The 72,089-nt window shown below is 37.1% G+C and overlaps 1 protein-coding gene and 1 long non-coding RNA gene across 4 annotated transcripts; one reads left to right on the top strand and one right to left on the bottom strand.

Annotated features, from left to right (window-relative positions):
• Positions 1-40,102: 40,102 nt before the first annotated feature.
• Positions 40,103-44,149, top strand: LOC146922123 (uncharacterized). 3 transcript variants are annotated; one of them, XR_015012378.1, is made up of 7 exons: positions 40,109-40,479; positions 41,477-41,562; positions 42,165-42,240; positions 42,675-42,805; positions 43,021-43,129; positions 43,240-43,366; positions 43,821-44,149. It is a non-coding gene; the product is annotated as an uncharacterized LOC146922123 (long non-coding RNA). The 3 variants fall into 3 exon arrangements; XR_015012376.1 differs by lacking the exon at positions 43,021-43,129 and having other exon boundaries at positions 40,103-40,479; XR_015012377.1 differs by lacking the exon at positions 43,021-43,129 and having other exon boundaries at positions 40,103-40,479; positions 43,782-44,149.
• Positions 44,150-64,143: 19,994 nt separating this feature from the next.
• Positions 64,144-65,345, bottom strand: LOC146922122 (uncharacterized). Its single transcript, XM_085711467.1, has 2 exons — positions 65,257-65,345; positions 64,144-64,681 (listed from the first exon to the last, which is right to left on the bottom strand). Exons 1-2 carry the CDS (start codon positions 65,343-65,345, stop codon positions 64,144-64,146), a joined length of 627 nt encoding a protein of 208 aa, XP_085567593.1.
• Between the last annotated feature and the right edge of the window lie 6,744 nt (positions 65,346-72,089).

Below are 72,089 nucleotides of genomic sequence, written 5' to 3'. Positions count from 1 at the left end.
TGTTAATCTTTGCTTCTATTTCCCCTATTTATTCAATAATTTATACTACCCACATAATCATGAAGAAGCAAACAAATCCAGGGGTCAAATAAAAGAGTCTTCTATGGAGACACTTTCCATAACCGAGAGAATATATTATAATGAAAAAGATCTAAAGATTAAAATAAAAACAAAAAGAAGTAAAACAAAGCCAAATAAATTGTTTTTGATATGTCAGAATGTCTTCCAACTGAGCAAGACTGAACTTTGAATGCCTTGATTGGTTATGCTACCACAGATATGCATCTGCCACTCACTTCACATCTCACATGCACATTTTTCCCCATTGTTGAATCTCTTGACCACTTCATTTATGTGTGATCGTTACAACTCCAATGACAAAGCTCTGTTGCAGCATATTGATCAAATTCAAATAAGTAAAAACTAAGCATTTATAATTCCAGAGAACTTCAATTTCAAGAGTGGCCAACATTTATTGGTATGTGAAGGTGAGAAAAACACAAGAAGGGGGTTGAATTGTGGTTTCTTTTTCTTCTCCTAAAACTGAATTCAGTGTTCAGAACCTGATAGAGTTCAGCTTCTGAAGCAGTGATCAGAGTCTAAATGCAACGGATAAGTAGAGAGAGAGAGAGAGAGAGAGAGAGAGAGAGAGAGAGAAGAAAAACATAAAGCAATTATACAGGTTCCTTCCACAAACCGGAAGTAGTCCTGTCCCCTTTGCACTTCCAAGGAAAGTTCACTAAAATCACTATCTGATTACAACTGCTCACTGCTCAAAATAGCAAGAGACTTCAAACTACTCAAGCACAACTGCAAGAGATTTTCTATGCTCAAGAACAAAATCAAGAGACTTCCTATGCTCAAGCAAAACTGCAAGAGACTTCTATTCAAAGAGAATTACAAAGAAAATGTTTGAGGTTGAACACTTGATATACAATCAGTGGTGTTCACAATACAAATCAGATACAGACTCTTAAGACTCTAGAATTTTTAAGATATAAAAGTTGAAAAGAAATTCTAAGTGAACTTTGATGTCAAAATAATTTCAGTAGAGGTTTGACACTTGTAAAATTGCTGTAAGAGTCTTGCCATTCTTCAGGTCTTCACTCATTTATATAAAGGTGTGAAACAGACGTTGGAAATCTGCCAACACATCAAATAAGAGTCGTTGTAGAGGCTTGATCAAATCACCAATGATTTCTTGCTTGATTTGGGTTTTGTCATATGAAGGAACAATTTCAAATCCATTCCAAGTATAGAGGAATACCATCGTAGTCACAGCTGTTGTTCTTGTACTATTGCAGACACAAAACAGAGTAGTGGAGATAGTGGTTGTACAATTGTACGATTGTCCTTTTTCTTGCGCTCTTCAGTGGACAAGCATCCAATGCCTTCAAATTCCTCTGAATTAATGGTGATAGCTATGTTAGTAATGTGATAGCTTGAGATGTATGGAATGGGGAATAATAATCATGTGATGCTAGTATTCTAGGAGGGATGGTTATGTATATGTGTTATGCATGAAATCCTTGAATGCTTATGTTTGTTTATGTTGATTATGATTGATGTGAAGCTAACCCTCAGTGGTCTGTGGTGGACCGCCTAACTATTTGTATGAATGGGTAGACGACGCGTAGGTTTAGTTTTGTTGATTGCTTGGTAAGTGCTTGGATAGCAGGAGCTATCTCCGTTATCGGTCTTTGGAGTCTTAGAGTAGGCTCTGATATAGGATATCTGTCTTTATGATTATTCTAGATTGATTATGCTGGATTTATGTTATGGAGATTTTGCCCATATGTCGGGATTTGGAGATTTTATATATTGATGTATTTGGAGGTTATGACATGTATACTTGGAGATGAATGATTTATATTCTCTGCGTAGTTGTTTAAATTTTTATGCATGTTAAATTCCGGTGAACTTTTGGAGACGTGACGTCTATTTCTTGAATAAATACTTTATTCGCGTGTTTTATCGCTTTAATAGAAATAGGGAGTTACAAGTTGGTATCAGAGCCGTGGTCAGTCTTGTCCAGACTAGTATCCGTTGAATTTCCTGTTTGTATGCGAATGGTAATGAGTTACTTTCGATACTTATTTTGTTGTGCTGTTGTTCTTATATGTTGGATGGTTTTGTGTAGAAGTGAGATGGATGGGGGTAGAGATGATGCAGCGATTGCAGGAGCTTTGGATGCAATGGCCCAGGTTTTGGCTCAGTCCAATGAGTAGGCGGCGGCTTATCGTCGGAATGAGGGAGAAGCTGTGGAGCACAAGCTAGATCATTTTTTGTGAAACAATCCGCCAAGGTTCAAGGGAAGGTTTGACCTAGAGGGAGCTCAGACATGGGTGAAAAGGATGGAGAGAATCTTCCGTGCTATGGTGACTAGTGATGATTAGAAGGTCAGGTTGGCTACCCACATGCTTGTCGAAGAAGTTGAGTACTATTGGACGAATGCTAAGGGTAGACTTGAAACCGGTGGAGAGGTTGTGAATTGGGCTAGGTTCAAGAGTGAGTTTTTGAGGAAGAACTTTCCGGAGGACTTGAGGACCAGGAAGGAAGTATAATTCCTGAACTTGAAGTAGGAGAATCGGTCAGTGGCAGTACTGCAAAGTTTGAAGAGCTTTCGAGGTTTAATCCGTATATTAATGTCGGGGATGCGATGGTTTCGAAGTGTGTGAAGTTTGAAAGTTTGCTTAGGCCGGATATATATCAGTATATGTGTGTTTAGGAGATTAGAGATTTCGATACTTTGGTGCATAAGTGTCGCATGTTTGATGACGTCGGGAAGGTCAAGGTGAACCACTACAAGGCTGTGAACGAGAGGAGAGGAAAGGGGCTTGGATTTGGGAAACTGTACAACAAGGATAAAGGAAAGGAGAAGAGTTTTGATAGTGGTCCTAAGCCAAGTGGGAAAAATGTGAAGTGCTATAGGTGTGGAGGCATGGGACATTATGCAGATGATTGTGTGAATGCTGCGACTTGTTTTAAGTGTGGAAGGACCGAACATTGTGCTTTAGAGTGTAAGAATGAAGAAGTGGTGTGCTACAATTGTGGAGGAGCTGGACACATTGGTGCAAGGTGCACTAAGCCAAAGAAGGAGAAGTTGGGCAAAAATGTATTTGCTTCGAACACCAAGAGGAGGACTAGATCCAGACGACTTGACTAAAGGTAATTGCTTAGTTATTAATGCTCCGTTGATTGGTTCATTGTTATGGTGTGATGCCTTCTTTTATTGATTTGGTGTATGTTAAGTGTCTTGTTAATTTGGATAAGTGGGGTTTGAGTTAGATGTAGTGTGTTTGCTTTAGGGCGTGGGTGCGTGATTTTCGGAATGGATTGGATGCCACATGAGAGAGAAGTAGTTGTGTGCTAAGTTGTCGAAGCGTGAGTTTTGATTGCGGGAAGTGAGTTTCCTTGGTCATGTGATTTCTAAAGGTGGTATTGTCGTGGGTCCGTCGAAGGTTGATGCAGTGTTGCAGTGGGAATCACTGATGGGACAAACCGCAAGTGCACGGTTTACCGATGTAGTAATAAAAAGATATCGTTCCGACAGGGAGTTATGAATTCAATTAACTTTAAATAATTATTAGATGAGAGTTTGAGATTAAAATTTGGATTTTTAATTAAAAGAAAATAACAATAATAAAATAGAAGAGCCTTGGGATTATTGGTTTATCCTAATGACAAGTCCTTCACAAACAAACCCTAAACCTCTAACTTTATATTTGATCTACTTTCTAAAGACAAGTTTCTCTTTAGCCTATGACATCTCCTCTCGGTCTCAGTGAGTGTGTTCCTCTAACAAACACGCTTATTCTCATGGTTGATTGTTATTAGAATCCTTGAAGAACGAAACTTTATATGTCTCAAGGTTCACTAGACTATTCTCATGTTTCGCAACCCTTGTCTAATCTTACTTGTTCCAATATTAAAACTTCATCTTTCGATTCTTCGCCTAATATTTGTGATGATGACTTAACAATTACAAAATCCTCCGCGTTCGCTTCCTAGCTTAGTAATTGCTAATTCATTATAAAGACGATAAAACTAGATTAGAGAGTAGATTTATATAAAACTAGGGTTTATGGTTTGATTAGGATTATGTCATTAGACTTATCCAACAATCCCAAGATAAGAGAAGTCTACTCACTTATGTTCATTGTAGACATAGAAGAGAAGAAGAAGAAGAACATAAAAGTAAATAACAATAAAATAAAGCTGAACTTTTATTCCAAGAACAAAAGATGAATGTTAATGATAGCTAGCTACTCTATTTATAGTCATATTGTCGACTTATAACCTAAGCAACTATTCACTAGAATGTTCCACAAGAAACCACGGGCTTTTTGGTCAAAATAGGCAGCTAATTCTTGAAGCAAAAGCAGCAAAAGTGGCTCTGGAGGGTGGCACGGCCATGCCAATTGTTGGCACTGCCTGTGCCAAGCTTCTGACTTTGGGGGGTCATATTTTTGTCTTCCATCTTTGTATTTTTCTCCCGAATCTGCTCCTAGTCCTCTTTCTTTTGGTCCAAGACTCAATCTATCAAACATTCGTTCCTGAAATATAATAATATGCAATTGAAGTAAAATAGCTCAAAAAGGAAATAATGCTTAAATAAAATAAACTTAAATCTAAATAAAACGAAACTAAATATTATATAAAATAACCAATTATTGACTCATCAATCACCTAAGTCTGTTTTTGAGATTAGAAGCTTTCTTGGATGAGCAAGTTATTATCGCAGGTTTGTTGCGGGATTCTCTAAGTTGGCATTGCCAGTGACGCAGTTGACCCGAGAAGGACAAGCTTATGTTTGGGATGCTAAGTGTGAGAAGAGTTTCCAAGAGTTGAAGAAGAGGGTGACTTCAGTGTAACAGCCTGATTTCCCGCTAGATTTGTTTTATTATTTATTTATGTGTGTTTATATGCGCTCTTATGTGATTAATTGCCTCTGTGTGTATTTTTGGTCGGGAATTGTAGAATTCCGTGTTAGAAGGGTATTTTAGTCATTTCGGACTCAGGGGTATTTTGGTCATTCTGTGAGTAGGGGGTAATTTAGTAATTTGATGAGGATTATTTTTAGTTCTTAGTGAGAGCCGTTATTATTTTACTAAGTACTAGAGATTGTAGTGAAATTTTTATAACCGATAAGTGACCGTTATTATTATATTTTACCGTTAAGTGGATAGAAATATTTTGAATAGATTAGTAAATGGGTTTGGCCCATTAAGGCATTGTGAGTTGAGCCCAATTATGTAGAGCCTATATAAACTCTAGTCTTTAGAGAAAATAGGGTTCCATAATCATTTTACACATTTGTGAGAAGAGATAGAGAGAGAAAGAGCAAGAGAAGATAAGGGTTTGAAGATGAAAGCTAGATAGAGCTAGAGAAAGGTAGAGGATTCAAGGATTGGAGCTAAAGTGAAGTCTTAGCTTGAGTTTGTGAAGAATTAAGGTAAGGGGGTTCGAATTCAATCATAATTAATAGTTGTAGCTTATTCCCTAATCTTTTGCTTATGTGCTTAATTGAATAAGTGGTTGATTTGAATTTGGTTGTAGAAATCCGTGCTTAATTGTGATGATATGATTATGTACATGAATCGAATGATAATTGTGTTGTTGTTGTTGTTGAATTTGTATGTTCAAATGGGTATATATGAACATGATGAGTTTTTGTGTGAAATTGATGAAGAATCATGTTGTGGTTGTTAGATTGTGGATGATTTCATGATTAGATGATGATGATGTTGTTGTTAGATGTGTTGTTGATGAATTGATGCATTGGGTATCATGATTTGGTGAATGATGTTGAGATTTGTTGTTGTTGTTGAAAGTTGTGAAAGTTTTGGTGAATTGGTGAATTTTGTGGTATTGATGTTTCCATCTCAAATTTGATGCATGTTTTTAAGTGCTTTGAAATGTATTTGACCTGTAAACATCTTTTGGATTAGGTTTTGGGGTTTGGAATGATAAAAATTGGGATTTTAGGGTAAAAAGGGTTGGAACCCGTAACAATTTCTGGCAGAAACTGAGCCAGCACGCTTAAGCGTGCTGCAACGAGCTCCAAGCGAGCAGTTTCTGGACTAGGACGCTTAAGCGTACTCCAAGCGTTCTTTAAGCGTGTTATGTCCAGAAGCTACTGGAACTTGGACGCTTAGGACGCTTAAGCGAGCAACACCCAGTTCAACAACTTTTGATTTTTCGTTTCGTGCGCTTGGGGACCAATCCGAGCTTTCTAAAATGTTTCTTTTGACTTGTTTAATCTCTGTTTATACACTTAAACCTACTGGAACACCGTTTGAATCGAATTGGACTTGATTTTGTGAATTGAACTTAACTTTTGAAAAATGGTCCAAGAACGTTGATTTTTCTGAAACTCGTTTTTCTCTCGGAGTTGGAGTAGGGTTAAGGTCGTATACTGATTATATGCTTTCTAAAAATGGTTGTGATTGGTTTCATCAAGTCTTAACTTGTTTTGCTTTGATAATGGATTTTCATGAAAAATGATAAAGAGAGACGAACTTTGTGATTCTCATAATTTCGTCGTCTTTAGCCGGTGAAACGTAAATGTATACTCTACTGCACTTATATGTGGCCTAGAGGTATACTTAGTTGAGGCATTGGATCTTGTTTATTTGGTTTTGGTTTGATTGCTTCAATTATTGTAAAATTGGGGAATGATAGACGAATTTTGTTGAAAATGGTTTTAAGAGCCGATTGCCTTATAAATCCTTTATGCATAGTTGGATATGATTGTAAGAAGATGTATGAATGGTTGTTAGGTGATGAATATGGTGTTTGTCATCATGTGTTGCATTTTCTTCTTTACTTGGATTGTAAGGAATTGTATGGAGTTGTTAAACTATATGATATAGTTGAATGTTGATTATAGCCGTTGATTTATAGTCGTTGAATTGTTGTGAACATATGCATAGTGGATTGAGTCATATGCTCATGCATCATATGTCGTGTCGGATGTTATATCCATATTTCCGTTGACTATAGCCCTTGATAATGATGTTTTGTTGCATCATGGGTGACGACCTTGAGGAGATTTGGTACCACATGCATGTATGCGTCGAGTATAGGTGCATATCACATTGACATGAGTCTTGATTGCTGCCGTTGTATGAAGAATGATGATAATAAGTGTAGGATGACTATATTATGATGATGATTTTTTATGTGTGGATTGTAATTACTTGACGATGCAATGAGGTGTTAATCATGAAGATGGGGTATGATGAGTAAAACCGCATGTGCACGGTTTACCGATGTAGTAATAAAAAGATATCGTTCCAACAGGGAGTTGTTCAATTCAATTAACCTTTAGAGAATGATTAGAAGAGGATTCAGTTGAAAAGGGTTTGATTTTTAATGGAAGAAAATAATAATAAAAAGAGCCTTGGGATTAGTGGTTCATCATAATAACGAATCCTTCACAAACAAACCCTAAACCTATAACTTTCTATTTGATCTACATTCTAAAGACAAGTTTCTCTTTAGCGTATCAAAGCTTCTCTCGAATTCAGTAAGTGTGTTCCTCTAACAATCAAGCCTATTCTCATGGTTGATTGTTTTTTGAATCCTTGAAGAACGAAACTTTATGTGTCTCAAGGTTTGCTAGAGTATTCTCATGTTTCGCAATCCTTGTCTAATTTCACTTTATGAATTGATATTTGAGATGATGAATTAACAATTACTAAACCATCCGCATTCGCTTCTTAGTTTGGTAATTGTTAATTCATTATAAAAACGGTGAAATTAGATTAGAAAGTAGATTTATATAAAATTAGGGTTTATGGTTTAGTTTGATTAGGATTATGTCATTTAGACTTATCCAACAATCCCAAGATAAGAAGAGTCTACTCACTCACGTTCATTGTAGACATAGAAGAGAAGAAGAAGAAGAAGAAGAAGAAGAAGAAGAAGAAGAAGAAGAAGAAGAAGAAGAAGAAGAAGAAGAAGAAGAAGAAGAAGAACATAAAAGTAAATAACAATAAAATAAAGCTGAACTTTTATTCCAAGAACAAAAGATGAATGTTAATGATAGCTAGCTACTCTATTTATAGTCATATTGTCGACTTATAACCTAAGCAACTATTCACTAGAATGTTCCACAAGAAACCACGGGCTTTTTGGTCAAAATAGGCAGCTAATTCTTGAAGCAAAAGCAGCAAAAGTGGCTCTGGAGGGTGGCACGGCCATGCCAATTGTTGGCACTTCCTGTGCCAAGCTTCTGACTTTGGGGGATCATATTTTTGTCTTCCATCTTTGTATTTTTCTCCCGAATCTGCTCCTAGTCCTCTTTCTTTTGGTCCAAGACTCAATCTATCAAACATTCGTTCCTGAAATATAATAATATGCGATTGAAGTAAAATAGCTCAAAAAGGAAATAATGCTTAAATAAAATAAACTTAAATCTAAATAAAACGAAACTAAATATTATATAAAATAACCAATTATTGACTCATCAATCACCTAAGTCTGTTTTTGAGATTAGAAGCTTTCTTGGATGAGCAAGTTATTATCGCAGGTTTGTTGCGGGATTCTCTAAGTTGGCATTGCCAGTGACGCAGTTGACCTGAGAAGGAGAAGCTTATGTTTGGGATGCTAAGTGTGAGAAGAGTTTCCAAGAGTTGAAAAAGAGGGTGACTTCAGTGTAACAGCCTGATTTCCCGCTAGATTTGTTTTATTATTTATTTATGTGTGTTTATATGCGCTCTTATGTGATTAATTGCCTCTGTGTGTATTTTTGGTCGGGAATTGTAGAATTCCGTGTTAGAAGGGTATTTTAGTCATTTCGGACTCAGGGGTATTTTGGTCATTCTGTGAGTAGGGGGTAATTTGATGAGGATTATTTTTAGTTCTTAGTGAGAGCCGTTATTATTTTACTAAGTACTAGAGATTGTAGTGAAATTTTTATAACCGATAAGTGACCGTTATTATTATATTTTACTGTTAAGTGGATAGAAATATTTTGAATAGATTAGTAAATGGGTTTGGCCCATTAAGGCATTGTGAGTTGAGCCCAATTATGTAGAGCCTATATAAACTCTAGTCTTTAGAGAAAATAGGGTTCCATAATCATTTTACACATTTTTGAGAAGAGATAGAGAGAGAAAGAGCAAGAGAAGATAAGGGTTTGAAGAGGAAAGCTAGATAGAGCTAGAGAAAGGTAGAGGATTCAAGGATTGGAGCTAAAGTGAAGTCTTAGCTTGAGTTTGTGAAGAATTAAGGTAAGGGGGTTAGAATTCAATCATAATTAATAGTTGTAGCTTATTCCCTAATCTTTTGCTTATGTGCTTAATTGAATAAGTGGTTGATTTGAATTTGGTTGTAGAAATCCGTGCTTAATTGTGATGATATGATAATGTACACGAATCGAATGATAATTGTGTTGTTGTTGTTGTTGAATTTGTATGTTCAAATGGGTATATCTGAACATGATGAGTTTTTGTGTGAAATTGATGAAGAATCATGTTGTGGTTGTTAGATTGTGGATGATTTCATGATTAGATGATGATGATGTTGTTGTTAGATGTGTTGTTGATGAATTGATGCATTGGGTATCATGATTTGGTGAATGATTTTGAGATTTGTTGTTGTTGAAAGTTGTGAAAGTTTTGGTGAATTGGTGAATTTTGTGGTATTGATGTTTCAATCTCAAATTTGATGCATGTTTTTAAGTGCTTTGAAATGTATTTGACCTTTAAACATCTTTTGGATTAGGTTTTGGGGTTTGGAATGATAAAAATTGGGATTTTAGGGTAAAAAGGGTTGGAACCCGTAACAATTTCTGGCAGAAACTGAGCCAGCACGCTTAAGCGTGCTGCAACGAGCTCCAAGCGAGCAGTTTATGGACTAGGACGCTTAAGCGTACTCCAAGCGTTCTCTAAGCATGCTATGTCCAGAAGCTACTGGAACTTGGACGCTTAAGCGTGCTCAGGACGCTTAAGCGAGCAACACCCAGTTGAGCAACTTTTGATTTTTCGTTTCGTGCACTTGGGGACCAATCCGAGCTTTCTAAAATGTTTCTTTTGACTTGTTTAATCTCTATTTATACACTTAAACCTACTGGAACACCGTTTGAATCGAATTGGACTTGATTTTGTGAATTGAACTTAACTTTTGAAAAATGGTCCAAGAACGTTGATTTTCCGAAACTCGTTTTTCTCTCGGAGTTGGAGTAGGGTTAAGGTCGTATACTGATTATATGCTTTCTAAAAATGGTTGTGATTGGCTTCCTCAAGTCTTAACTTGTTTTGCTTTGATAATGGATTTTCTTGAAAAATGATAAAGAGAGACGAACTTTGTGATTCTCATAATTTCGTCGTATTTAGCCGGTGAAACGTAAATGTATACTCTACTGCACTTATATGTGACCTAGAGGTATACTTAGTTGAGGCATTGGATCTTGTTTACTTGGTTTTGGTTTGATTGCTTCAATTATTGTAAAATTGGGGAATGATAGACGAATTTTGTTGAAAATGGTTTTAAGAGCCGATTGCCTTATAAATCCTTTATGCATAGTTGGATATGATTGTAAGAAGATGTATGAATGGTTGTTAGGTGATGAATTTGGTGTTTGTCATCATGTGTTGCATTTTCTTCTTTACTTGGATTGTAAGGAATTGTATGGAGTTGTTAAACTATATGATACAGTTGAATGTTGACTATAGCCGTTGATTTATAGTCATTCAATTGTTGTGAACATATGCATAGTGGATTGAGTCATATGCTCATGCATCATATGTCGTGTCGGATGTTATATCCATATTGCCGTTGACTATAGCCCTTGATAATGATGTTTTGTTGCATCATGGGTAACGACCTTTAGGAGATTTGGTACCACATGCATGTATGCGTCGAGTATAGGTGCATATCACATTGACATGAGTCTTGATTGCTGCCATTGTATGAAGAATGATGATAATAAGTGTAGGATGACTATATTATGATGATGATTTTTTATGTATGGATTGTAATTACTTGACGATGCAATGAGGTGTTAATCATGAAGATGGGGTATGATGAGTAAAACCGCATGCGCACGGTTTACCGATGTAGTAATAAAAAGATATCGTTCCAACAGGGAGTTGTTCAATTCAATTAACCTTTAGAGAATGATTAGAAGAGGATTCAGTTGAAAATGATTTGATTTTTAATGGAAGAAAATAATAATAAAAAGAGCCTTGGGATTATTGGTTCATCATAATAACGAATCCTTCACAAACAAACCCTAAACCTATAACTTTATATTTGATCTACATTCTAAAGACAAGTTTCTCTTTAGCGTATCAAAGCTTCTCTCGAATTCAGTGAGTGTGTTCCTCTAACAATCAAGCCTATTCTCATGGTTGATTGTTATTAGAATCCTTGAAGAACGAAACTTTATGTGTCTCAAGGTTTGCTAGACTATTCTCATATTTCGCAATCCTTGTCTAATTTCACTTGTTCCAATATCAAAGCTCCGCGTTCGCTTTATGAATTGATATTTGAGATGATGAATTAACAATTACTAAACCATCCGCATTCGCTTCTTAGTTTGGTAATTGTTAATTCATTATAAAAACGGTGAAATTAGATTAGAAAGTAGATTTATATAAAATTAGGGTTTATGGTTTAGTTTGATTAGGATTATGTCATTTAGACTTATCCAACAATCCCAAGACAAGAAGAGTCTACTCACTCACGTTCATTGTAGACATAGAAGAGAAGAAGAAGAAGAAGAAGAAGAAGAAGAAGAAGAAGAAGAAGAAGAAGAAGAAGAAGAAGAAGAAGAAGAAGAAGAACATAAAAGTAAATAACAATAAAATAAAGGTGAAATTTTATTCCAAGAACAAAAGATGAATGTTAATGATAGCTAGCTACTCTATTTATAGTCATATTGTCGACTTATAACCTAAGCAACTATTCACTAGAATGTTCCACAAGAAACCACGGGCTTTTTGGTCAAAACAGGCAGCTAATTCTTGAAGCAAAAGCAGCAAAAGTGGCTTTGGAGGGTGGCACGGCCGTGCCAATTGTTGGCATTGCCTGTGCCAAGCTTCTGACTTTGGGGGATCATATTTTTGTCTTCCATCTTTGTATTTTTCTCCCGAATCTGCTCCTAGTCCTCTTTCTTTTGGTCCAAGACTCAATCTATCAAACATTCGTTCCTGAAATATAATAATATGCAATTGAAGTAAAATAGCTCAAAAAGGAAATAATGCTTAAATAAAATAAACTTAAATCTAAATAAAACGAAACTAAATATTATATAAAATAACCAATTATTGACTCATCAATCACCTAAGTCTGTTTTTGAGATTAGAAGCTTTCTTGGATGAGCAAGTTATTATCGCAGGTTTGTTGCGGGATTCTCTAAGTTGGCATTGCCAGTGACGCAGTTGACCCGAGAAGGACAAGCTTATGTTTGGGATGCTAAGTGTGAGAAGAGTTTCCAAGAGTTGAAGAAGAGGGTGACTTCAGTGTAGCAACCTGATTTCCCGCTAGATTTGTTTTATTATTTATTTATGTGTGTTTATATGCGCTCTTATGTGATTAATTGCCTCTGTGTGTATTTTTGGTCGGGACTTGTAGAATTCCGTGTTAGAAGGGTATTTTAGTCATTTCGGACTCAGGGGTATTTTGGTCATTCTGTGAGTAGGGGGTAATTTGATGACGATTATTTTTAGTTCTTAGTGAGAGCCGTTATTATTTTACTAAGTACTAGAGATTGTAGTGAAATTTTTTATAACCGATAAGTGACCGTTATTATTATATTTTACCGTTAAGTGGATAGAAATATTTTGAATAGATTAGTAAATGGATTAGGCCCATTAAGGCATTGTGAGTTGAGCCCAATTATGTAGAGCCTATATAAACTCTAGTCTTTAGAGAAAATAGGGTTCCATAATCATTTTACACATTTTTGAGAAGAGATAGAGAGAGAAAGAGCAAGAGAAGATAAGGGTTTGAAGAGGAAAGCTAGATAGAGCTAGAGAAAGGTAGAGGATTCAAGTATTGGAGCTAAAGTGAAGTCTTAGCTTGAGTTTGTGAAGAATTAAGGTAAGGGGGTTAGAATTCAATCATAATTAATAGTTGTAGCTTATTCCCTAATCTTTTGCTTATGTGCTTAATTGAATAAGTGGTTGATTTGAATTTGGTTGTAGAAATCCGTGCTTAATTGTGATGATATGATTATGTACATGAATCGAATGATAATTGTGTTGTTGTTGTTGAATTTGTATGTTCAAATGGGTATATATGAACATGATGAGTTTTTGTGTGAAATTGATGAAGAATCATGTTGTGGTTGTTAGATTGTGGATGATTTCATGATTATATGATGATGTTGTTGTTGTTAGATGTGTTGTTGATGAATTGATGCATTGGGTATCATGATTTGGTGAATGATGTTGAGATTTGTTGTTGTTGTTGAAAGTTGTGAAAGTTTTGGTGAATTGGTGAATTATGTGGTATTGATGTTTCAATCTCAAATTTGATGCATGTTTTTAAGTGCTTTGAAATGTATTTGACCTGTAAACATCTTTTGGATTAGGTTTTGGGGTTTGGAATGATAAAAATTGGGATTTTAGGGTAAAAAGGGTTGGAACCCGTAACAATTTCCGGCAGAAACTGAGGCAGCACGCTTAAGCGTGCTTCAACGAGCTCCAAGCGAGCAGTTTCTGGACTAGGACGCTTAAGCGTACTCCAAGCGTTCTCTAAGCATGCTATGTCCAGAAGCTACTGGAACTTGGACGCTTAAGCGTGCTCAGGACGCTTAAGCGAGCAACACCCAGTTCAGCAACTTTTGATTTTTCGTTTCGTGCGCTTGGGGACCAATCCGAGCTTTCTAAAATGTTTCTTTTGACTTGTTTAATCTCTATTTATACACTTAAACCTACTGGAACACCGTTTGAATCGAATTGGACTTGATTTTGTGAATTGAACTTAACTTTTGAAAAATGGTCCAAGAACGTTGATTTTTCCGAAACTCGTTTTTCTCTCGGAGTTGGAGTAGGGTTAAGGTCGTATACTGATTACATGCTTTCTAAAAATGGTTGTGATTGGTTTCCTCAAGTCTTAACTTGTTTTTCTTTGATAATGGATTTTCATGAAAAATGATAAAGAGAGACGAACTTTGTGATTCTCATAATTTCGTCGTATTTAGCCGGTGAAACGTAAATGTACACTCTACTGCACTTATATGTGGCCTAGAGGTATACTTAGTTGAGGCATTGGATCTTGTTTACTTGGTTTTGGTTTGATTGCTTCAATTATTGTAAAATTGGGGAATGATAGACGAATTTTGTTGAAAATGGTTTTAAGAGCCGATTGCCTTATAAATCCTTTATGCATAGTTGGATATGATTGTAAGAAGATGTATGAATGGTTGTTAGGTGATGAATTTGGTGTTTGTCATCATGTGTTGCATTTTCTTCTTTACTTGGATTGTAAGGAATTGTATGGAGTTGTTAAACTATATGATATAGTTGAATGTTGATTATAGCCGTTGATTTATAGTCATTGAATTGTTGTGAACATATGCATAGTGGATTGAGTCATATGCTCATGCATCATATGTCGTGTCGGATGTTATATCCATATTGCCGTTGACTATAGCCCTTGATAATGATGTTTTGTTGCATCATGGGTGACGACCTTGAGGAGATTTGGTACCACATGCATGTATGCGTCGAGTATAGGTGCATATCACATTGACATGAGTCTTGATTGCTGCCGTTGTATGAAGAATGATGATAATAAGTGTAGGATGACTATATTATGATGATGATTTTTTATGTATGGATTGTAATTACTTGACGATGCAATGAGGTGTTAATCATGAAGATGGGGTATGATGAGTAAAACCGCATGCGCACGGTTTACCGATGTAGTAATAAAAAGATATCGTTCCAACAGGGAGTTGTTCAATTCAATTAACCTTTAGAGAATGATTAGAAGAGGATTCAGTTGAAAATGATTTGATTTTTAATGGAAGAAAATAATAATAAAAAGAGCCTTGGGATTATTGGTTCATCATAATAACGAATCCTTCACAAACAAACCCTAAACCTATAACTTTATATTTGATCTACATTCTAAAGACAAGTTTCTCTTTAGCGTATCAAAGCTTCTCTCGAATTCAGTGAGTGTGTTCCTCTAACAATCAAGCCTATTCTCATGGTTGATTGTTATTAGAATCCTTGAAGAACGAAACTTTATGTGTCTCAAGGTTTGCTAGACTATTCTCATATTTCGCAATCCTTGTCTAATTTCACTTGTTCCAATATCAAAGCTCCGCGTTCGCTTTATGAATTGATATTTGAGATGATGAATTAACAATTACTAAACCATCCGCATTCGCTTCTTAGTTTGGTAATTGTTAATTCATTATAAAAACGGTGAAATTAGATTAGAAAGTAGATTTATATAAAATTAGGGTTTATGGTTTAGTTTGATTAGGATTATGTCATTTAGACTTATCCAACAATCCCAAGACAAGAAGAGTCTACTCACTCACGTTCATTGTAGACATAGAAGAGAAGAAGAAGAAGAAGAAGAAGAAGAAGAAGAAGAAGAAGAAGAAGAAGAAGAAGAAGAAGAAGAAGAAGAAGAAGAAGAACATAAAAGTAAATAACAATAAAATAAAGGTGAAATTTTATTCCAAGAACAAAAGATGAATGTTAATGATAGCTAGCTACTCTATTTATAGTCATATTGTCGACTTATAACCTAAGCAACTATTCACTAGAATGTTCCACAAGAAACCACGGGCTTTTTGGTCAAAACAGGCAGCTAATTCTTGAAGCAAAAGCAGCAAAAGTGGCTTTGGAGGGTGGCACGGCCGTGCCAATTGTTGGCATTGCCTGTGCCAAGCTTCTGACTTTGGGGGATCATATTTTTGTCTTCCATCTTTGTATTTTTCTCCCGAATCTACTCCTAGTCCTCTATCTTTTGGTCCAAGACTAAATCTATCAAACATTCGTTCCTGAAATATAATAATATGCAATTGAAGTAAAATAGCTCAAAAAGGAAATAATGCTTAAATAAAATAAACTTAAATCTAAATAAAACGAAACTAAATATTATATAAAATAACCAATTATTGACTCATCAATCACCTAAGTCTGTTTTTGAGATTAGAAGCTTTCTTGGATGAGCAAGTTATTATCGCAGGTTTGTTGCGGGATTCTCTAAGTTGGCATTGCCAGTGACGCAGTTGACCCGAGAAGGACAAGCTTATGTTTGGGATGCTAAGTGTGAGAAGAGTTTCCAAGAGTTGAAGAAGAGGGTGACTTCAGTGTAGCAACCTGATTTCCTGCTAGATTTGTTTTATTATTTATTTATGTGTGTTTATATGCGCTCTTATGTGATTAATTGCCTCTGTGTGTATTTTTGGTCGGGACTTGTAGAATTCCGTGTTAGAAGGGTATTTTAGTCATTTCGGACTCAGGGGTATTTTGGTCATTCTGTGAGTAGGGGGTAATTTGATGACGATTATTTTTAGTTCTTAGTGAGAGCCGTTATTATTTTACTAAGTACTAGAGATTGTAGTGAAATTTTTTATAACCGATAAGTGACCGTTATTATTATATTTTACCGTTAAGTGGATAGAAATATTTTGAATAGATTAGTAAATGGATTAGGCCCATTAAGGCATTGTGAGTTGAGCCCAATTATGTAGAGCCTATATAAACTCTAGTCTTTAGAGAAAATAGGGTTCCATAATCATTTTACACATTTTTGAGAAGAGATAGAGATAGAGAGAGAAAGAGCAAGAGAAGATAAGGGTTTGAAGAGGAAAGCTAGATAGAGCTAGAGAAAGGTAGAGGATTCAAGTATTGGAGCTAAAGTGAAGTCTTAGCTTGAGTTTGTGAAGAATTAAGGTAAGGGGGTTAGAATTCAATCATAATTAATAGTTGTAGCTTATTCCTTAATCTTTTGCTTATGTGCTTAATTGAATAAGTGGTTGATTTGAATTTGGTTGTAGAAATCCGTGCTTAATTGTGATGATATGATTATGTACATGAATCGAATGATAATTGTGTTGTTGTTGTTGAATTTGTATGTTCAAATGGGTATATATGAACATGATGAGTTTTTGTGTGAAATTGATGAAGAATCATGTTGTGGTTGTTAGATTGTGGATGATTTCATGATTATATGATGATGTTGTTGTTGTTAGATGTGTTGTTGATGAATTGATGCATTGGGTATCATGATTTGGTGAATGATGTTGAGATTTGTTGTTGTTGTTGAAAGTTGTGAAAGTTTTGGTGAATTGGTGAATTCTGTGGTATTGATGTTTCAATCTCAAATTTGATGCATGTTTTTAAGTGCTTTGAAATGTATTTGACCTGTAAACATCTTTTGGATTAGGTTTTGGGGTTTGGAATGATAAAAATTGGGATTTTAGGGTAAAAAGGGTTGGAACCCGTAACAATTTCCGGCAGAAACTGAGCCAGCACGCTTAAGCGTGCTGCAACGAGCTCCAAGCGAGCAGTTTCTGGACTAGGACGCTTAAGCGTACTCCAAGCGTTCTCTAAGCGTGCTATGTCCAGAAGCTACTGGAACTTGGACGCTTAAGCGTGCTCAGGACGCTTAAGCGAGCAACACCCAGTTCAGCAACTTTTGATTTTTCGTTTCGTGCGCTTGGGGACCAATCCGAGCTTTCTAAAATGTTTCTTTTGACTTGTTTAATCTCTATTTATACACTTAAACCTACTGGAACACCGTTTGAATCGAATTGGACTTGATTTTGTGAATTGAACTTAACTTTTGAAAAATGGTCCAAGAACGTTGATTTTTCTGAAACTCGTTTTTCTCTCGGAGTTGGAGTAGGGTTAAGGTCGTATACTGATTATAAGCTTTCTAAAAATGGTTGTGATTGGTTTCCTCAAGTCTTAACTTGTTTTTCTTTGATAATGGATTTTCATGAAAAATGATAAAGAGAGACGAACTTTGTGATTCTCATAATTTCGTCGTATTTAGCCGGTGAAACGTAAATGTACACTCTACTGCACTTATATGTGGCCTAGAGGTATACTTAGTTGAGGCATTGGATCTTGTTTACTTGGTTTTGGTTTGATTGCTTCAATTATTGTAAAATTGGGGAATGATAGACGAATTTTGTTGAAAATGGTTTTAAGAGCCGATTGCCTTATAAATCCTTTATGCATAGTTGGATATGATTGTAAGAAGATGTATGAATGGTTGTTAGGTGATGAATATGGTGTTTGTCATCATGTGTTGCATTTTCTTCTTTACTTGGATTGTAAGGAATTGTATGGAGTTGTTAAACTATATGATATAGTTGAATGTTGATTATAGCCGTTGATTTATAGTCATTGAATTGTTGTGAACATATGCATAGTGGATTGAGTCATATGCTCATGCATCATATGTCGTGTCGGATGTTATATCCATATTGCCGTTGACTATAGCCCTTGATAATGATGTTTTGTTGCATCATGGGTGACGACCTTGAGGAGATTTGGTACCACATGCATGTATGCGTCGAGTATAGGTGCATATCACATTGACATGAGTCTTGATTGCTGCCGTTGTATGAAGAATGATGATAATAAGTGTAGGATGACTATATTATGATGATGATTTTTTATGTATGGATTGTAATTACTTGACGATGCAATGAGGTGTTAATCATGAAGATGGGGTATGATGAGTAAAACCGCATGCGCACGGTTTACCGATGTAGTAATAAAAAGATATCGTTCCAACAGGGAGTTGTTCAATTCAATTAACCTTTAGAGAATGATTAGAAGAGGATTCAGTTGAAAATGATTTGATTTTTAATGGAAGAAAATAATAATAAAAAGAGCCTTGGGATTATTGGTTCATCATAATAACGAATCCTTCACAAACAAACCCTAAACCTATAACTTTATATTTGATCTACATTCTAAAGACAAGTTTCTCTTTAGCGTATCAAAGCTTCTCTCGAATTCAGTGAGTGTGTTCCTCTAACAATCAAGCCTATTCTCATGGTTGATTGTTATTAGAATCCTTGAAGAACGAAACTTTATGTGTCTCAAGGTTTGCTAGACTATTCTCATATTTCGCAATCCTTGTCTAATTTCACTTGTTCCAATATCAAAGCTCCGCGTTCGCTTTTTGAATTGATATTTGAGATGATGAATTAACAATTACTAAACCATCCGCATTCGCTTCTTAGTTTGGTAATTGTTAATTCATTATAAAAACGGTGAAATTAGATTAGAAAGTAGATTTATATAAAATTAGGGTTTATGGTTTAGTTTGATTAGGATTATGTCATTTAGACTTATCCAACAATCCCAAGACAAGAAGAGTTTACTCACTCACGTTCATTGTAGACATAGAAGAGAAGAAGAAGAAGAAGAAGAAGAAGAAGAAGAAGAACATAAAAGTAAATAACAATAAAATAAAGGTGAAATTTTATTCCAAGAACAAAAGATGAATGTTAATGATAGCTAGCTACTCTATTTATAGTCATATTGTCGACTTATAACCTAAGCAACTATTCACTAGAATGTTCCACAAGAAACCACGGGCTTTTTGGTCAAAACAGGCAGCTAATTCTTGAAGCAAAAGCAGCAAAAGTGGCTTTGGAGGGTGGCACGACCGTGCCAATTGTTGGCATTGCCTGTGCCAAGCTTCTGACTTTGGGGAATCATATTTTTGTCTTCCATCTTTGTATTTTTCTCCCGAATCTGCTCCTAGTCCTCTTTCTTTTGGTCCAAGACTCAATCTATCAAACATTCGTTCCTGAAATATAATAATATGCAATTGAAGTAAAATAGCTCAAAAAGGAAATAATGCTTAAATAAAATAAACTTAAATCTAAATAAAACGAAACTAAATATTATATAAAATAACCAATTATTGACTCATCAATCACCTAAGTCTGTTTTTGAGATTAGAAGCTTTCTTGGATGAGCAAGTTATTATCGCAGGTTTGTTGTGGGATTCTCTAAGTTGGCATTGCCATTGACGCAGTTGACCCGAGAAGGACAAGCTTATGTTTGGGATGCTAAGTGTGAGAAGAGTTTCCAAGAGTTAGAGAAGAGGGTGACTTCAGTGTAACAGCCTGATTTCCCGCTAGATTTGTTTTATTATTTATTTCTGTGTGTATTTTTGGTCGGGAATTGTAGAATTCCGTGTTAGAAGGGTATTTTAGTCATTTCGGACTCAGGGGTATTTTGGTCATTCTGTGAGTAGGGGGTAATTTGATGAGGATTATTTTTAGTTCTTAGTGAGAGCCGTTATTATTTTACTAAGTACTAGAGATTGTAGTGAAATTTTTTATAACTGATAAGTGACCGTTATTATTATATTTTACCGTTAAGTGGATAGAAATATTTTGAATAGATTAGTAAATGGATTAGGCCCATTAAGGCATTGTGAGTTGAGCCCAATTATGTAGAGCCTATATAAACTCTAGTCTTTAGAGAAAATAGGGTTCCATAATCATTTTACACATTTTTGAGAAGAGATAGAGAGAGAAAGAGCAAGAGAAGATAAGGGTTTGAAGAGGAAAGCTAGATAGAGCTAGAGAAAGGTAGAGGATTCAAGTATTGGAGCTAAAGTGAAGTCTTAGCTTGAGTTTGTGAAGAATTAAGGTAAGGGGGTTAGAATTCAATCATAATTAATAGTTGTAGCTTATTCCCTAATCTTTTGCTTATGTGCTTAATTGAATAAGTGGTTGATTTGAATTTGGTTGTAGAAATCCGTGCTTAATTGTGATGATATGATTATGTACATGAATCGAATGATAATTGTGTTGTTGTTGTTGAATTTGTATGTTCAAATGGGTATATATGAACATGATGAGTTTTTGTGTGAAATTGATGAAGAATCATGTTGATGAGTCCTTGAGTCATTTAAAGTTGTTTGTATAAGTCCTTGATTTAATTCATGTCAAAATCCCTTTTAAAAAAATTGCATCTGAGACATTTTGAGTCAGTTTAGTCCTCAAGGCCATTTTAGTCATTTCCAGTGTCAAAACTCTGTTTGATCTCTAAAAATTGTCTCTGAGTCTTTTTTTTGTTGTACAAGCCTTTGTTTCAATTCCATGTTAAAAAACCATTTTAAAATTACATTTGAGTCATTTCGAGTCATTTTAGTCCCTAGGGGCATTTTGGTCATTTCACACGAAATTTTGGCAGAGAGAGGTTACTTTGAAGTACCTCATTTATGTAGTGGGTTCGTTTTAGTCCATTTTGTATTTTTTTAATCGTTTCACTTTACGTTTTTTCCAATTTACCAATTTTATTTCAATTTTATCATTAATTGCATTTCAGTCCTTCAAGTTTTAAAAATTGCACTTAGGTCCTTTTCTTCCATTTCATTTTTTCTTTCAAAGACTTTTTCAATTTTACATTTTAGTCCTTTAAGTCCAACTTTTGTTTTTAGTCTTTTCTTTTTATTTATAGTTTGGTCCTCAAGTTTTAGTCAATTGCAGAATAGTCCTTTTTTGCAAAATTGCAGATTAGTCCCAAAGTCTTAAAAATTGCAGGAAGGTCCTCAAGTCAATTTTAAGCCAAGGCCGAGTTTGTTAAGGTCCAATCCAGGTGTCAACGTCCTATTGGAGCATCAGAACACACGGCAACCTATATAAGGCCACTTAATCATTGCAACAGGATCATCATCAATCACAATTCGCCAACTCAACAAACACGTTTCACCCATTCTCTCTCCTCTAACAGAATCAAAAACCACTTTTCATCAAGAACATGATGAAGAACTTCATCATCTAACAAACCCTAACCGTTTCCAGATTCACCAAAACCAACACAAATCAACAAATTCATCATCAAAAACACAAAATCAATGCAAATTTCCAAAGATTGAAGCCAAAAACGTTCAATTCAACAAAATCTTTTCGAATTTAGTGAAAGTTCTCAGTGATTACTTGCGTAATCTTCATCATTGAACTTTCTTCCTTGCAATTCAAGCGTGAATTGGTCAAATCACGACGAATTCAACACGATCGCAAGGAAAGTGTTGAGAGAAAGAAGAAGAGAAGTTGAATTCGAAGTGAATCAGAGGAGAAGAAGGAGAACAACAATGAAGCACTTACCAGAAGCTCAGAGAAGGTTCGCGAAGGTTCTCTTCGTCTTCTCACTCAAATCTCCATTCAAATCCAGGTAAACTCACGAAACCTTCTCGTTTTCGTTTTAAATCATCATCGAAGGTTCGTAAATGTAAATAAACGGTGAAACGAAGTAGGTTAACAAATTCCAGAACTTGTTCTTTCGAAAAAGATTGAAAAAGATTGAAAAAGATAAGAAACCGAAACATCAAATGTAGATCTACAGAGTTTCACCGTTTATTTCTCAAATCTAAGTTCATATTTGAAATCAGCATGAAAAATAGGTTAGTTTAGGGTTTAGATCCATGTAGATCGGATAAGATTAGGGTTCCGTCACCGGAATCTTCACCGACGGTGGTCAAGTCCGCCAGAGAAGACGATGGAGTTTTAGAGAGAAGGGAGAGAAGTCTGAGACATAGAGAGAGAAACGAATGGGAGAAATGAAGTGGATCGGTCCACAAACCTTTATATAAGCTGGTGAACCGGTCTGGTTCAGTCTTGGTTCACTTGGCCTTGCATTCTGGCCATTAGATCTAGGGTTTGATCCAACTGGATCAATCCAACGGCCTCTGTTGCTTACCTGTGGATCCAGGATCCACCTTCCCTTTGGGCCTGGGCTTTGGTTTGGGTTTCTTGCGTTTTCCTTTGATTTTTTTGCTATTTCAACACTGTTTCTTGCTGTTTGCACCTCTATGTGTTCAAAACTTTGATAAAAAAATTCCTAAAAATTTTCTACATGTTCTTGACATTTTCTTGACATTTTTGTGATATTTTTATGTGTTAAAACTTGAGGGAAAATATATGTGGTATTTCTTGCTAAATTGTTTACTATTTTTGTTAAAATTTGTGAAGTTCTGCATGTTCTTGAGTCTAAAAATCCTTTAAAATTCTAAAAAATTTCATGTATGTTTCTTGTTAGTTTTGTGATATTTTTGTGATGATTTTGCATATTAAAAATTGATAAAAAATAATGTGATGCTTTTCTTGCTATTTTGTGATGTTTTATATTAAAAATTTGTGAAAAGTGCATGTTCTTGATCCCTAATCATGATACATGATATTGATTTGTGAAGTGTGAATTTGTAATGAATTTCTTGCTGTTTTGAAGGGTTTTTTTTACTGCATGTGAATATATTGTATGTGTTTGCTTGTTTTACAAGTCATGTGAATGTTTGTTTGTGAAAATAAAGTGCCAAGTATGTCTAAAATATATCATGATTCTTGACTTGCATGTGTTCTTATAATTCTCATATCATTGATTATAATAAAGCCTTTAGAAAATTGTCATGATGTGAGGATTATAGGTCATATAATTGCTTTGATGTTATGGTAAACTTTAGGCATATTTTGCTACTTTTAGGTTAAGAGTCTTGTTATCTTTTGTCAAGTTTTTTTAGTGTTTCTTGTGCTTTTAATTTCCATTCTATCATGTCTTATGCTACTAACCACTTCACTTCATGTTTCATACATTCCATAAGCATCTCATCCTCCATCTTATATTCTTAGTCTTTATTTTCTTACACTTTAAAATTCATGCAAAAGTTAGAATGTAAAGCCTAGGGATTTTGTACTTTACTTTATGCTTTTAAATTCTTGCAAGACCATAGCATGTATCTAGGTCAATGATGTAAAGGACAATGGACTCTAATGATGTACACTGACACAAGCACCGACACATGCACACACATCACATGGATACTTTAGATGTATGCTTAGGAAATGTATGCTTAGATGTATGTTTAGGAACTTTGAAACTTAGAAAAATTCTCTTTTCAAAAAATATGAACAATATCACTCAAATCATTTTTCCAAATAAACCTTGGGATCAAAATCCCATTGTATTTTCCCTTTATTTTCTTAAACAAAAACTTTAATGAATTTTAATATTACTTAGACTTCTTTTGCAAAATAACTAATTCAACCTCATATTTTCACAATCTTATGCCCTTGAGGCCTCTCTCTCTCTCATTCTTCAAAATTCCATTTTCAAAATTAAAATCAACCAACAAAAACAAAAACATTCCTTGTGGAAGAGAACTACGGTGGATTTGATCCCTTAAAAGGGTACGTAGGCAAGGAACCAATATTCCTTCAATTCAAGTAAAATAAAAATTCAAACATCTTCTTCTCCCTCCAATTCTTCACATAGTAGAACCTTAGGTGTAAATATCATTTTTCCAAATAGCATTTAAAAATAAAGCGCGCGCGTAGAAAGTAAAGATGGTTCCTATAGGATACTATAGTCGTTATGGGTGCCTAACACCTTCCCGTAGCGAAAACAACTCCCGGACCTTGATTCTCAAGGGTTTTTCTTATTTTTCCCTTCCCAAGAAAAAATGAGATATCAAAGGTTAAAAAGGTTCAAACGTAGTCAATGTTTGACACCCGAAAAACCAAGATAAAACAGCTGGCGACTTCACTGGGGATTCGAGAGTTACACCTAGTCTTTATTTCCACGCTTGCACTTTTGGTTTTACTTGCTTCTTTTTACTTTCTTATGTGAATAAATGCTTAAATTCTTGCTAACGTGTGGGGTGAGAATATCAAAAGTCCTACACCCGGGCTGAGTGAACTTAGGATTTAGGGGGGATATAATCGACAATTCATTCCGAGGGCTGCCTCGTGTATTGGATTATGCGATCAATCCCACATAGCTGAGGCATTTTGGGGGTGATGTTGTCGGAGCGTGTTGTCGCGTTTAGGCACTTTACTTCTAATTGTTCTATGATGCTATGAACCGTAGATAACCAAACCCATCCATGGCCATTTTCTAGGATGTAGTGCGGAGGCTAAACCGAGTGTTGTCTCGAGTTTTAGTCGTCACACGATACTACACTCAAGTTAGACTTCTTACGGATAATCATGGAGCGAGTGTTTGTCTCATGACACCATGATATACGTCGGAGAGGTTGCAACTTGGGAACTTTTTTAGAACCCGGTTACTATTATCCAAAGCCCTAGAATCATCGGACACCGTGTCCACCCATGACTCCTTGACTTTGAATTTCAACCCACCATGTCTTCTCCGTACTTGAACATAATCTTGCATACATGCATACATACATAAACTCTTTTTCCATGCATTTATCGAAGGGCTTAGACAAATTGAATTTGTAAACATTGTAGGAATGGGGAAGACTGTCCTACAAGTTCAAAGAAGTGGATTTGGCTAGTTTGAGAGATTTGGCACTCAAGTTCAAGGATCCGACCGGTTTCCAACATCGTTACGGGGCCTTACTTACTCTTCTCCGGACTAATGTGGATGAATAGCTTGTGCACACTTTAGTGCAATTCTATGATCGGGACTATCAGTGCTTCACTTTTCCCGACTTTCAGTTAGTGCCCACACTCGAGGCTTACTCTTGCTTGATGGATCTATCTATTGCTCAGGGGGTACCCTTCGCGGGACTTGAGAATCCTCCTACTCCTTTGGTTATTGCTCGTGATCTTCATCTCAAGACCACCGATGTCTCCAAGAATCTTGTCACTAAGGCTCACATCCGAGGGTTCACTTTAGAGTATTTACTTGAGAAAGCCAACCTCAAAACCACTTGTCAGGACACTCTTGAGGCTATTCTTGCACTACTTATCTATGGGCTTATTCTCTTCCTGAATCTTGATGACTTCGTGGACATGAATGCTATTATGATCTTCCACTCCAAGAATCCGGTTCCTACTTTGCTAGCTGACACATACCATGCTATTCACGATCGATCCGGCAAGGGTCGTGGATACATTCTTTGTTGTGTACCTCTCCTCTATAGGTGGTTTATTTCGCACCTTCCGAAGTCTTTCCACGATAATCCAGAGAATTGGACTATTTCACAGAGGATCATGGCTCTCACCCCTAATGAAGTGGTTTGGCTCACTCCCGCTGCTAGAGTCAAAGAAATCATCTTCGGTGGTGGGAAGTTTCTTAATGTACCCTTTCTTGGTACCCGGGGTGGAATCAACTATAACCCGGAGCTCGCCTTGCGACAATTTGGTTTCCCGATGAAAGAGAAGCCCATCTATCTTGCTACATCTCCTTACTTCTTCCATTACTCCAATGCTCCCACAAGAATAAGAGAAGATTTCATAGAGGCTTGGTCTAAACTTCGGAAGAAAGAGGTGAAGCATATGGGTGTGAGGTCCGGTGTTGCTCATGAGGCCTATACTCAGTGGGTGATAAACCAGGCCGAGAAGATTGGCATGCCTTACCCCGCCATGAGATATGTGTCTGCATCTATTCCAACCATGCCTTTGCCTCTACTCCCACCTACTCAGGAGATGTATCAGGAGCACCTAGCTATGGAGAGCCGAGAGAAGCAGCAGTGGAAGACTAGATACTATGAGGCTGAGAATTTGATCATGACTTTGGATGGAAAAGATGAACAGAAGACTCATGAGGTTTTGACATTGAAGAAAGAGTTGGCTAAAGCTAGGAAAGAAATTGAAGAAAAGGATAAGTTGCTTATGAGAGACTCCAAGAGGGCTAGGAGTGCTCGTAACTTCTATGCACGATACTGCAGCTATGAGTCTGGGTCTGAGTCTGAGGATGATGCTTCCACTTCCTATGCTTGAGGACTTCTGTTTCCTGTTGTTATTTTCAGTTGTTATTGATGTTTTACATTTCAAAGTCTATCCCTTGGCTTAGTATTTCAAAGGGAGTTATCTTGTAAGACCTGGTGATGTTTTCCCGTTTGTTTAGTAATATTTACAAATTTCTAATTTGTCTAAAACCCTTCGATAACATAAAAAGAGTATTTTGCATATGCATTTACACATTTCATGCATCATATGCATTCATTGGTCACAAAGGATTTCCCTCGTGCTCATTGCCTCCTGGTTCTTCTGCCGCAGTCTGAAAAGTGGCTCGTGCTCGTAAGGTTTACCAACCAGATAGAGTTCATCAAACAAGATTATACAAGAGAAGAAACATGGCTAACTTTGAAGAAGAAAATGCTCAGCTCCGTATCAAATTGGCTGCTATGAAAGAAGACTTGGCTAAGGCTCATGACGCTATGTCCACTATGATGGCTGCACAAGAACAACCAGCCACATCTGTCCCAGCTTCTACTGAAATGATTCCATCCATCCCACTGTCTACTGTGGTTTCTGATGCTCGGTTTGTTATGCCCAATGGACGCCCTTATGGACTCTCAGCTTTCTATGCTCCTAATACTGCGGCTGGTATTTCTGGTATTGGCAATCAAGGACAGATTCCTATGACTTCCACACCTACCTCTATGCCTCAAGTGACTACTGTTGTTACCGACCCTGTTGTACACACTGTGCAACAGGTAATCGATGTTGACACTCCGCGTGGACAGGACCCTATAATGGAAGCTATGAGAAAATAGTTAAGAGAGTTAGCTGGAGAACTCCGCGAGGTCAAAGCTAGCCGTGGGAACGGTGTTTCTGCTAAAGCTCGTGATCTATGCCTGGTATCCCGATTTGAGGTTCCTAAGAAGTTCAAAGTGCCAGATTTTGACAAATACAATGGAACTTCTTGTCCACATAGCCATGTCATTTGGTACATCCGAAAGATGGCTAACTACGTAGATAATGATGCGCTGATGATCCACTGCTTCCAGGATAGCTTGATGGAAGATGCAGCAGACTGGTATACTGGTTTAAGCAAAGACAATATCCATACCTTTGAGGAACTCGCTGCTGCTTTTGAAAATCATTATGAATTTAATACCCGCTTGAAGCCAAATAGGGATTCTCTTAAGTCTTTGTCTCAGAAGTCAGATGAAACCTTCCGTGAATATGCTCAGAGATGGAGAGGGGCAGCTGCCCGTGTTTCTCCTCGGCTTGATGAGGAAGAACTAACACAGACATTCCTGAAAACTTTGAAGAAGGAATATGTTGAAAGGATGATAGTCTCTGCTCCAAATAATTTCTCCGATATGGTTACTATGGGAACTCGTCTAGAGGAGGTTGTCAGAGAAGGTATCATTGTTCTTGAAAAGGGTGAGTCCTCGGCTAGCGCGCCAAAGAAGCACGGTAATGGCCACCATAAGAAGAAAGAATCCGAAGTAGGGATGGTATCTAGTAACCAGTCTACAGCTGCTACTCAGTTACCTCTACCCTACCAATATATGCAGTACTCTCAACATCCCTTCTTCCCGCCATTCTATCAGCAATACCCTCTACCACCGGGTCAACCACCAGTGCCCGTTAATGCCATTGCTCAGCAAGTACAACAGCAGCCTCCTGCTCAACAGCAACAGCAGCAACAACAGGGTCCTCGGCCCAAGACTTATTTCCCACCAATACCAATGCGGTATGCTGATCTGCTCCCAACTCTACTTGCTAAAGGCCACTGCATCACCAGACCAGGTAAGCCTCCGCCTACGCCATTGCCACCCAGGTTCCGACAGGATCTCACATGTGAATTCCATCAGGGCGCTCAAGGCCACGATGTGGAAGGTTGCTATGCTCTGAAGTACGTTGTAAAGGATCTGATAGATAGAGGACGGTTGACTTTTGAAAATAGTGTTCCTCATGTTCTCAACAATCCACTTCCAAACCATACTGCCGTTAACATGATCGAGGCTTTCAAAGGAGTTCGTGTTCCTCGAGAAGCTCCTACTTTAGATGTCCGTAATGTCGCTACTCCTTTGGTGCCACTACATGTCAAACTTTTCCAGGCTTCTTTGTTCAATCACAATCATGCTTCTTGTTCAGAATGTCTTCAAAATCCTATGGGTTGTTGTGTGGTACAAGGCGATATACAAAGCCTAATGGATAGAATACATTTGATTGTCAGTGACGTTTGTGTGATTGTGCCAGTGTTTCATGATTCTCCTGCTACGGGTGTGCCACAGCCAAGGGATGTTGAACCCTTAGTAATCAGGTTACCTGGCCCAGTATCTTATGCCTCTACAAAGGCAATCCCTTACAAGTATGATGCAACTATGATTGAGAATGGGGTGGAAGTGCCTCTGGTATCCCCAGCTACGGTTGATAATGTTGCTGGAGAAGTTACAACTCTGAGAAGCGGAAAGGTCCGTCCACCCTTGTTCTAGAAGAAGGTGGTTACACCTGTTGCTACAATAACTCCACCAGTTGCTCCTCCTATTGACAAAAATGCCAGCCCATCAGGCCAGTCTATTGAAGAGTCTAATCTGGACGAAATTCTGAGGCTTATCAAAAAGAGCGATTATAAGATTGTAGACCAGCTGCTGCAAACTCCGTCAAAAATATCCATCTTGTCTCTGCTCTTGAGCTCAGAAGCTCACAGGAAAGTGTTAATGAAGGTACTGGAACAGGCCTATGTTGATCATGAAGTCTCCGTGGATCAGTTCGATGGAATAGTGGGTAACATTACTGCTTGCAATAACTTGGGGTTTGGTGACGATGAGCTCCCCGAAGCAGGGAAATACCATAATTTAGCTTTGCATATCTCAGTGCACTGTAAGTCTGACATGATATCCAATGTACTGGTGGACACTAGATCATCCTTAAATGTCATGCCTGAGTCTACATTGAGACAGTTGGGTCATCATGGAATTTCTCTAAGGGGAATCAGCTACTTGGTTAAGGCTTTTGACGGATCTCGTAAAGATGTTCTTGGAGAAGTAGATTTGCCAATTACCATTGGTCCTGAGACATTCCAGGTTACTTTTCAGGTCATGGACATCAATGCTTCTTACAGTTGTCTCCTCGGAAGACCATGGATTCACGATGCTGGGGCAGTAACTTCTACTCTGCACCAGAAGCTTAAGTTTGTGAGGAATGGTAAGCTTGTCACTGTACATGGTGAAGAAGCGTATCTGGTTAGCCAAGTGTCATCTTTCTCTTGTGTTGAAGCAGGGTCTGCTGAAGGGACGTCATTTCAAGGCTTGACTGTTGAAGGGGCAGAGCCTCGAAGAGCTAGTGCTAGTATGGCTTCATTGAAAGACGCCCAGAAAGCTGTTCAAGAGGGGCAGGCTGCCGGCTGGGGCAAAATGATACAGATTCTGGAGAACAAGCGTAAAGAGGGCCTTGGGTTCTCCCCGACCTCAGGCATTTCAACAGGAACTTTCTATAGTGCTGGGTTCATTAATGCTATTGCTAAAGATGCTACTAAAAGTAGTTATGTGCCTACATTTGTTGTACCAGGAGGCACTGTGAGAAATTGGGAGGCCATTGATGTTCCTTTAGTCATGCATGCTTCCATGTAATGTGTCTTGTTGCTCATGCTTTTCTTTGTTTTCAAAATAACAATCCTTTCGCTCTGCCCAAGGCGAAAGTGATATCCTTGTAAGGGCATGTTTGTTTCGGCATTGCCGTTATCAATAAAAGTTGTCGTCTTTCCCGCGACTCTTTGTTTTTGTACTTTTTAGTGCCTTTTTCTTGGAAATAATGGTAATGCCAGAAAAAACCAAAACATCTGTATTTTCCTATTAATTTCAAAAAAATCTGCATGAAAAAACATTTTTCTAAAAATCATCCCAATCATATTATGCAGATTGAACCACAATAAACCCGTTGAACACAGTGACCCTATGGTTCCTCCAAATTTTGAATTCCCTGTATATGAAGCTGAAGATGAGGAGGATGATGAAGAGATACCGTATGAGATCACTCGACTGCTTGAACAAGAAAGAAGAGCCATTCAGCCTCACCAGGAAGAGATTGAGCTCGTTAATCTGGGTACTGAAGAGAACAAGCGAGAGATCAAGATTGGTGCTGCACTTGAGCCAAAAGTGAAAAGGAAGATTACTCAGCTTCTCCATGATTATCCAGATGTCTTTGCATGGTCCTATGAAGATATGTCGGGTCTAGATCCAAAGATTGTGGAACATCGGATACCGACAAGACCTGAATGTCCTCCTGTCAAACAGAAATTGAGAAGGTCTCGCCCAGACATGGCTCTTAAGATCAAGGTTGAGGTACAAAAGCAAATTGATGCGGGTTTCCTCATGACAGCTGAATATCCTGAGTGGATTGCCAACATTGTACCAGTACCGAAGAAAGATGGGAAAGTTCGAATGTGTGTTGATTACAGAGATCTGAACAAAGCCAGTCCAAAAGATAACTTCCCATTGCCTCATATTGATGTGCTTGTTGACAGTACTGCTCAATCCAAAGTGTTCTCCTTTATGGATGGTTTCTCTGGCTATAACCAGATACGAATGTGACCTGAAGATAGAGAAAATACGTCCTTCATCACTCTGTGGGGAACATTCTGTTATAAAGTGATGCCGTTCGGCTTGATAAATGCTGGTGCAACCTATCAAAGAGGTATGACTACTCTGTTTCATGATATGATTCACAAAGAAATTGAAGTATATGTTGATGACATGATTGTGAAGTCAAGTGATGAAGAGCAGCATGTGGTGTATTTGAAAAAGATGTTCGAAAGATTAAGAAAGTACAAGCTGCGGTTGAATCCCAACAAGTGCACATTTGGTGTAAGATCTGGAAAGTTGCTAGGCTTCATTGTCAGTCAAAGAGGCATTGAAGTTGATCCTGACAAAGTCTGAGCCATCAGAGAGATGCCGGCCCCTCAAACTGAAAAGCAAGTCAGAGGTTTCCTCGGACGCCTGAATTATATTTCAAGATTCATATCTCACATGACTACTACCTGCGGACCAATTTTCAAATTGCTCAGAAAGAATCAGCCTGTTGTATGGAATGATGAGTGCCAGGAAGCATCTGACAGCATTAAAGAATACTTGTTGGAACCACCCATCCTTGTCCCACCAGTGGAATGAAGGCCTTTGATTATGTATCTGTCAGTGTTAGATGATTCAGTGGGTTGTGTTCTCGGCCAACAAGACGAGACTGGAAAGAAAGAACATGTTATCTACTATCTGAGCAAGAAATTCACCGACTGTGAGACTCGGTATACAATGCTTGAAAAGACTTGTTGTGCTTTAGCTTGGGCTGCCAAACGCCTGCGTCATTATATGGTGAATCATACAACTTGGTTGATATCCCGAATGGATCCAATCAAGTACATCTTTGAGAAGCCTGCTGTTACTGGGAAGATTGCACATTGGCAAATGTTGTTGTCTGAATATGATATTGTGTACAAAGCTCAGAAAGCAATCAAAGGAAGTATCCTTGCTGAGCATCACGCTTGTCAACCTCTTGATGATTACCAGCCGATCAAGTTTGATTTCCCTGATGAAGAGATTTTGTATCTGAAAGCAAAAGACTGTGAAGAACCACTGATCAATGAAGGGCCAGATCCCAATAGCAAGTGGGGATTAGTCTTTGATGGTGCTGTCAATGCTTATGGTAAAGGGATTGGGGCCATCATTGTAACTCCGTAGGGGCACCACATTCCCTTCACTGCTCGAATAACTTTTGAATGCACAAACAACGTGGCTGAATATGAGGCATGCATCTTGGGCATTGAAGAAGCCATTGATATGAGAATTAAGCACCTTGATGTCTATGGAGATTCTGCACTTGTTATTAATCAGATAAAGGGTGAATGGGAGACTCATCATGAGAAGTTGATCCCTTACCGTGACTATGCAAGACGTTTGTTGACATACTTCACCAAGGTTGAGTTGCACCATATCCCTTGGGATGAAAACCAGATGGCTGATGCTCTTGCTACTTTGTCTTCCATGTTTCGTGTGAATCACTGGAATGATGTGCCCGTAATCAAAGTGCAGCGTCTTGATAGACCCGCTCATGTGTTTGTTATAGAAAATATGCCAGATCAGGCTGATGAAGATGTGAATGATAGAAAACCTTAGTATTATAATATCAAACAGTTCTTGCAGAGTCATGAATACCCACCTGGTGCCTCCAATAGGGATAAAAAGACCCTGAGGAGATGGGCTAGCAGATTCCTTCTGGACGGAGAAATCCTATACAAGAGGAACTATGACATGGTCTTGTTGAGATGTGTTGATAGACAAGAAGCTGAGAAATTGATGCACAATGTACATGACGGTGTAACACCCTATTTCTAATAAGCGGTAAAACGCGCGAATATACTAACATATTCTAGAAATAGATGCTACGTCTTCGAATACCCTACAATTCATACATGCATAAAGATCATGTTACACAACATAGCAGCGAAACAACATATAATTCATAACCATATCTGGATCTTCAAACTAAATACAACTGTATCCTTCAAATCTCAAATAACAGAATATCTCAACAACTCCAAAATACAAAGTCAAATAAACAACATGCAAAGACTATCCTAGATCAGAGCCCTAATCTAGACACTTGCATGAAAAAGAGGAACTCCACTCCTCGGCATCAACAAGCACAACTAAGCATCCTGCACTCCATCTACACGTCCATACGGAAAGGTAGGTGGTAAACCACTGAGGGTTAGCATTACATCATCATAATCCATATAAGATTAACAAGAACTTTGAAGATGAAAGATATAATCAAGGGTAAAGAATGACAATCCATACATAATTCCACAATATTCACAACATATAAATATTCCAAGGTCATTCAATATCATCATACCAAGTTCATGTCCACAAGTGTATCATACACATATCACAACTTCACCTTGTCAATCAACAATTAACAATTAACACTTCAATCCATAATTACAATTAGCAAATCAATCACCAAACACATCTCAATGCAATTCAATTCACCAATAGTTTATGCAATGACTCTAGACTCATCTAGATGCATGTGGTACCAAAACACCTCAAGGTCGTCACCTTCGATGCAACAAAAACATCGTAATCACCTCAATTGGATATAAAATCCACCACCATCAGTCATATATGCATGAACATATGACTCAACTACAAATGCATATGTTCACACAAACAATAATCACCTCACCATCACCAATACTTGTATATATGCAATCATTAACAATTCACCATCACATATTATATATACAATCACCAACCACATCCAAAAATTACACAACATGTAGTTGTCACATAATTACACCACCAATCATCTCCACATAACATACAATAACTCTCCATAAGGGATTTACAATCCAATGATTCTCAAAAGTCATCTTTAGTCAAGTTCGTCTCTCAAAATCACAACATTAAATTAATTGAACATTTGAGTCAAAACCAAGTAAACAAGCTCAATTGCCTATGCCTTGTATTCTCACAATTCACATATGTGTGCAGTAGAGGTTACATAAGCATTTCATCCGCCACACATGAAGAATTCCCAAAAATCACGAAGTTCGTCTCTTGGCATCATTTTGCAAAACCAATTCATTTCCAAAATAAAACCAAGTTAGACCCAAGCTATGATACTCTTAGAAGCTTACTTATAAATTGATTGAATAAGGTTAGGTGTTTGGAATCCATTGGTATGCTTAAAAGTACACAAAAATACGAAAAAACAAGGTTTTGGGATTCTGCAGAACTGACACGGTTGCGTGGTCAGGACACACGGTCGTGTGATCCCTTACATGGGACTCTGACACGGTCGTGTCATCCAGACACACGGTCGTGTCATTCCACCAGTACAGCAAAAATGAAATTTTACGTTTTCGTGCATAAAATCTTGTTTTCGAATCCGATTTCAGTTCCGTTTTCACCAATGCATTCCTAACACTTAGACCATACAAACCACACTTGAAAACTTGACATTTCAACATTAAAACAACTTAATCAAACTCATCCCAAAATGACTTATTTTGTAAAAGCTCTTAAAAACAACTTTTACTCAAAAACCCATTTTCTTCCCAAAATGATTTCTCTCCAAAACCAAGTGATTAAAACAGAAAATCATACCATTCTAATCATTCTAACAATCTTCTTAATTCATTCAACATCATCAAAATCAAACTTCTTCATTATCAACCCATTTTCACCAAAAATTGCAAAATCACCACAATTCAATCACAACAATACTTTCATCAACACCCAAAGCATAAATCCAACAACCACATGTACCAAATCAATAACAACAACTAATGAACATGAATTCATGCACAATTTAACACCACAACTTCATTTTTCAACAAATTTGCTCAAGAACACAATATACCCATATTTTTACATTTCAACATGTTAATTCACATACTAACACACAATTATCCCACAAATCATGTTATCAAACATAACAACAACAATTATGCACGAATTTACAACAATTAGATTCAATTCATCAATTTCATAAAATGGGTAGAAATGAAAAGTTATGAATTATGGTTGAATTCTAACCCTCTTACCTCTAGCACCAAGATTCTCTAACCCAAGCTTCAATTTAGCTCCTAGATGATGAATCCCCTCTTCAAGCTCTAACCCTTGTTCTTGTTGTTGCTTCTAGTTTCTATCTCTTCTCTTCCCAAATGAAATGAAATGAATAATGTTTGTAAAACCTAGTTTTACCAACAACTAGAGTTTATATACTAGCTCTACTCAATTGGGCTTATTTCTTAAACCTTAATGGGCCTAACCCATTTCTATTCTAACACTCAAAATGTCACCACTCACTTAATGGTAATTAAAATAATTACTACCCTCTCTCTAGTAACTTGGTAAAATAATAATAACTCTCACTAAACACTAAAAATAACTTTCTGCAAAATTACAAAATTGCCACTGCCCTCAAAATGACCAAAATGCCCCTAAGTCCAAAATGACTAAAATACCCTTCTAACACCGAACTCTACGAATCCCAACCAAAAATACACACAGAGGCAAACAATCACACATGACCACATATAACACACATAAATAATAAATAAAATAAATCTAGCGAAAAACGGGCTGTTACAACTCTCCCCCACTAAAAAGAATTTTCGCCCTCGAAAATTACCTGAAGGAAACAACTCTGGATACGCAACCCTCATCCTACTCTCCGATTCCCAAGTGGCACTCTCACCGGTTGGTCCAACCCAAATCACTTTAACCAAAACGACTTCCTTGCCACGCAAACGCTTCCCTTCACGATCCTCAATCCTAACCGGCCAAGTCTCAACGGTTAAATTATCCCTTACTTCCAAATCATCCATTTGAATCACATGGGACGCATCATACACATACTTGCTCAACTGAGACACATGAAACACATCATGAAGATTCGACAAAGATGGCGGTAACGCAATCCGATACGCTACAACCCCAACCTTCTCAACAATCTCAAAAGGTTCAACAAAACGAGGAGTCAACTTCCGACACTTCAAAGCACGTCCAACACCAGTTACAGGGTTCACTCTCAAAAACACATGATCACCAACCTGAAACTCGATGTCCTTCCTTCTCTTATCATGATAACTCTTCTGTCTATTCTGAGACGCTCTCATCTTCTCTTGAATCATCTTAACCTTCTCGGTCGTCTCTTTCACAACTTCCGGGCCTAACAAAGCACTCTTTCCTGACTCATACCAACACAAAGGAGTTCTACACCTCCGACCATACAAAGCTTCAAACGGTGCCATCCCGATACTAGAATGAAAACTGTTGTTGTATGTGAACTCAATCAATGGTAAACATTCGACCCAACTGACACCTTGCTCTAAAACACAAGCTCTCAACAAATCTTCCAAACTCTGAATAGTCCTCTCTGTCTGACCATCAGTCTGGGGATGATACGCAGAACTTAACCTCAACTTAGTTCCCAAAGCATCTTGCAAACTCTCCCAAAACTTAGAAGTAAACCTCGGATCCCGATCCGACACAATACTAGAAGGAACACCATGCAGTCTAACAATCTGCTCAATGTAGATCTCAGCCAACTTAGCCACAGACATACCGGTCTTAATAGGAATAAAATGTGTCGACTTCGTCAACCGATCAACAATCACCCAAATTGAATCAAAACCCTTAGCAGTCTTCGGCAAAGCTCCAACAAAGTCCATTGATATACTATCCCACTTCCACTCTGGCACGAACAACGGTTGCATCAAACCTGACGTCTTCTGATGTTCAATCTTAGACTTCTGACAAACCAAACAAGCATACACAAACTCTACAATATCCTTCTTCATTCCAGGCCACCAAAACAACTTCTTCAAATTTTGATACATCTTAGTCGCTCCTGGATGAATACTCAAACTACTTCTGTGACCTTCTTCCAAAATCTGCTTCTTAAGCTCAAGTACACTTGGCACACAAACACGATCTCGAAACATCAAAACACCGTTCTCATCCAATCTAAAGTCTTCACCTTTGCCTTGATTAACCAACACCACTCGATCTACAAGTTCCAAATCTTCCTTCTGACCATTCTTGATCTCCTCCAGAATATTACTTGTCAGCTTCAACATTCCCAACCTCACACCATCCGGTGTTAACTCACTAACCAAACTCAAGTCTCGAAATTGCTCAATCAACTCCAACTCTTTCACCATCAAAGAAGACATATGCAACGACTTTCTACTCAAAGCATCAGCAACAACATTGGCCTTTCCAGGATGATAGCTCAACTGGAAGTCAAAATCCTTAAGATACTCCAACCATCTCCTCTGCCTCATATTCAACTCCTTCTGGTCAAACAAGTACTTCAAACTCTTATGGTCACTAAACACTTCAAACTTAGAACCATACAGATAATGCCTCCAAATCTTCAACACATACACAACGGCCGCTAATTCCAAGTCATGAGTCGGATAATTCTTCTCATGCATTTTCAACTGCCTCGAAGCATAAGCCACAACCTGAAGATTCTGCATAAGCACACCACCAAGACCCAACTTAGAAGCATCACAATACACAACAAACGATTCCTTCGGATTCGGCAAAATCAACACTGGAGCTGACGTCAACCTCTTCTTCAACTCTTGGAAACTCTTTTCACACTTAGCATCCCAAACATAAGCTTGTCCTTTCCGAGTCAACTGCGTCAATGGCAACGCCAACTTAGAGAATCCCTCAATGAACCTCCGATAATAACCTGCCAATCCAAGGAAGCTTCTAACCTCAAAAACAGACTTAGGTGATTCCCACCGCAACACTGCATCAACCTTCGACGGATCTACGACAATACCACCTTTAGAAATCACATGACCAAGGAAACTCACTTCCCGCAACCAGAACTCACACTTCGACAACTTAGCAAACAACCTCTTCTCCTTCAACACTCCCAACACAATCCTCAAATGCTCGGCATGCTCTTCCTCCGACTTGGAATACACCAAAATATCATCTATAAACACACCACAAAACGGTCCAGAAAAGGATGAAATATTCTATTCATATACTCCATGAAGACACCTGGTGCATTAGACACTCCAAATGGCATCACAGAATACTCATAGTGTCCATACCTCGTTCTGAACGCAGTTTTGGATATATCTTCCGCCTTCACTCTAATCTGATGATATCCTGATCTCAAATCAATCTTGCTGAACACTTCTGCACCAACCAACTGATCCATCAAATCATCAATCCTCGGAAGCGGATACCGATTCTTGATTGTCACCTTGTTCAACTGCCGATAATCCACACACAACCTCATGCTACCATCCTTCTTCTTAACCAACAACACAGGAGCTCCCCACGGCGAAACACTTGGCCTGATAAACTGTTTCTCAAGCAACTCTTCCAACTGCTTCTTCAACTCACCCAACTCTAATGCAGACATCCGATACGGCGCAATCGAAATAGGACTCGTTCCAGGCACCAAGTCAATTGCAAACTCAACCTCTCTCTCCGGTGGTAACTCGGTAATGTCGTCCGAAAAAACTTCTGGAAATTCTTGCACTACCGGCAAATCACCAACTCCTTTCTCACTACTCTCCTTCAAGGAAGCAAACATCATGAACACACAAGCTTCGCCATCCAAAGACTTCTTCACTTGCTCCGCGGTTAAGAACCTTCCGCCTTCTTCAGCTACCGGTTTAGAAAACGTTACGCTCTTGGCAAACAATTAATGTTAACACCAAAAGTCAACATCCAATCCATACCAAAAATTACGTCCATATGCTTCAACGGAAGACACACAAGATCCAACTCAAAGTCAACATTACCAAAACTAACAGGACACTTAGCACACACTAAAGAAGTAGTCACTGAACCACTAGCCGGGGTATCAATAACCATCCCTCGAGACAACGGAGTCACAACCAAACCCAAACGCTCAACACAACTCGCCGCGATAAAAGAATGAGTAGCACCAGTATCAATAATTACAATCAAACACTACAAGAAAATAGTCATTTTGCGACACTTAAATTGCGACCCCTTTGATACAACAGTCGCAATGTGAGTTTTTGTGGACATTTGCGACAGTTTAAACGACCATTTGGTCAACAGTCGCAATATTTTGTTCTTTCTTAGGCGCCAATTGAAATAATATAGAGGTCCTTCCAAATATTTGGGTTCCCTCTCACTACTTAATAATAAAAAAATAAAAAATAATTCTCACTCTTTTTTCACTCGGAAACATAGTTTTCAGACTCGGCTTGGACCGGCCGGTCGGACCGGTCGGACCGTGAACCGGTGGGTAAGCCGGTTCGAGCCAACATTTGGATCGGCCATGCAGTTAACTCGGTCAAACCCGGTCAAAATCGGTCAAAACCGGTAAAAACCGGTGACTCGGCCGAGTCATGGGTCAGACCGGTTTTTTGCTTTTTTTTTTTTTTTGCTTTTTTTTTTTTGCTTAACTGAAAGTCTGAAACGACGTCGTTTTGCTCAATCAATCTTGACTCCTTGGAATTAAATGTTATTGATGATAATACTTGTGTTGGAATTATACTTTCTTTGGATCTTTTTGGATTTTTACAACTGGGGCAATCTCTTATTTGAATTTATGTTGGAATTGGAATCATACTTTTTTGGGATCTATTTGGATTTTTACTACCAAGATGTATTTTGAGTTATGACTATGTTTTGAATTTGAGCAATTAGCCTATGAAATTATTATTGTTGGATAGTTTTTATCTTATTTTACAGGGGTCATTATTTTAGTTTTTAAAGTGACCGAGTCACCGATTCAATCCGAGTTAATCCGGTTAAATAACTATATAAATTTAATCTAAGGACCGAGTTATCTAACCGAGTCATCCGAGTGGTTCCGATTCAGTCATGCGGTTCGACCAACGACCCAGTGGTTCGACCATTGACCCAGTGACCCAGTACCCTCGCCGAGTCGATGACCGAGCCGAGTCTGAAAACTATGCTCGGAAAGCTTTATCACTCCTAAAAACACCGGTTTCACTTTCTAAAAATTTCATCCCCCATCTTTGTAAAAAATCATCTCAAATGGCTTCAATCCCCCAAAATTTGTTCATAGCTCAAATCGAAAATCAAAAACTCTATTCTCCCCAAATCTTTCCTGTATCGCTCATAGCTCCAATGCCCAAATCGATGTTCTCAAAAACCCCCAAATCACAAATCGTGAATCTTTCCAATCCCTAACCCCTTCTACCAAACCCCAAATATCAGATCTTTTCTCTCTCGCAGAAACTCGCTTTCGCCATTACGATGGTCACGACGGTTGAAAATCTCTAGATTCGTTAACAATGAAGGTCTCACCACTGCAAAGGTTCACGCAAGGTTGATTTTCACTATTTTGTTCATTTAATATTTGTTTAGTGTCATGAATTTAGGTTTTAGAATCTTATGGTTAACAATTTCAATTTTAAAATCTCAGTCTCACGCAAGGTTCAATTTCAATTTTATTTCAACAAATTTTATTAGTGCATGAATCTTATGGTTTTAGTTCTTTGTTCTTAATTCTCAATGTGTAATGGATTTGGGTTTCAGAATCTAGCATTCTTTTTGTACAGTTTTAATAATTTATTATTGAACTTGTATGAACAATTGTAGCTTAAGAAGACATCATGCTTTCTTTTTTATTATGAAAACTTGACAATCATTGAAGAAATTTTTAGTCTTTTTAGTCTTTTTTTTTTAATCGAAACTTCGGTAACATAGATGTGTTGATTTTGATTTTTCACTGGAATCTTGGAAACCAAGTTGTGGCTTACCTTATAATATCACATGTAGCTTACAAAATCTGTGAAGATGATGTGTGACATTGCATGAATAAAATATTCTCCAAATCTTTAATTAGCAAGGTCATACTCATAAACCAAAATCATCCCTCTTTGATTTTTTTTTTCTTTTTCAAATGATGATTAGGTACACGGTAAAAGAAAGTAGAATTTCTCTATTCCATTTGTGTGAACTCAGGTTTCCTGTTTTACAGCTTATTGATTGATTGAGTTGTGTGGTGAGTAGGGTTGTTCATTGTTTAGTTACCGTAGAACACTGAGCTGAAACAAACTAAGCCTAAAATTAGTTTGTATGAACCATACCGATATGTTTCATTTTTATCATGAACTGAACTGAACTTTTTTATGGTTTGGTTCACTTGGTTCCAGTGTTTCTAAACCAAACCATTTTTATCATGAAAAATATGACACCATAAGACGATGAGAACCACAAAAGAATTGAAAATAATAAAAAGATGAAGGCTTTCAAGCTTCCAAATCTTGCCCGACCCCTTGTCGAATCCTCTTCTGCCACTAAGATATGATGTTGGTTGCAGATTGTGCAGACCAACCAGAGTTACTCAAAGGTTGGTGGTTTCCTATGATTTGGCATGTTGAGATTCAGTGTTCTGATACAAATCAGGTTTGTTTCCTCCAACTCTTTGTGTTATTTATCTGTATATGGTATACTGATTCGAGTAGGAATGTTGTGTGTAGTGAGCTGTTTTTTTTTTTTTTTTTTTTTTTTATCTTCTTGAATTTTTGATGTATCCTTCTACACCTACTCTCCTAGTTTTGCACCTATAGTTTCATTATGGCAAGTGACAGGATCAAAATGTCTTGTGTTTTTTGGGAGATAATTTGTTTAATCCTGTAATTTTTATTTTGACGTTTATATTTTCTTTTGCATTTCCATGTTTCACATATGGATATGTTACCTACTTTGTTTATTGGAATGAATTTATTTATATGCAGGCAGTGTTCATCATGATTTTTTCTTTATTGAAATATTAAGGTTAAAGTTTCACCTTGTTTGTTACAAATGGTAGATCATACATTCACCGTTATGAATATGGCAATGAAACATACTATAGAAGAAAAATAGATTAATGGTACCATATAGACATTGGGATGCATGAGTTATATAAGAAATTAATTTTATGGTTTAGATATCTAATGTTACCTTGTCAATTAATCTAAGTGTGCATGGGTCTGATTGTTTTGGTTTTTTGTTTTACTGCTCAGTTTGGAGACTACTCATCATGTTTCAATGATCACAATTACCTTGTCAAAAGAAAGAGCTAAGTGCATCCTTCACAAGGTAAGAACTTTTATCTTATTGTATGACATTTGTATCTAAGTTATACTGCTCGTTGCTTTATCTTTTAATAGGCTTATTTATTTTTAACGCAAACTACTTGATCATTAGTTAAGATTGGATATTAACGTTTAGTCTCTCGTTGCTTTGGTTTCTTTTGCGGGCTCAAATTTGTGGAACTGATTGTGTTGAAAATTATATATTTAAGTTGTTAGTTCAACTAGCCCTAAGGATATAGTAGCCATTCCCACAAGTGGGTAAAATTGCATATTCTAATTCTCCTCCTCCTCTTCCGGATTTTGAGTGTCTTCGTGGCATAGCCTATATCTCTATACCCTCTATTTCTTTGCAGGTAGTTCCCTGACGTAGGTTTTGTGTTCCCGCTGCTCGCGGAGAAATTTGCGTCTCTCTCATTGATTTATTTTGTTGCATTGCAGGTAGTTCTATGAACTTAAATTTCGCACCGCAAGAACTCTCCACCTCGCCTTCTGATTTCCTTCAAAGATATGTGGCCACTCTTAAAACAACTTGGTTTTGCACAGCCCTTGTGACACTTCTGTCTTCATAGGTTAGTCCAGTTTCAATTTACCCACTCTGTTATGTACAGCCTTCAATTGTTACAAAATTTATCATAGTTTGGAATCTGCTATACTATTGTGTATGTATGTTTACTTATCATTTTTATGCCATTGACATCTGATACTTCACTTGCATTTAAATAAGGCTAAGCCTTTGAAGTTTGAAGATTTTTATTTGCTATTAATGTAAACCTTTCTTTGAAAGTGGTCTGAAATGAATTAGTGGCATGATGTCTTGCATGAGTGCATCATGGCCTTTCTCCTTGCTTTCCATGACAACATTAATGAAGGAATTCTACATATTAATAAAATAGGTGTGGCTTCTTTAAAATTCTGCATCATATTTCTGATACTTTCCCCTTTGTGATATGTTAAGTGGTTTTGATGACTAATAATTAACATAGCCCTGATATTGTTAGTGCAGAATTGAAAATTTCTTCCTTCCATCTATTAATTGGATCAGTTTGAGAAGCAATAATAGAGAAAGCTGTGAGGACATGGACATGATTAATGCTTAGTACTCAACTCAAATTGCTGATGCAGTGCATGTGGTAATAAATTCTACTCCTCTTATTTACAAGTTATTGGTATCATGTATGTAAAAACATGAGTGGTTAGCAGCTTCTGTTTATGCAGAATGGTTCTTGTTATGTTAGTTTGTGGAATTTGATTTTGTGTGTATGTTATATTGTGTCACATCATATGGTATTTACTTGGTATTAAAATGTTGTCACACCACTAGTTAGCTTGATTGATGTTGATCAAACTTATTGGAGTTGAACTTGAGGAATAAAGAGTATAGGAATTGAATTTGCCTTGGAATTTGGACGAAATTGTTTATTGTGTCCATATTTTGGAATTTTCTATACTCCGTGATTCATTCTACTCTGTTTTATTTTTGTTTCCTTGCGTTTGATTTAAACTTTCTAGAAGGTACCACATATAAATTACATATTCATCTTTAAGTGTTTTGTTGCCGGATGACAACAACAATTGCAATTGAAGATGTGAGAAGAGGTCAAAATATTGCGAGCTTTGAACGGGCACAACAATTTGGTAAAATTTTACGATGCATTTGAAGACCAAGAAAATGTCTACATTGTAATGGAGTAAGTTTGAGGGCGTTTGTTTCCTTTTCAATTTTGATTTTCGTAGTGCTTTGCAAATCCTAGTTAAGAAATGTATGTACGTATCTAATTTTTGGTAATATTATTTTGAATGATTACCCACTAGTGTATTGGTTTTTCAATGTTTAAACTATGTACTTTATCTATTGTTTCGATTGTTACTCTTGAAAGAATTATATGAATGAGATTTTAATATTTTTAGTTATATATTTCTGTATTTTAAGTATTTAATAATATATTTATTTAAATTGGCAACAAAAACTGCCCCATTCAATTTTATTTTTTTTTTAAAAAAAATTAACATTTGCGACTGTTGGTGAAGGGTCGCAAGCCCCCTTTTTTTTTTAAAAAAAAAGCTTAACATCTGCGACTGTTTTGAAGGGTCGCAAGCCCTTTTAAATTAAACTAAAGCGCTCCTTTGCGACGGTTGGCAACTGTCGCAGCACGTGTTGCGGCAGTTGGAGTGGCTGTTCTACGAAGGGTCGCAAATGACTGTTGCGACCCCAACATTAGCGCCTGTTGGGGAACAGTCGCAAATGTACATTTGCGACCCTTCTAACAGTCGCAATCGTCAATTTTAAAGGTCGCAAAACGCATTTTTTCTTGTAGTGAAAGGAGTACTATTGATAAAACACATACCTCGGATGAGATTATCAGGATGCTCCACCTCTTCCGCATTCAATGCAAACACCTTCCCCGCCGCCTTCTTCGGCTTGGTACACTTAGTACTGATATGCCCTTTCTCACCACAATTGTAGCAAGTGATCTCCTTCTTGCACTCTGCATCCTTGTGACCTGCTTCCCCACACTTGTCGCACTTCTCACCACTCTTGCAATCATTAGCAAAATGACCCAATGTGCCACACTTGTAGCACCTCACCTCAGCAACATTCACCTTAGAGCCTCCACCAGATTCTCTCTTCTTGCCTTTGTCTTTGTTGTACGGCTTCCCAAATCTATGCCCCTTTCCTTTCTTCTCATTCTGAGCCTTGTAGTGATTAACCTTAGCCCTTCCAGCATCATCAAACATACGACACTTATGCACCAAAGTATCGAAATCACGGATCTCCTGAATACACATGTACTGATAGATGTCGGGCCTCAAACCGCTCTCAAACTTCACACACTTGGAAACCATAGCATCCTCCGCATTGATGTACGGACAAAACCTCGAAAGCTCCTCAAACTTCGCCGCATACTCAGCCACCGAACGGTCCTCTTGCTTCAAGTTCAAGAATTCCACTTCCTTCTTGGTCCTCAAATCCTCAGGAAAGTACTTCCTCAAAAACTCAGTCTTGAACCTAGTCCAAGTCACAGCTCCACCAGCCTCAAGCCTTCCCTTAGCATTGGTCCACCAATACTCAGCCTCCTCTGCAAGCATATGAGTAGCCAACCTGACCTTCTGGTCCTCACTAGTCACCATAGCACGGAAGATCCTCTCCATGGCTTGCACCCAACTCTGCGCTCCATCCGGGTCATATCTACCCTTGAACGTCGGCGGACTGTTTCGCAAGAAACGATCCAACCTTCGCTCCTCAGCCTCACCAGGATCACGATGACCCACTGCCGCTTGCTCATTAGCCTGAGCCAACACCTGAGCCATCGAAGCCAAAGCCTGAGCAATCGCCGCATCATCTCTACCACCAGCCATCTCACTTCTACACAAAACCAACCAACAGGTAAGAACAACAGCACAACAACACAAGGACAAGTACCGAAGGCAACTCATTACCATTCGCATACTAACAGGGTAAATCAACAAACACTAGTCTACTAGTCTGGACAAGACTGACCACGGCTCTGATACCAACTTGTAACACCCTATTTCTAATAAGCGGTAAAACGCGCGAATATACTAACATATTCTAGAAATAGATGCTACGTCTTCGAATACCCCACAATTCATACATGCATAAAGATCATGTTACACAACATAGCAGCGTAACAACATATAATTCATAACCATATCTGGATCTTCAAACTAAATACAAATGTATCCTTCAAATCTCAAATAACAGAATATCTCAACAACTCCAAAATACAAAGTCAAATAAACAACATGCAAAGACTATCCTAGATCAGAGCCCTAATCTAGACACTTGCATGAAAAAGAGGAACTCCACTCCTCGGCATCAACAAGCACAACTAAGCATCCTGCACTCCATCTACCTGATGAGTGTCACGAAGCCGTCGGAAACGAATTATGAATAATGTTGGTGGAAATGGTGAAAAGACTAAAAAAATGAAGAAATGGAATGGATAGACAGGGACGCCACACTTTCTAATCCAAGAAAGTGATAAGTCTATGGATGCGAGGATCGCCACAAGAAAAGAAATTCTTGATAAGATCAAGGATGGTTCAATCCAGAACCACAAAGAAGCAAAGCTTCACAACACACAAAGTGTATTTTTTTACTCAAAATTCTACATATCTTATTTCATAATAAAACTTACAATTTATAGAGCTCTTGCATGAACTCAAAGTACACTAATAAATTAAAATATACCTAATATTAATCTAAAGAAAATAAATAAATGGCTGATTAGCCTTACATTTATTTATTAAAAATAGAAAGAACTAAACAAAAGCACACGTAGCATTTTATTAGGAGTTTCTGTAGTGCTTTCCAATCCAAAGATCCAGCCAAGCAACACCAATGAATAGCCAAAATTGATTAGTCTTAAAATGTTGAATGCTGGTTGCTTCAAAATTCCATAACCGCTAGTTTATATTTGCCTTCTATATATTCAAATGAATTCAACCATTAATATATCAGCTGCATCAATTTAATGTGAGTTGAAATCATGCCAATTACAATTCAAAACCGTTGAAGAGCTAGTAAACATCATATGCCAATAACGAGCCATTCCTTCATCTCCATAATTGTGAATTTCATCCCAGCCCAATATCAACGGCACGTGTATACTACATCCACTAGAAATTCCATAGTGTAATTGAGTACTATGTAATTATATCAAATATTATGTGATTCAAAGAACCATATGCTGCCCAAAAACTAAAATCATGAAACAAAATATCAGGACAAATTTATTGTAGGATAATTTTTTTTATAAGTTTCCTTCCACATGCTTAATGAACTCATGATCTCATCATTCTCCCTCTCTTCAAAAGGATTTGACCTCAAATCCAAACTTGCATACAATGGGACTGAATTATGTAAAAATGATTTTCCTTTTTTCTCTCTCCCTGTTTTTTTATGTTTACCTCCTTCATTTATCTCACACTTTTCCTTCTCCTCTACTTCTTTCTTCTCATTTTCTTTTCTTTCTATTTCTTTTCTTTCTTGCTCATATTTTTCTCTCAATTTCTTTTGATCTTCTCTCACCTCACTAGGACACAATGGTGCAAGAATAACCTTTTTGCCATGATGAACAAAAGAATATTTATTTGAATATCCATCATGATTAGTTTTTCTATCAAATTGCCAAGGCCTCCCAAACAATAAGTGACTAGCCTCCATTGGTATTACATCACACAAAACAACATCCTCATATTTTCCAATTCTAAAACAAACCTCCACTTGTTTATTAACTATCATTTCTAAAGTTTCTTTAAGCCATTGGAGTTTGTAAAGTTTAGGATGAGGTTTTGTGTCCAAATTAAGTTTAGACACCAATCGAGTACTAGCAAAATTACTGCAACTCCCACCATCAATAATTAAAGCACATACCTTTCCTTGCACTAGACATCTTGTTTGGAAAAGATTTTCTCTTTGAGTTGTATCCTCCTCCTTGACTTGATTTCCACGCATTCTCCTTACCATGAGAAGCTCTCTCATATATGATTCTGGAGGCATTTTTTTCTTTCTAATACTTCATAAAGAAAATGAAAAGGAATTGCAATGATAACATAGAAAATGAAGATGATGATGATTTCAAAATTGAAACAAAAATTGTCCCAAACGAAACCGTGCTCTGAATACCAAATGATGAGTGTCACGAAGCCGTCGGAAACGAATTATGAATAATGTTGGTGGAAATGGTGAAAAGACTAAAAAAATGAAGAAATGGAATGGATAGACAGGGACGCCACACTTTCTAATCCAAGAAAGTGATAAGTCTATGGATGTGAGGATCGCCACAAGAAAAGAAATTCTTGATAAGACCAAGGATGGTTCAATCCAGAACCACAAAGAAGCAAAGCTTCACAACACACAAAGTGTATTTTTTTACTCAAAATTCTACATATCTTATTTCATAATAAAACTTACAATTTATAGAGCTCTTGCATGAACTCAAAGGACACTAATAAATTAAAATATACCTAATATTAATCTAAAGAAAATAAATAAATGGCTGATTAGCCTTACATTTATTTATTAAAAATAGAAAGAACTAAACAAAAGCACACGTAACATTTTATTAGGAGTTTCTGTAGTGCTTTCCAATCCAAAGATCCAGCCAAGCAACACCAATGAATAGCCAAAATTGATTAGTCTTAAAATGTTGAATGCTGGTTGCTTCAAAATTCCATAACCGCTAGTTTATATTTGCCTTCTATATATTCAAATGAATTCAACCATTAATATATCAGCTGCATCAATTTAATGTGAGTTGAAATCATGCCAATTACAATTCAAAACCGTTGAAGAGCTAGTAAACATCATATGCCAATAACGAGCCATTCCTTCATCTCCATAATTGTGAATTTCATCCCAGCCCAATATCAACGGCACGTGTATACTACATCCACTAGAAATTCCATAGTGTAATTGAGTACTATGTAATTATATCAAATATTATGTGATTCAAAGAACCATATGCTGCCCAAAAACTAAAATCATGAAACAAAATATCAGGACAAATTTATTGTAGGATAATTTTTTTTATAAGTTTCCTTCCACATGCTTAATGAACTCATGATCTCATCATTCTCCCTCTCTTCAAAAGGATTTGACCTCAAATCCAAACTTGCATACAATGGGACTGAATTATGTAAAAATGATTTTCCTTTTTTCTCTCTCCCTGTTTTTTTATGTTTACCTCCTTCATTTATCTCACACTTTTCCTTCTCCTCTACTTCTTTCTTCTCATTTTCTTTTCTTTCTATTTCTTTTCTTTCTTGCTCATATTTTTCTCTCAATTTCTTTTGATCTTCTCTCACCTCACTAGGACACAATGGTGCAAGAATAACCTTTTTGCCATGATGAACAAAAGAATATTTATTTGAATATCCATCATGATTAGTTTTTCTATCAAATTGCCAAGGCCTCCCAAACAATAAGTGACTAGCCTCCATTGGTATTACATCACACAAAACAACATCCTCATATTTTCCAATTCTAAAACAAACCTCCACTTGTTTATTAACTATCATTTCTAAAGTTTCTTTAAGCCATTGGAGTTTGTAAAGTTTAGGATGAGGTTTTGTGTCCAAATTAAGTTTAGACACCAATCGAGTACTAGCAAAATTACTGCAACTCCCACCATCAATAATTAAAGCACATACCTTTCCTTGCACTAGACATCTTGTTTGGAAAAGATTTTCTCTTTGAGTTGTATCCTCCTCCTTGACTTGATTTCCACGCATTCTCCTTACCATGAGAAGCTCTCTCATATATGATTCTGGAGGCATTTTTTTCTTTCTAATACTTCATAAAGAAAATGAAAAGGAATTGCAATGATAACATAGAAAATGAAGATGATGATGATTTCAAAATTGAAACAAAAATTGTCCCAAACGAAACCGTGCTCTGAATACCAAATGATGAGTGTCACGAAGCCGTCGGAAACGAATTATGAATAATGTTGGTGGAAATGGTGAAAAGACTAAAAAAATGAAGAAATGGAATGGATAGACAGGGACGCCACACTTTCTAATCCAAGAAAGTGATAAGTCTATGGATGTGAGGATCGCCACAAGAAAAGAAATTCTTGATAAGACCAAGGATGGTTCAATCCAGAACCACAAAGAAGCAAAGCTTCACAACACACAAAGTGTATTTTTTTACTCAAAATTCTACATATCTTATTTCATAATAAAACTTACAATTTATAGAGCTCTTGCATGAACTCAAAGGACACTAATAAATTAAAATATACCTAATATTAATCTAAAGAAAATAAATAAATGGCTGATTAGCCTTACATTTATTTATTAAAAATAGAAAGAACTAAACAAAAGCACACGTAGCATTTTATTAGGAGTTTCTGTAGTGCTTTCCAATCCAAAGATCCAGCCAAGCAACACCAATGAATAGCCAAAATTGATTAGTCTTAAAATGTTGAATGCTGGTTGCTTCAAAATTCCATAACCGCTAGTTTATATTTGCCTTCTATATATTCAAATGAATTCAACCATTAATATATCAGCTGCATCAATTTAATGTGAGTTGAAATCATGCCAATTACAATTCAAAACCGTTGAAGAGCTAGTAAACATCATATGCCAATAACGAGCCATTCCTTCATCTCCATAATTGTGAATTTCATCCCAGCCCAATATCAACGGCACGTGTATACTACATCCACTAGAAATTCCATAGTGTAATTGAGTACTATGTAATTATATCAAATATTATGTGATTCAAAGAACCATATGCTGCCCAAAAACTAAAATCATGAAACAAAATATCAGGACAAATTTATTGTAGGATAATTTTTTTTATAAGTTTCCTTCCACATGCTTAATGAACTCATGATCTCATCACTACCCGTCCATACGGAAAGGTAGGTGGTAAACCACTGAGGGTTAGCATTACATCATCATAATCCATATAAGATTAACAAGAACTTTGAAGATGAAAGATATAATCAAGGGTAAAGAATGACATTCCATACATAATTCCACAATATTCACAACATATAAATATTCCAAGGTCATTCAATATCATCATACCAAGTTCATGTCCACAAGTGTATCATACACATATCACAACTTCACCTTGTCAATCAACAATTAACAATTAACACTTCAATCCATAATTACAATTAGCAAATCAATCACCAAACACATCTCAATGCAAATCGATTCACCAACAGTTTATGCAATGGCTCTAGACTCATCTAGATGCATGTGGTACCAAAACACCTCAAGGTCGTCACCTTCGATGCAACAAAAACATCGTAATCACCTCCATTGGATATAAAATCCACCACCATCAGTCATGTATGCATGAACATATGACTCAACTACAAATGCATATGTTCACACAAACAATAATCACCTCACCATCACCAATACTTGTATATATGCAATCATTAACAATTCACCATCACATATTATATATACAATCACCAACCACATCCAAAAATCACACAACATGTAGTTGTCACATAATTACACCACCAATCATCTCCACATAACATATAATAACTCTCCATAAGGGATTCACAATCCAATGATTCTCAAAAGTCATCCTTAGTCAAGTTCGTCTCTCAAAATCACAACATTAAATTAATTGAACATTTGAGTCAAAACCAAGTAAACAAGCTCAATTGCCTATGCCTTGTATTCTCACAATTCACATATGTGTGTAGTAGAGGTTACATAAGCATTTCATCGGCCACACATGAAGAATTCCCAAAAATCACGAAGTTCGTCTCTTGGCATCATTTTGCAAAACCAATTCATTTCCAAAATAAAACCAAGTTAGACCCAAGCTATGATACTCTTAGAAGCTTACTTATAAATTGATTGAATAAGGTTAGGTGTTTGGAATCCATTGGTATGCTAAAAAGTACACAAAAATACGAAAAAACAAGGTTTTGGGATTCTGCAGAACTGACACGGTCGCGTGGTCAGGACACACGGTCGTGTGATCCCTTACAGGGGACTCTGACACGGTCGTGTCATCCAGACACACGGTCGTGTCATTCCACCAGTACAGCAAAAATGAAATTTTACGTTTTCGTGCATAAAATCTTGTTTTCGAATCCGATTTCAGTTCCGTTTTCACCAATGCATTCCTAACACTTAGACCATACAAACCACACTTGAAAACTTGACATTTCAACATTAAAACAACTTAATCAAACTCATCCCAAAATGACTTATTTTGTAAAAGCTCTTAAAAACAACTTTTACTTAAAAACCCATTTTCTTCCCAAAATGATTTCTCTCCAAAACCAAGTGATTAAAACAGAAAATCATACCATTCTAATCATTCTAACAATCTTCTTAATTCATTCAACATCATCAAAATCAAACTTCTTCATTATCTACCCATTTTCACCAAAAATTGCAAAATCACCACAATTCAATCACAACAATACTTTCATCAACACCCAAAGCATAAATCCAACAACCACATGTACCAAATCAATAACAACAACTAATGAACATGAATTCATGCACAATTTAACACCACAACTTCATTTTTCAACAAATTTGCTCAAGAACACAATATACCCATATTTTTACATTTCAACATGTTAATTCACATACTAACACACAATTATCCCACAAATCATGTTATCAAACATAACAACAACAATTATGCACGAATTTACAACAATTAGATTCAATTCATCAATTTCATAAAATGGGTAGAAATGAAAAGTTATGAATTATGGTTGAATTCTAACCCTCTTACCTCTAGCACCAAGATTCTCTAACCCCTAGATAATGAATCCCCTCTTCAAGCTCTAACCCTTGTTCTTGTTGTTGCTTCTAGTCTCTATCTCTTCTCTTCCCAAATGAAATGAAATGATAATGTTTGTAAAACCTAGTTTTACCAACAACTAGAGTTTATATACTAGCTCTACTCAATTGGGCTTATTTCTTAAACCTTAATGGGCCTAACCCATTTCTATTCTAACACTCAAAATGTCACCACTCACTTAATGGTAATTAAAATAATTACTACCCTCTCTCTAGTAACTAGGTAAAATAATAATAACTCTCACTAAACACTAAAAATAACTTTCTGCAAAATTACAAAATTGCCACTGCCCTCAAAATGACCAAAATGCCCCTAAGTCCAAAATGACTAAAATACCCTTCTAACACCGAACTCTACGAATCCTAACCAAAAATACACACAGAGGCAAACAATCACACATGACCACATATAACACACATAAATAATAAATAAAATAAATCTAGCGAAAAACGGGTTGTTACAGACGGTACCTTTGGGACCCATGCTATGGGTCACGCTATGTCAAGAAAACTGTTAAGAGCCGGCTATTACTGAATAACCATGGAGCGTGACTGCCACAGACATGCCAAAAGATGCCACAAATGTCAAATCTATGCTGACAAGATTCATGTGCCTCCACATGCCCTCAATGTTATATCTTCCCCATGGCCTTTCTCTATGTGGGGCATTGACATGATCGGAAGAATTGAACCAAAAGCTTCTAATGGACATCGTTTCATTCTGGTGGCAATTGATTATTTCACCAAGTGAGTTGAAGCTGCTTCCTATGCAAATGTAACCAAGCAAGTGGTAGTAAAGTTTATCAAGAATAACATCATCTGCCGATACGGTGTTCCTAACAAAATCATTACTGACAATGGTTCCAATCTGAACAATAGCATGATGCAAGCTTTATGTGAAGAATTCAAGATTGAGCATCACAACTCTTCTCCTTATAGACCTCAGATGAATGGTGCAGTTGAGGCCGCTAACAAGAATATCAAGAAGATTGTTCAGAAGATGGTCACTACTTACAAAGACTGGCATGAGATGCTACCCTTTGCCTTGCATGGTTACCGTACTACAGTACGCAGTTCAACCGGGGCAACACCTTTTTCTCTGGTATATGGCATGGAAGCAGTTCTCCCTCTGGAAGTGGAGATTCCATCTCTTCGAGTGATCATGGAAGCAAAACTAACTGAGGCTGAATGATGTCAAAGTCGGTATGACCAGTTGAATTTGATCGAAGAGAAACGTATGGATGCTATGGCTTATGGACAGTTGTATCAAGTGCGAATGAAGAATGTGTTTGACAAGAAAGTCCGACCTCGTGAATTCAAGGAGGGCGAACTTGTATTGAAAAGAAGGATAAGTCAGCAACCCGACCCAAGGGGCAAGTAGACACCTAACTATGAAGGTCCTTATGTTGTCAAGAAGGCTTTCTCTGGTGGTGCTTTGATCCTTACACACATGGATGGTGTTGAACTTCCGAATCATGTCAATGCCGATATAGTCAAGAAATACTTTGTCTAAAAAGAAAAGAACAGCGTGGTAGGTCGAAAACCCGAAAGGGCGGCCTAGGCAAAAATGCGCTTCCCGGTGGATCGAAAACCCGAAAGGGCAATCCAGGCAAAAATTAGGGACAAGAAAAATGAATATAAAAAGCTCGCTGAGATTGTACGCAACTCAGGCAAGAATGAGCGTCTCGATGAGCCGAAAACCCGAAAGGGCGGTTCATGCAAAAATGAGATTGATAATAAAAGACAAGTAACTATATCTGGCAAATCACCATAACCCGTGGGGCATCTGCAACTGTCAATGATCATCTTCATCAGAAGCTTCTGTACTTGTGAATTCAAAATTTCTATGAAATATAGCGGTCATCGTGTTCAATGTACCACCAACCAATAAAATTACCATTTTCCAAGCTTTGTAAATCTGTGGGGTTATGCCTTTGGCTGACTTTCACTCTTCTACATCAATTTGAGCCTGTGCTGTTGTTTGAAACTCTACTTTCTTTCTACTTTCAATGCTATATACAAAATATTTTCTTTCTATTTGATAATGTCAATGTCTGAAACAAACATTTTTGAAAATTGAAAAAAATCTTCTCCAGCTATTTTGAAAACGAACCTGAGCAATAGGGTACATTCCAGTGAAACATGCATGAATAAATGAGTGTCAATGTCTATTTCAATACATGTTACAAGCAAGTTGTTCCCCAGGATGGTCTGTGGTCAATGGTAAGAATGAAAAAACAGAACGAAAGTAAAAAATGTTGAAAATGACAATGAAAATGAAAAGCTTGCTAAGTCGAAAACCCGAAAGGGCAGCTTAGGCAAAAATGAGCACCCCACTGATTGACAACCTATGAAGGCAATTCAGGCAAAAATGGGGCAATGAAAAGAATTTATTCCCGGTGAATCGAAAACCTGAAAGGGCGGTTCAGGCAAAAATGGGATTGGAAAAATGAAAGAATGAAAAATAATATGAAAAGCATTGACCACAGATGCGAACATCCAATGTTTACCCGGCACTGACACGCCTAGCAACGACGACCTGTATCAAAGAATCTTCCGAGGTCCCTCCTCTACAGGTTTTTATTGCCCTCAGCCATGGTTTTGATACGTCTCTCAACGACGGTCTATCCAAAGAGGATTCCTGTGCGTACATGTTATAGCACGCGCCACTACGTGCCCAATCTTCCAATGTTTTCTCTGTGAAACTTCTATGTCAAACTACAAACCAATCATGCATTTTAAACATTCATACATACATAATCATGCATTTTATGTGCTCATACATTTAATGATCTTGTTAAACCATACATACATGTTGCATTTCCAATCTCCACTTTCAATTCAGTTCAATCTCAACTTTCAATTCAACTCAATTTCAATTTCCAATTCAACTCAATCTTAACTCTCCTATTCAATGTCGACGTCTCTGTTAAACTCCCAATTCAACTCCATGTCTATGTCTATGTTTGTATCTCTGATAGTTTTCGACTTCCAATGTCTCTTTCAATATCAAACTTCCAACTCAATTCAATGTTAATTCACTCTCAATTCGCTCTTGGGCCAACAATAATGGTCATGTCTATCTTCAAATCAAGTCAATATCAACTTGCTCTCAATTTGTATCTTTTCAAATCAAACTTCCAATTTATATCTTGCTATATGTCTTGTTATTGGTCAAGTGGCTAGTTCGCTCCAAAGAACAGCTTGTACCTGCTTACATGCCTATGTTTCCGGTCAAACGACGAGTTAGATCCAAAGAACAGTTTATACCTACCTATCAGTTTGTGTTTTCAATCAAGCGACAAGTTCGATCCAAAGAACAGCTTGTATCTACTTATATGTCTATGTTTCCGGTCAAGTAGCAAGTTCGATCCAAAGAACAGCTTGTACCTGTTTTATACCTCTATTCTCAGTCAAGCAGCAAGTTCGATCCAAAGAACAACTTGTACTCACCTTCTGTTTGTATTGTGTGGTCAAGTGGCTAGTTCGGTCCAAAGAACAGCTTGTACCTATCTTTTGTCCCCTGGTTTGGCTACCCTGTCAATGTCTACCTAAATCCCCAGTGATATGACATGCTCTGTAGACTCCGGTTGCTTGTCTTGCATTCATAATTAAAATGTTGCAGGGCATTCATGTTTTTGAAAATGCGAGAAGCGTATTTTTATGTCCAAAAAAAGTGCAAATGTTAATATTTAAGTATCTTCGTCCAGTCAAATCAAAGACTTCGTCTCTTGACCCTCCGGACAAAGAAACTTAAATAGGGGCAGCTGTTATACCCTAATTTTGGACCTAAAAATACTTGCTCAGAATGTCTTTCCATCTTTAATATATGTCTATTACTCTTGGAAGATTGCCAATTTGCTATTGTTTTACACTGATATTTTACCCTGCTTTATCTTCCAATTTTGCCTCAAAAATCTTTTCAAACTGTGAGTTTGTCTATGTCTTCTTACATTTAAAACCATCCAAATGTTTTTCTTGCATGTCAAGTCCTTTTGAAGTTGTCTCTGATCAATTTCTGCACTTCATTTCAATATTATTTGCAAAATTCATAACAAAGGGGTATTTTAGTCATTTCATGTGTCCAACTTCATTTTAATCCCTGAAAATTGTCCTTGAGTCATTTCAAGTTGTTTGTATAAGTCCTTGATTTAATTCATGTCAAAATCCCTTTTAAAAAAATTGCATCTGAGACATTTTGAGTCAGTTTATCCTCAAGGGCATTTTAGTCATTTCCAGTGTCAAAACTCTGTTTGATCTCTAAAAATTGTCTCTGAGTCTTTTTTTTTGTTGTACAAGCCTTTGTTTCAATTCCATGTCAAAAAACCATTTTAAAATTACATTTGAGTCATTTCGAGTCATTTTAGTCCCTAGGGGCATTTTGGTCATTTCACACGAAATTTTGGCAGAGAGAGCTTACTTTGAAGTACCTCATTTATGTAGTGGGTTCGTTTTAGTCCATTTTGTATTTTTTTAATCGTTTCACTTTACGTTTTTTCCAATTTTATTTCAATTTTATCATTAATTGCATTTCAGTCCTTCAAGTTTTAAAAATTGCACTTAGGTCCTTTTCTTCCATTTCATTTTTTCTTTCAAAGACTTTTTCAATTTTACATTTTAGTCCTTTAAGTCAAACTTTTGTTTTTAGTCTTTTCTTTTTATTTACAGTTTGCTCCTCAAGTTTTAGTCAATTGCAGAATAGTCCTTTTTTGCAAAATTGCAGATTAGTCCCAAAGTCTTAAAAATTGCAGGAAGGTCCTCAAGTCAATTTTAAGCTAAGGCCGAGTTTGTTAAGGTCCAATCCAGGTGTCAACGTCCTATTGGAGCATCAGAACACATGGCAGCCTATATAAGGCCATTTAATCATTGCAACAGGATCATCATCAATCACAGTTCGCCAACTCAACAAACACGTTTCACCCATTCTCTCTCCTCTAACAGAATCAAAAACCACTTTTCATCAAGAACATGATGAAGCTCATGAAGAACTTCATCATCTAACAAACCCTAACCGTTTCCAGATTCACCAAAACCAACACAAATCAACAAATTCATCATCAAAAACACAAAATCAATGCAAATTTCCAAAGATCGAAGCCAAAAACGTTCAATTCAACAAAATCTTTTCGAATTTAGCGAAAGTTCTCAGTGATTACTTGCGTAATCTTCATCACTGAACTTTCTACCTTGCAATTCAAGCGTGAATTCGTCAAATCACGACGAATTCAACACGATCGCAAGGAAAATGTTGAGAGAAAGAAGAAGAGAAGTTGAATTCGAAGTGAATTAGAGGAGAAGAAGGAGAACAACAACGAAGCACTTACCAGAAGCTCAGAGAAGGTTCGCGAAGGTTCTCTTCGTCTTCTCACTCAAATCTCCATTCAAATCCAGGTAAACTCACGAAACCTTCTCGTTTTCGTTTTAAATCATCATCGAAGGTTCGTAAATGTAAATAAACGGTGAAACGAAGTAGGTTAACAAATTCCAGAACTTGTTCTTTCGAAAAAGATTGAAAAAGATTGAAAAAGATAAGAAACCGAAACATCAAATGTAGATTTACAGAGTTTCACCGTTTATTTCTCAAATCTAAGTTCATATTTGAAATCAGCATGAAAAATAGGTTAGTTTAGGGTTTAGATCCATATAGATCGGAGAAGATTAGGGTTCCGTCACCGGAATCTTCACCGGCGGTGGTCAAGTCCGCCGGAGAAGACGACAGAGTTTTAGAGAAAAGGGAGAGAAGTCTGAGACATAGAGAGAGAAACGAATGGGAGAAATGAAGTGGACCGGTCCACAAACCTTTATATAAGCAGGTGAACCGGTCTGATTCAGTCTTGGTTCACTTGGCCTTGCATCCTGTCCATTAGATCTAGGGTTTGATCCAAGTGGATCAATCCAACGGCCTCTGTTGCTTCCCTGTGGATCCAGGATCCACCTTCCCTTTGGGCCTGGGCTTTGGTTTGGGTTTCTTGCGTTTTCCTTTGATTTTTTGCTATTTCAACACTGTTTCTTGCTGTTTGCACCTCTATGTGTTCAAAACTTTGATAAAAAAATTCCTAAAAATTTTCTACATGTTCTTGACATTTTCTTGACATTTTTGTGATATTTTTATGTGTTAAAACTTGAGGGAAAATATATGTGGTATTTCTTGCTAAATTGTTTACTATTTTTGTTAAAATTTGTGAAGTTTTGCATGTTCTTGAGTCTAAAAATCCTTTAAAATTCTAAAAAATTTCATGTATGTTTCTTGTTAGTTTTGTGATATTTTTGTGATGATTTTGCATATTAAAAATTGATAAAAAATAATGTGATGCTTTTCTTGCTATTTTGTGATGTTTTATATTAAAAATTTGTGAAAAGTGCATGTTCTTGATCCCTAATCATGATACATGATATTGATTTGTGAAGTGTGAATTTGTAATGAATTTCTTGCTGTTTTGAAGGGTTTTTTTACTGCATGTGAATATATTGTATGTGTTTGCTTGTTTTACAAGTCATGTGAATGTTTGTTTGTGAAAATAAAGTGACAAGTATGTCTAAAATATATCATGATTCTTGACTTGCATGTGTTCTTATAATTCTCATATCATTGATTATAATAAAGCCTTTAGAAAATTGTCATGATGTGAGGATTATAGGTCATATAATTGCTTTGATGTTATGGTAAACTTTAGGCATATTTTGCTACTTTTAGGTTAAGAGTCTTGTTATCTTTTGTCAAGTTTTTTTAGTGTTTCTTGTGCTTTTAATTTCCATTCTATCATGTCTTATGCTACTAACCACTTCACTTCATGTTTCATACATTCCATAAGCATCTCATCCTCCATCTTATATTCTTAGTCTTTATTTTCTTACACTTTAAAATTCATGCAAAAGTTAGAATGTAAAGCCTAGGGATTTTGTACTTTACTTTATGCTTTTAAATTCTTGCAAGACCATAGCATGTATCTAGGCCAATGATGTAAAGGACAATGGACTCTAATGATGTACACTGACACAAGCACCGACACATGCACACACATCACATGGATACTTTAGATGTATGCTTAGGAAATGTATGCTTAGATGTATGTTTAGGAACTTTGAAACTTAGAAAAATTCTCTTTTCAAAAAATATGAACAATATCACTCAAATCATTTTTCCAAATAAACATTGGGATCAAAATCCCATTGTATTTTCCCTTTATTTTCTTAAACAAAAACTTTAATGAATTCTAATATTACTTAGACTTCTTTTGCAAAATAACTAATTCAACCTCATATTTTCACAATCTTATGCCCTTGAGGCCTCTCTCTCTCATTCTTCAAAATTACATTTTCAAAATTAAAATCAACCAACAAAAACAAAAACATTCCTTGTGGAAGAGAACTACGGTGGATTTGATCCCTTAAAAGGGTACGTAGGCAAAGAACCAATATTCCTTCAATTCAAGTAAAATAAAAATTCAAACATCTTCTTCTCCCTCCAGTTCTTCACATAGTAGAACCTTAGGTGTAAATATCATTTTTCCAAATAGCATTTAAAAATAAAGCGCGCGCGTAGAAAGTAAAGACGGTTCCTATAGGATACTATAGTCGTTATGGGTGCCTAACACCTTCCCGTAGCGAAAACAACTCCCGGACCTCGATTCTCAAGGGTTTTTCTTATTTTTCCCTTCCCAAGAAAAAATGAGATATCAAAGGTTAAAAAGGTTCAAACGTAATCAATGTTTGACACCCGAAAAACCAAGATAAAACAGTGCTATGTCCAGAAGCTACTGGAACTTGGACGCTTAAGCGTGCTCAGGACGCTTAAGCGAGCAACACCCAGTTCAGCAACTTTTGATTTTTCGTTTCGTGCACTTGGGGACCAATCCGAGCTTTCTAAAATGTTTCTTTTGACTTGTTTAATCTCTGTTTATACACTTAAACCTACTGGAACACCGTTTGAATCGAATTGGACTTGATTTTGAGAATTGAACTTAACTTTTGAAAAATGGTCCAAGAACGTTGATTTTTCCGAAACTCGTTTTTCTCTTGGAGTTGGAGTAGGGTTAAGGTCGTATACTGATTATATACTTTCTAAAAATGGTTGTGATTGGTTTCATCAAGTCTTAACTTGTTTTGCTTTGATAATGGATTTTCTTGAAAAACGATAAAGAGAGACGAACTTTGTGATTCTCATAATTTCGTCTTATTTCGTCTCACTTATATGTGGCCTAGAGGTATACTTAGTTGAGGCATTGGATCTTGTTTACTTGGTTTTGGTTTGATTGCTTCAATTATTGTAAAATTGTGGAATGATAGATGAATTTTGTTGAAAATGGTTTTAAGAGCCGATTGCCTTATAAATCCTTTATGCATAGTTGGATATGATTGTAAGAAGATGTATGAATGGTTGTTAGGTGATGAATATGGTGTTTGTCATCATGTGTTGCATTTTCTTCTTTACTTGGATTGTAAGGAATTGTATGGAGTTGTTAAACTATATGATATAGTTGAATGTTGATTATAACAGTCGATTTATAGTCGTTGAATTGTTGTGAACATATGCATAGTGGATTGAGTCATATGCTCATGCATCATATGTCGTGTCGGATGTTATATCCATATTGCCGTTGACTATAACCCTTGATAATGATGTTTTGTTGCATCATGGGTGACGACCTTGAGGAGATTTGGTACCACATGCATGTATGCGTCGAGTATAGGTGCATATCACATTGACATGAGTCATGATTGCTGCCGTTGTATGAAGAATGATGATAATAAGTGTAGGATGACTATATTATGATGATGATTTTTTATGTATGGATTGTAATTACTTGACGATGCAATGAGGTGTTAATCATGAAGATGGGGTATGATGAGTAAAACCGTATGCGCACGGTTTACCGATGTAGTAATAAAAAGATATCGTTCCAACAGGGAGTTGTTCAATTCAATTAACCTTTAGAGAATGATTAGAAGAGGATTCAGTTGAAAAGGGTTTGATTTTTAATTGAAGAAAATAATAATAAAAAGAGCCTTGGGATTATTGGTTCATCATAATAACGAATCCTTCACAAACAAACCCTAAACCTATAACTTTATATTTGATCTACATTCTAAAGACAAGTTTCTCTTTAGTGTATCAAATCTTCTCTCGAATTCAGTGAGTGTGTTCCTCTAACAATCAAGCCTATTCTCATGGTTGATTGTTATTAGAATCCTTGAAGAACAAAACTTTATGTGTCTCAAGGTTTGCTAGAATATTATCATGTTTCGCAATCCTTGTCTAATTTCACTTGTTCCAATATCAAAGCTCCGCGCTCGCTTTATGAATTGATATTTGAGATGATGAATTAACAATTACTAAACCATCCGCATTCGCTTCTTAGTTTGGTAATTGTTAATTCATTATAAAAACGGTGAAATTAGATTAGAAAGTAGATTTATATAAAATTAGGGTTTATGGTTTAGTTTGATTAGGATTATGTCATTTAGACTTATCCAACAATCCCAAGACAAGAAGAGTCTACTCACTCACGTTCATTGTAGACATAGAAGAGAAGAAGAAGAAGAAGAAGAAGAAGAAGAAGAAGAAGAAGAAGAAGAAGAAGAAGAAGAAGAAGAACATAAAAGTAAATAACAATAAAATAAAGGTGAACTTTTATTCCAAGAACAAAAGATGAATGTTAATGATAGCTAGCTACTCTATTTATAGTTATACTGTCAACTTATAACCTAAGCAACTATTCACTAGACTGTTCCACAAGAAACAACGGGCTTTTTGGTCAAAACAGGCAGCTAATTCTTGAAGCAAAAGCAGCAAAAGTGGCTCTGGAGGGTGGTACGGCCTGGCCAATTGTTGGCACTGCCCGTGCCAAGCTTCTGACTTTGGGGGATCATATTTTTGTCTTCAATCTTCGTATTTTTCACCCGAATCAGCTCCTAGTCCTCTTTCTTTTGCTCCAAGACTCAACCTATCAAACATTCGTTCCTGAAATATAATAATATGCAATTGAAGTAAAATAGCTCAAAAGGAAATAATACTTAAATAAAATAAACTTAAATCTAAATAAAATGAAACTAAATATTATATAAAAATTACTAATTATTGACTCATCAAACTCCCCCACACTTGAATCTTTGCTTGTCCTCAAGCAAAAGGCATAGACATAGCAGCAACAAAAGATTAACATATGACAATTCAATTAAAAACTTATGTCTCCTCCAAGGCTTCAATTCAAACGTACACTAATCACAAACTTAAGCATTTCTTGTAATCTTTATTCAACCCAACAATCAAGTTTCAAGTGAGTGTGTGTGTGTGTGTGTGTGTAGTTCAACCCTTTTCTTGCTCCTGTATAAGATAGATATTATGAGGAACAGATTCTAATCTTAGCACTAAACCAACCGAGAAAAGTCCTTTCTTCATTTCATATAAGAGAGATGGGAATTAGCTAGATTTATTTGACAATTTAAATGCCTTGGGGGCTGCAGATTGCTTAAGGGATACCATATTCTCATAGGAAGTCAGCGAGGGGGTGTCCTTTCCTCCTAGATTCAATGATCACCTAAGTAGTGCTGCAAGATTTATAAGTTAAAAGACACCATCTTCACGTAGGAAGTCAGCGAGGGGGTATCCTTTCCTCCATGTGTTAATGATGCCTCCTCTTTTAGAAGGATTATTGGAAGCTACTTAGTTATTAGAGAAACATCACCTTCACGTAGGAAGTCAGCGAGGGGGTATCCTTTCCTCCATGATCCAGTGATGCTGCTTTATAAATATATTTGCTTCCGCCCCATTTTGATTTATCTTTTTATTCCGCACAGAAACTTATACTACTTTTACTCTGAAGATTTTTATGGGTCAATGTACCACTAAAATTTGAACGTGTTCCTTAAAATACCAATTCATACACTTACTCAATGGATGCAACTTGTGCTTTTTTCATTGGAGAATTTATTCACAATAAAACAAGATGTGGGTATATCAAGAATAATTAAAACACAAGAATTCACTTTCATGTACAAGAAATAACCTATTTAGGAGAAGACAACAAAATATTTATGTCATAATTTTCAATAAAAACAAGCTACTTAATCATGCCTTTCGCAATAAAAACAAAACAAAAGAATAAAGTTCAAGGGAGTTTGGAACACGACGACTCTAGACACTTTATTAGGCTCCCCCCACACTTAGGAGAAGCACTGTCCTCAATGATTCAAAATAAAAGAAAAGAGAAGAAGGAGAGAAGAGTAAAGGAAGAGGAGAGCTCACAATTTGTCGATGAAACGAAAAAGTTGAACTCTGGGGGTCCTTCAGGTCGGCACGGCCGTGACACTATAGGCACGGGCCGTGCCATCTTTCTGCCACTTTCATGTTCATTTAAGTTTCATATAGGCACGGCTGTGCCACTACAGGCACGGGCCGTGCCATCTTTCTGGCTGGACATCTTCAACTTTTCTTGCCTTTTCTCATCATGGTTGGACAATTACCTATAAAACAAAGGGAAATAACAGGAAACAAATACAACTATTAAATCCGTGGGTTGCCTCCCACGAAGCGCTCTTTTACCATCACTAGCTTAACAAAAAGGGAGGAAATAGATCCTCAAGGAGGCTCTTTGAGGGTCAAGACAGTCTCTTCTTCAACAGCTTCACCTGCATTGTAAATCTTTAATCTTTGGCCATTAACCTTGAATGGTCCAGTCTTTTCTGAAAAAATTTCAATTGTCCCGTAAGCGTACATCTTGCGAACTTTGAATGGACCAGACCACCTTGACCTTAACTTACCTGGAAAAAGGTTCAACCTAGAGTTAAAGAGCAGCACAAGATCACCACGCTTGAATTCCCTTTTGAGGATATGTTTGTCATGCCAATTTTTAGTTCTTTCTTTGTTAATACGGGCATTCTCATAGGCATCTATCCTAAGTTCTTCTAACTCACTTAATTGAAGTTTTCTTTTTTGACCAGCTAAATTTGGGTCCAAGTTGAGGTTCCTTATTGCCCAATAAGCTTTGTGCTCAAGTTCAACCGGAAGATGATAAGATTTTCCATAAATAAGTTTAAAAGGAGTCATTCCAATGGGAGTCTTGTAGGCCGTCTGATAAGCCCAAAGAGCATCGTCGAGCTTACTTGACCAATCTTTCCTAGAGTTAGAAAATGTTTTTTCAAGAATGGCTTTTATTTGTCTATTTGAGACCTCAACTTGTCCACTAGTTTGTGGTTGATAGGGTGTTGCAATTTTGTGTTTCACTCCATACCTTTGTAAAAGTTTATCAAAATGTTTAGAAATGAAGTGAGACCCTCCATCGCTTATTACAACCCTTGGCACTCCAACCTTGGAAAGATAATTTTTTTGAACAATTTCATGACTACATGTGCATCATTAGTGGGGGGAGGCAATGGCCTTCACCCATTTGGACACATAGTCAACCATCACCAATATGTATTTATTTCCAAAAGAAGAGGGAAATGGTCCCATGAAGTCAACACCCCATACATCGAAAATTTCTACTTCAAGGATGTTGTTCAAAGGCATTTCATTTCTCTTAGTAATATTACCGGTGCGTTGACATTTGTCACATTTAGAAACAAAGAGATGCACATCTTTAAAAAGTGATGGCCACTAGAAACCAGATTGAAGAATTTTGAGAGAAGTCTTTTGAGTATTGATGTGGCCACCTTAGGAAGAGGAGTGACAATGGTGTAGAATACTACTTACCTCGTTTTCAGGAATGCACCTTCTGAAAATTCCATCCGAGCCTCTTTTGAAGAGGTAAGACTCATCCCAAAAGTAGTGTATAAGATCATGGAAGAACTTCTTCTTTTATTGGTAGCTCAAATCAGGTGGTGGTACTCCTGCTGCAAGAAAATTAACAAAATCTGCATACCAAGGTGCGTTAGTTTATGCCAATAAGAAGAGTTGGTCATCCGGGAAGGAGTCATCCAAAGGCAACTCATCCTCATTGGTTTCCCTAAGACGGGACAAGTGATCAGCTACAACATTTTTCAGTACGATTTTTATCTTTTATTTCAAGGTCAAATTCTTGGAGGAGCAAAATCCATCGGATCAACCTTGGTTTGGCATCTTTTTTGTTTAACAAATATTTTATTGCCGAGTGATCTGTGTAAATAATGATTTTTTATCCTACCAAGTATGGCCAAAATCTGTCAATGGCATAGACTATTGCTAATAATTCTCTTTCTGTTGTAGCATAATTTACCTATGCCCCATCTAAGGTCTTACTTGCATAGTATATAACATGCATCTTCTGTTGGAACAAAATATGTTTAACAATGAACCTTAAAGAGTTTTGATGATAACAAGGTATTAAAAATTGTAAATTGGACTAGCTAATATTTGTTCAAGTGTACAGGACCACAGTTAAAAAGTTACATCATTGATTGGTTCTGAATGAGCAAATGAAGAGCAAAAGAAAATGAAGCTTAGATGATTCTGAAGGCAATACGCTCCTGAAAGTAAAAGCGCTCCTGAAGTCAAGCTGCTCCTGAAGAATAGTGCTCCTGAAGACAAGAGGTCCAGAAGCCACATCATCAGAAGCTGCATCATCAGAAGTTGGAGAAGCTGCACCATCAGAAGCTGCAGAAGCTGTTTCATCAGAAGCTGTATCATCAGAAGCTGCCTCATCAGAAGTCATTTCACCAGAAGCTGAAGATCAACTGGATTTGCAAAAGATTCAAAGATTGAAGAATCTACATTGCAAAAGCTGTCTATTGGATTCGAAAACACAGCAGAAAATTAGTGGAACATTGCAACGGTCATTTCAAAGGTGTTTGATGGCATGTGCTTGCAATTTGGACGAAAGCGTTGACATTGTACTTTGTACGAATTGTACAACCACGTTCTCCACTACTCTATTTTGTGTCCACGCTACAAGACAAGAAAACAGCTCCAGAATACAGCTTCGCCTGCATAGATGTTCCTTTGGATAAGGAATGGATTTCAAATTGGTTCTTCATAGGACAACAACCAAATCAGGCAAAAGATCATTGGTGAAAGATCAAGCTTCAACAACGACTCTTTGGTGTGCTGGCAATTTCACAACGTCTCTTTCACACCTCTATATAAAGGAGTGAAGACCTAGAGATTTGGTAATGCAAGAACGCTGAACGAAAGACTCACAACATTTTTACAAGTGCCAAACCTCTGCTGAAATTGTTCTGCATTCACTTAGAATTTCTGTGTCTTAAAGTCATATCTTAGAAATTCTTAAGTCCATTGAGTTTGTATCTGATTTGTATTGTGAGCACCTCTGATTGTATATCAAGTGTTCAACCTTAAACAATTTTCTGTGTAATTTTGTTTAGTTAGGAAGTCTCTTGCAATTGTGCTTGAGCAGGAAGTCTCTTGATTGTGTTCTTGAGCAAAGGAAGTCTCTAGCTTGTGTGCTTGAGCAAAGGAAGTCTCTTGCTTGTGTGCTTGAGCAATTGTAATCAGATATTACTCTTAGTGAAATCTCCTTGGAAGTGCAAGGGGGACTGGACTACTTCCGGATTGTGGAAGGAACCAGTATAATTGCTTTGTGTCGCTCTTCTTCTCTCTCTCTGTTTTATTCCGCTGCATTTAGATTCTGATTATCACTTCAGAAGCTGTCTCGCTTAGCTTCTGATCAGTGTGTTCAGTTTTAGGAGAAACGAAGAATTTTTCTAAAACACAATTCAACCCCCCTTCTTGTGTTTTTCTCACCTTCAATTGGTATCTAGAGCCTTGGTCTGTTGTGTAACACTTAACCGTGCAACAGTCAAAGATCTGAGAAAAACATGTCTATTCCTCCTCCTACTGGTTCTGGTGATACTAGCTATAAAAATGTCTCACATGATTATAGTGATAGTAAGAAAACCAGTGTTGGAAAAGTTCCAAAGTTCAATGGAGATGCTGAAGAGTTCTCTTGGTGGAAGACCAACTTTTACAGTTACATCATGAGCCTAGATGAAGAATTATGGGATATTCTGGAAGATGGTGTTAGTGATTTAGTCCTTGATGAAGAAGGAGCTGCTGTGGATAGAAAGAAACATACTCCAGAACTGAGGAAACTCTACAAGAAGCATCATATTATCAGAGGAGCTCTTGTCACTGCCATACCCAAAGCAGAGTACATGAAGATGAGTGACAAATCCACTGCTAAAGCTATGTTTACTTCTCTCTGTTCAAATTATGAAGGGAGCAAGAAGGTCAAAGAAGCAAAGGCTCTCCTGCTGGTACATCAGTATGAGTTATTCAAGATGAAGGATGATGAATCATTTGAGGAGATGTACTCAAGGTTTCAAACCTTAGTTTCTGGGCTACAGATTCTAAAGAAGAGCTATGTTGCTTATGATCATGTAAGCAAGATACTCAGAAGCTTACCTGCCAGATGGAGACCAAAAGTGACTGCCATTGAGGAAGCTAAAGATTTAAACACTTTAAGTGTCGAAGATCTTGTTAGTTCTCTCAAAGTTCATGAGTTAAGTCTTAATGAACATGAGTCTACTAAGAAGAGTAAATCAATAGCTCTTCCATCCAAAGGCAAGTCATCAAAAGCTCTCAAAGTGGTTGAATCTGAAGAGGAAGAACAGTCAAGTTCAGATTCTGAACCAGATACTGCTGAAATGGCCATGCTCTCAAACAGACTTCAATATCTGGCCAAGAAGAACAGAAAGTTTCTCGCCAAAAGGGGTAACTCCAGAAGCTCAAGGAAAGAAGATCAGAAGGGATGCTTCAACTGTAAGAAGCCGGGACACTTCATTGCTGAATGCCCTGATCTTCAAAGAGAAAAGTCAAAGGACAAGTCAAAGAGGTCTACATTCAAACCAAGCAAATTCAAGAAGCAGATTAAGCAGAGTTTAATGGCAACCTGGGATGATTTGGGTAGTGAATCTGGATCTGATAAAGAGGAAGCTGATGAAGATGCAAAGGTAGCTGTTGGGTTGGTAGCAACAGCAACTTCAGAAGCTGGATCAGATTCAGACTCAGAAGATGAAAACGAGGTATATTCCAAAATTCCCAGAGATGAACTTGTTGAGTCACTTAAAGAACTTCTTACACATTTTGAAGTAAGAACCAATGAGTTGAAGGATTTAAAAGAAAAATATGCTGATTTGGTACAACAGCAAAAATCAACTCTATTGGATCTGAAAGCTTCTGAACAAGGACTTTGGGGCTTTGACTTCATGTGTAAAACATATGAAGATCAGCTCAGGTTCTTATGTCAGAAGCTACAAGAAAAGTGTAATGAAAAACCTTTAAGTAATCATGAAATTGCTCTTGAAGATTTTATTATATCTGGCATTGACAGAAGCAGAGTAGCTTCTATGATTTATAGCATTTACAAGAACAATGGCAGAGGAATTGGTTTTCCAGAAGTGAAACTTGAGAAAACCAATCTAAAGTCTTGTTGTGAATGCATCAAGGAAGGTCTGAAAACATTCTTTGTACCAGAAGGGGCTGAGTTGGAAACTGTTGTTCAATCAGAACCTGAAGCTTCTAGTTCTAAGGCTAAGATTACTTCAAAGCCAAAGAACTCTAAGTCAAAGGCTATGATCAAATCTGATTCCAAGATTTCAAAGGTTAGGATCCTGAAAAGATCAGAACTTATTCCTCAGAGTCTGGTGAAACCAAAATCTGGGGTTCTGAAGTCTAAATTTCAGAAGAAGTCAGTTACTGCTTCTGAAGTACCAAAACCTAAGGTGATGGTTAATCAGAAGCAACCCAACTCACAGCACAAGGTACAAGAAGTGAAGAGTAAAGCCTTAAGTACTAACCTTCCAGGACCCATAGGACAATGGGTACCTAAATCTAAAAATGTCAATGATGCAGGTATGTCTAAGAGCAGTGCCAAAGCAAAGATCATGGTACCTAGACAGCGGTTGCTCAAGACACATGACAGGAGACAAGTCCATGTTCCTCAGCCTAACAATGAAAGAGGGAGGAAATGTGAAGTTTGGAGGAAACCAGACAGGCAAGATCATATGTAATATCCCGCTTATCAGTAACGGAATATTACCCATCAGACGCGTCAGAGGATAAATATTCATGGAAATGTCTATTAATGGCATAAGTCATGTATGAACTAGATATCAGAGATTAAGTGTTACAGAACGTCAAGTACGACGGAAGAATGTTTTTATGAAATATCAGTCAAGCAGGGGTTTATGTATCAGTGTCAGGTTAAGCGCGACCAAGACGAAGGGCATTTAAGTAAACTCGCACAAGGGAGTATATAAGTGTTTTTGGGGCCAAAATATTCATTTTCCCATTTCACTTCTCTCTCTAGGTTTTGGAAAACCTTTCTCTCCCCCTTCTCTCTAAGAATTGCGCCTCCCTCTCCTCTCTAAGTCATCCAAACTTCTTCAATACATGATCAAGCATGGCTTAGCAAGCAAGAAACAACCGAAAGAAAGGATTTAAGCATGGTTTGGTGGAAAAGGCAAGAATCAAGGATGAAGCCAAAAGCTAGGGTTTGAACTTGATGCTTGAGGAATTGCAAGAAACATGATTTGGTGAGTTCCATAGATAGTTTACCTTCACTTAGTTGTGTAAATTCATGCTAGAAAGTAGTGAATTATGTTTGTGAGAGGTTTAGAACCTTAATGTACTTTTGATAAATTCTTGTTGATTACTTGTTAGTTTGCCATGAAAGATGTTTAGAAAATGTATATATATGTTGCTGGATGTTTTGGTGCATTGCAGGAACCATTAGGATGAGTTTTAGGTCAAAAACTGGAAATTTTGTACCTCAGACCCGAAGAACTACGCTATTAGCGAAATCTACGCTAATAGCGAAATTCTTCAGGATGAACCACGCTATTAGCGAAATCTACGCTAATAGCGAAATTGACAGGATGAGCCACGCCCCAGCTGAGCTATTAGCGCAGCTTTCTGGACTTGGCCCACTTGCTTTGGCCTGTTGGCCCAGTTCAGGGACCGTGGTGCATTCCGAAGCTTTTCTTTCAACGTTTTATAACTTTATAACTCCAAAACAACATCTAGGCAATGCACATAACATCAAACGATTCTTGAAATGAAAATCATGGCAATCTTAACAAGAATGGCAAGAGTGAATCAAGAGAGAGTAAGCCGATATTACTCGGGTAGTGATGAATCAAGTAAGGGCATGAACATAGAGCCTTGACATAGCTTGTCAAGAACTAGAATAGTTAGTAAGGAATAGAATGCTAGGCATGAGTAGTATGTTTGATTAGATACGAAGTGATATAGAGTATTCTCTTCGTATAGAAACTAGGGAGCCATACGAGTATGGCAAGACGTGAATTGATTAGACATCTCTTCACATAGCAAGCTAAACAAGCATATAGTTTACCTCTAGTCGGATCGTATAGGTATCCGAGGTAAAAGAAATATAGTGTATAGATTTAGTACTCATGCATTTATAGACCAAGACATTAAGTTAAAGGTGCCATGTCTCATGAGACCACATTAGGTTGGCTCAAGGGGTTTCCATTAGGTGAAACGGGGTTAGCCGTAAGGAACCCGCATGTCACTTAGTAAGAAAGAGGTAGTGGTCGTGTCTCTTGTGTCCACACTAGGTTGGTGCAAGGGGTTTCCATTAGGTGAAACGGGGTTAGCCGTAAGGATCCCGCACGTCACTGCAGGAGTGCCGTTGGTTATACCTTAGATAGGTTTCCATCGGATAGATAGGGATTGCGCTCGGGGTTACTCCACTCGGGGTTTTCCGTAAAATGAACTCAGATAATGTTTGATTGTTAAACGCTAACTTTATGAATGAACTTTATGCATATTTATTAGATATATTTATGTTATGTCATAGAGCCTTGGCGTAGATCGTCAAGAACAGTAGAGCCTTGACGTAGATCGTCAAGAATAGTAGAACATAGACGTAGATCGTCAAAGCTAGAATGATAGCAAGAGAAGATACGTTGTTAGAAACATCGTATTATGCACTAGAGCAAATAGATAAAGATATACCGAAGACGATCTTAGGTTTCCCCTAATCGTCCGGTTTAGAATTGTGTCATGATTATAGTATGTTTAGGCCTCGATACGTAGAGAGTATTCTTGGCGTTGCGGTTTTAGATTCCCCTCGACCGCCATGACACATATAGGAAGAGAAGCCTATAACAAGTGAGATGAGACTATGACGGCCCTAGTATGCACGACCGTCTAAGTATGCAAGTCCCCACACACGTATAATCAACCGTCAGGTTGTATTTTAGACACGTGGTGACCGTAGGTTTCCCCTGAGGTTGCCTATAGCCTAGGATTTAGGGGAACTCACTGAGACATTATGTCTCATCCCAATCCTTATTTGTTTCAGATAAACAGGTTGGATTAGCAAGCTAGTAGCCGAATGGATGATGCGTCAAGTGTTCGTTCGTACCCGCTGCAGGACGAGATGGTTATGCAAGGATGCATTCATTATTCTTTGGAAAAGTTGAGTTGTATTTATATTCATTCGTAGCTGTATTGTTGTAAATTTTTAATGTATCCAGTACTAAACTAACGCACGTGCTAGACTTTCTAGATACGTCTAGTATGGGTGTTACATTTGGTATCAGAGCAGGTCGATTCAGACC

Source organism: Medicago sativa, chromosome 5 (genome assembly GCF_051527215.1).
Source record: "Medicago sativa cultivar Bolivia chromosome 5, Bolivia_mono, whole genome shotgun sequence".
Classification (NCBI taxonomy): domain Eukaryota; kingdom Viridiplantae; phylum Streptophyta; class Magnoliopsida; order Fabales; family Fabaceae; genus Medicago; species Medicago sativa.
This window is presented reverse-complemented; position numbering and strand designations above follow the sequence as displayed.

What these genes read in the sequence shown, in the direction of transcription:
- LOC146922122 (XM_085711467.1), bottom strand. Translation starts at nt 65,345, where the DNA reads ATGATCTTATACACTACTTTTGGGATGAGTCTTACCTCTTCAAAAGAG. An exon ending in GGTGCATTCCTGAAAACGAG is followed by an intron (nt 64,682 to 65,256) that starts GTAAGTAGTATT and finishes TTCTAACTCTAG; the next exon opens with GAAAGATTGGTCAAGTAAGC.